A 69755-nucleotide genomic window follows, 5' to 3' on the forward strand; every position below is an offset into this window, starting at 1 on the left:
TATGAAAAGGAGTATTGTTTTGAATAGGGTTGACCCTAAGGTAATGACTTGGCCAGTGATGGAAGTATATCCCCACCTTTTGTTTAGAGAAAACTTCCAGCTCTTACAGGAGCAGCTGCTGGTACAACCACATCTTGGACAACTGCAGCTCAACCGAAACCCCCAGGTTAAAACACTGCAGGGTTTAACACTCAGGCCCTGAATCCCATTGTCAAAAGAAAGCAGAAGTTGAAATGGATCCTCACAAATGACCACCAAACCAGCAGATGCACTCAAGCTGCCTAAGGTCACACGTGGTCTTCAGTAATACTTTCCAGTACAACACAGTAATGCCATTTTGAGAACAAAACCTACAGGTAAAGAGAAAATATCACATCTTAACAAAAAAGGTTTATTCCAACTACACAAAATGTACAATGTTTCCCAAATGACAGTGAGTTTTCATGACTCTCTGAAGCTGCAGATCCATTGAGTAACTCAACGGCTTCTCACCCTGCAGTTTGGTCAAACTACTTTTTGCCAGACTTCTTTATTCCACCACTGGCTGCCAAAAGAAACAACACAACTGGTTAGACAACTGTTATAGAGCTTAGCTACAGATTCAGTACCTCTTAAAGACAAAGCCCCATTAGACTGCCTGTACAGCTCAGATCCCCACTGATGAATTGTTTCTGCATGTGTTACTCTTCTGGGTTTGTGATCTCACACACTTTACTCTGAATAAGTAACTTACGCAACATTAGAAACCAAGTTTCTCCCAGAACCAAATATGCCCCATAAATCTACAACAGAACTAAGTATTTCAACAATTCTTTTGTTCCTCCATTGTTTGGTTCTTGTGCAGCAGGACTACAGTCTGCTTAAATCAAATTTGAGGCTAAGGGAGTAAAAGCATCACTATCCCTGCAGCAACCAGAACCCCCAGCTGGGATCAAAGCTCTATGGAAGCAGGTACTGGAATTATTCCAGTTCTCTGGAATTAGCTGTCCTCTGCAGCCTCTATTACTGAAGAGGCTAAAGCAGGGTGACAGAACACAACATAGTAACACAGCTAAGCTGTTTTTTTTTTTACAGCATGTGTCATGTGTGACCAGTGGAAGGGGAAAAAGAACAGCAAGCCTGCTGCAAGGAGTGGTGGTCAACAACAGACTTCACACTGCATCATGATTCTAACACGCAATGCTGAGGCTCTTGGGAACGCTCTACCCCTCCTACAGTAACATAACAATCACTGTCTGCCTTGACAAGGACCAGGTGACTGAAATTCAGCCTAGAAAAAAAGGCAGAGTAACAATGGCAAGAAAGATCTATGAAGAAATCTGTAAGCTGAGGCACCCTATGCAGTACAAGTTTGGGATGGTAAGGACACAGAGGGGAGGCTCAGTGAATTGTTTTCCACTGGTCTGTAACACCAAAGGCATCCCAGGTCCCACACCCTGCACATCTTTTGTGTGCTGATAAATCAGAGGAGGTAAATCCATTTGAGATAAATAAACAAGAAATATCCCAAGTCAGTGGGACTGGTGGCACTCCCTCCAAGAGCACTGACAAGCACTGAAAATGCAGAACTGCTGGCTGAGACTTGAAACTTATCATTACAGCCACCATGTCAGAGGGCTCAGATGGGCAGCACAGCTCCCACATACACAGAGAGTTCCTAAAGAACTGGGGAACTACAGACCAGCGAGTCTGACCTTGATCTCTGAAACAGAGTCTGTAGCACAGCAAATGGATAAACACAGCCCTGTGAAAGGTAACAGGACTCCTGGAAAGAGTAAATCCTTCCTCACTGACCTGCTGGAACTCTGAGGTTATCTCTAAGTGTACAGATAAAGTGAATCCAGGGGACTTCTTATTTTCAAACAGTGCCTGATGAGATTCCATCACAAAGGTTGTTAGTGGAATGGAGTTGCTACGGGATTGCTGGAAGGGCTTTCAAGACTGAAAGCTTGCTAAGGAATAGGAAAGTGTAAAGTTTAATGGTCTTCACAGAATGGAAAAGTGATTAGGTACATTAATGGACCACAGGTTAAAACCTCCTAGAGGGAATAGGCAGGGAGCACCCTAAACAGCCCTAATCCTATCACTGCAGATACTGGAGGAGTTCAAAATAAATGCAGATTCACACTAACACTACTTCCTCCTCTCACTACCTGAGAGAAAGACTAGTCTCAAGGCACCATCAGGATGCACCCTGCAAGCTTTCTTGCCACGCTAATTTCCAGTCATGTGGGTTTTTCTGCCAGGAATCAAGTGCTCTGTAGGCAAAGCTTACATGTTATGTATCTGAACAGAAAAGGATGGTATGCTGAAAGAAGAGTAGAAATGTCTCTGCACCACCCCACTGGAGGAGGTTAGCATGCCAGACACAGTTATACCTGTTAAACCAGGCCCTGCACCAGTCTTTGGGGGATAAAACTGCATAGCAAAAGAAATAAAATAAATTAGCATCTATTTGTTACTCATCATCTGCACCTGCCATCAACCTGCTGGTGGGTGTTAAATAACCCAGAGGTACGGGCCTTGTTATGTTTGTCAGGCAAAACCATTACATTTGAAGCCAGCAAGCTCTCTGCTTTTCCTGTTGCATGGCACCTCACTTACCGAGAGGACCTTTTCCAGCAGCCTTTGCTTTCATCTCCTCAAGTTTCTTTTGTTCCTCCTTCTGCTTTTGTTTAAATGCCAGATCTGTCTAAAGAAAAGAACAGTGGTGTTCAGTACCATCTCTTCCCCCAGAGAAAGATTCAAAACCAGCTCACAAGCAATGAGAAACAAACATAATGTTCTAACAGCTACAAAAACCTGACTGAATCGATACAAGATGGCTCAATGCTAAATAAGCAAAACCTTGCTGAACCATGACATCTTTTTGCTGTACTAAACTTTGTCTATTTGATCGTTCAGAAATTAAACCTGCTTCACGTCCTGTGGCATCATCTCACTCTGCCCTCTGAAAAATAGATGTTTGAGCTAAAAGCATTCATGAATATGCCATCAGTGGTACTGGGAGCCTGGTGCACAGTGCTGGCTAACAATAAAATTTGGATTATGTGGGATGCAAGCAAATAAGGTTGCTTTTACGCCCCCCAAAAAATTAATTAATAAAGATCCTTTCATGCATGTGTCACTGTTTTTCCTGGGTTTAACACATTTGTATCAGTTCCAAGAAATCTAATGAAACCATTGGCAAATTGTAGGCAGAGCAGCTGCTGAGCATCCCTGCTGGAACAGCCTCTGGAACTCACAAGAGCTCAGCCATACTCTATCCCGTAGATACATATTCCTCACAGATACCAGGGCTGCAAAGTACCATGGTCCTTTCTCTTGGTGCTCAGCATTTTGAGGTAACTAAATCTGAGGACCTTGACAACAGATTTTTACAGAATCCTCACCAACCCAGCTCATGGCTCCACTACCTTTATATAGCTGGAAAGCCTTCCTCATTTTAAGTTAAAGCTTCCTTTGCTGCAATCTAACCCTGCTACTTCCCCCGTCACATAGAGCAGAATATTGTTTCTCTCTCCAGATTTCCCACTGGTTTCTTTTCATAGAGCCAGTCATAGAACCCCAGCCTGGTTTGTGTTGGAAGGGACCTTAAAGCTCATCCAGTCCCAACCCCTGCCACGGGCCGGGGCACCTTCCACTAGAGCAGCTTGCTCCAAGCCCCTGTGTCCAACCTGGCCTTGAACGCTGCCAGGGATGGGGCAGCCACAGCTTCTCTGGGCACCCTGTGCCAGCACCTCAGCACCCTCACAAGATAAAAAATAAGCTGTGTTGTCTGTCAGTCACCCAAGGCACTAACCAAAGCATTACTTAGACTCCAACTGATCACAAAATCCTGCAAAACCCCACTCAATGCATCCCTGCAGTCTGACACAGGCTCATTAGTAACTACACTGAGAGTGTGGCACCGCAGCAAGCACGATGCTCACCTTTCATCATCTTCCAGTGCCCCGATCCTGCCTCATGTTTGAGCTCATTACACGAACTAGCACCAAGAACCTCCTGTCTGCTCTGTGTGCTCCTCACACACAGAGCACTGCCCTGCTACACAAAAGAATTTCCTTCATTTGCTGCAGTTTTACTAAAATCCATCCTGGCTATTAATGTTTACATTCTTAGAACTTGGATCCTGCAAGCACAGAGTTGGTTCTATCATTTCTCTAACAAAGCTAACCTAGAAAGCTATGATTTCTCTCTTCCCTTTTTAAAGTAATGCCATATTTGTTTTTTTTTCCAGTCACTGGTGCCTCATCCATCCTCCATAACCCTCAGAAATAACAGCTTATACCTGTAATCTGATCCCTTACGTTTAAGTATCTCTACCATGAGGTTCACTAGTACCTTATTTACTTAAACCACTTTAGAATCCCCAAGCTTTCTATCCTCGCTCAGGCTCTTGCGATCACCCCAAACTGTGAGACCCCATATCACAGCCCAGGGACACTCCAGCCTTCACCATGGCACCGGGCTCCTCCGTTAGCCAGCACTGCTGCGTCCACCGTGAACACAGACAGGGTGTCAGCAGGGAACAACGGAAACCGGCGGCCGCGGAAGGCAGCGCATCACTCCCCGGTCTCCTTGCGTGAGTTTTACCGTCAGAAAGACGGTTCACAGAATGTGTACTGCCACGGAAGGCTGAGCCGAGAGGCAACTGAAGGTCTAAACAGCCTCAACACACGCGGGGCTCCGGCCGGTGCCACAGGCCCGGTACCGCGGCCACCCCTCAGGGCTCACCCACCGCCCTACCTCATCTAGGTCCTTCGACTGCTTCTTCGGCTGCTTCAGCGGCTTCTTCTTGCCGCCTGCAAAGAGAGATGAGACAGTGAGGAAAGGGGAGGGAGTGAAGGGCAGGCGGTGCCGGGAGCCCCGGGCCCAGCCTTACCTTCTCGGCCCGACATGGTGCCCGCTCCTCTCCGCCGCACCGCCCCCTGCCCGAGCGCTTCCGCCTGGCCCCGCTCGGCCACCGTAGCTCTTCCGCTGCCGCTTCCGCCTCAGGCGCCGGGCGGGGCCGGGCCGCGGGCAGGTAAGAAGTGCTGCCGGGGCTGGGGCCGGGGAGTGCGGCGGGGCTGGCAGCGTTTCGGGCTCTTCGGGGGCGGCTGCCTGGGGGCCAGGCTTGGCCCAGCCCGGCCGCCGCTGCTCACAGAGCTCCGGGTCGCCTCTGGCGCTGGAGGGCGCGGCCTAGGCGGGGGCAGGCTCTGGAGCCCCCCGCGGCGGAGCGCTCCCTCCTGCGGGCCGTCTGCTGTGGCGGAGGCGAGACGGGCGTCGCTGCCCGGGCCTGTGCGTGGAGATTGGAGGCGGTGGAGCTCTCCCTGTGCTGCTATGGGGTGCCGGGGTCGCTCTGTTGTGAGATGGAAGGGCCCCTCCGGCACGGAAACGGGTTGGTCATGTGGAAAACCCAAGCTTTTCACCCCTCCGGAGCATGAGGAGTGGTTGTGAGTCTGTGCATCGGAGATTCTGGCCGTGGCAAAAGAGGCTGCTGCGAAGTAAGGCAGGATAAACTAGTCTTACTCGCCAGCGGTGTGTAGTAACTGGGGTGTAAACCTTTAGAAAGGCTGTTTGTCAATAGTGGACAGAAGAAACTGTTTTCCTTACAAGGGAAGCAAGAGCGAGAGAAGGGATGTTGTGTCTGAGCATTCATGGCTCTTAGGTCCTTATTAGCTCAGGCTGAGACTGCTTCTTTCAGTCTGTTAGAAACTGTCTACATAACCATTCTTCTAAACCTGTCAGCTTTCTCTTTCTTTTTACTATACTGGCTTTAAGAACCTGAATATTTGGTAAAACGTCTCATGTAGTAGTGCAGTTAAAAGAGTGAAGTCTTCAGTCTAGAAAGGGCAAAGTTGAGTTGGGGTTTCAGTACGTGGCCTGCAACGTAAAGTAAGTTGTAAGGGTAAGATGAATGAGTGGTGCTGGAGGAGAGAGAACTTAATTCATTTCCGTGTTCTTGTGGTTTTGAGCTACCATATTATTATGTATATAAAACAACTGAGAAGATTTTTTATAATGCTACTTGGTGGTATTATTATTTGTTAGAAACACTGAAAAGGAATGAAGCAGTGGTGTTCAGAATCAGTAGCCAGCTAACAGCTGATTAAAACTGTTCTCCAGTAGGAAGAATCCTTTCCTATGGAGGTGCTTGTATTGGCACATATATGATGTCATTAGCCACCTAAAATTAACATGGAAAACTGTTTAAAATAACAAAAACCCCTCTGCAGCAGCTGTCAAGCTTTCTCAATAACCCATGGTTTTCTATGATGTTAGTCAAAACCTAATATAGTCAAGAAGTTTATACACAGGCTTCATATAAAATCTGCTTTGAAAGCTTTTCTGTTTCTAGTTCTTAGAGGAGTGCACTCAGTAGAAAGTCAATATCTTATTTACAAGCTGATAGACAATAAACCATAACTGGCAGTCTGGCTTTGCAGCATAAGCACAAATTTAAGCTCATTTTAAAATGCAGCCCCAGCTGTGTGCTATTTGCCTGATCTTGTGGCTCTTCCTTCTATTTTACTTTTCTAGGCTGTCTCGTGAGAACACTCACTGTGTTTAGTTCACACTTCTCTGTTTGTCGCTGTCCTCGATGTTTTTGTCTTTGCATTCCTCAACACCTTGTGTATCTATGGAACGTAAGATAAAGGGAATGGTCAAGCCCCACTTCTTTTCTTATGAAGATTTTTTTTCCCCTTCTCTGCCTTTTTTCCTCTTCTGTTCTTTTGCAGGATTGTCAGTACTTGTGACAGGACACACCAAACTCAGGTGTGAAAGCACAAGGCAGGATTTCATACAGCAGTCGCTTCTGTGCTGAAGCATTAAATTACTCTGAAGCTACTCCAGCTAGTAGTGGATCTGTACACAATCACTGTTCACTCAGTGAGTGAATTAGTAATGAAGAAGCATGGTGGGAGTACTTTACTAACAGCAGAAAAGCAGGAATCTGTGGCAGAATTGCCCTTTGTTGAAAACTGTGAAGAGTTCTCTAGGTAAGTAAAGGTGTAAAACTGGGACTGGTTTGGCCATTCTTGGATTATAGTGGGTTTGGTGCACATGTAGTTTGAAGAGGTATGAACCAGCCATCCTTCAATAGCCATTCTTTTTTCTTCTTCATCCTTGTAGCTCTTTTACTCAGTGATTAAATTCAAGACATGGGGCCAATGAAATATAAGTCTGGGGTGTCCTCAGTGTCCTGTGGTCTGCAGTACCACCACTCGTTGATAAAGTGGAGTCCAAAAATGAATGTCCACATAGTGCGGACTTACTGCTCATCAGCGCCCAAGAGGCCTGAGGCCAAGTCTGCACTAGAAGTGGCCTCAGCTCTTCTGAATCGACTGACAGAGGCTGGGGCTGTGATGGCAAAAAACTCCCTTCAGAAGATGTCTGCGACCTGCAAGAGCTGGTGGGACAGATACGAAGAGTTTGTTGGAATTAATGAGGTTCGAGAGGCTCAGGGAAAAGTGACAGAGGTAAATGTGGAGACAGTGTGGACACTTACAACTTACGTGTAAGCAATATGAAGTATAAATACTGGCTGTGAGGCAAAAAAGATCCTCCAAGGAGAATCATGTCTATTTTTTGTTCTGACTGTATGCACATACTAAGAATGTGTTCTCCTCTGTGCATGTTTGTAAATGCAGTTTATGCCTTAGATTGAAATAGAGCATGGTTTGTTTTGTTGGGGGTTGGTTTTTTAGTCCCTCCAGAATTGATATATTGATTTAGATGTGTCTGGTAATAAGTCTCTAAAAGGAATACTCTTTCTTCTCAGGCTGAAAATGTCTTTATGATAGCTCGAGGGATAGTACGAGAAGCCCGTGAAAATGTAGAAGCCCAACAGAGTAAACTGAAGGAAATTCGGGACCGTTTAGACAGGGTCTCACGGGATGACACCCAGTATTTAGAACTGGCCACTCTGGAACACAGGTTGCTGCAGGTAATTTGCAATTTGTTGGTACTTTAGCAGTGGCAAATACGATGAAAATCTGTGCTTTGTTTCCATCACTAGTGGTTGTTTTTGTAGACGCAGTTCAGTTCTGAAGGACAGTGATCTCAATTATGATACTAGTTTTAAACTGATGGTTTGATCTGTGCTAATTTTATATATGTGAAAATGGTATAGCAAATTTGGAGAAGAAGGCTGCAGATAGTGAGCCAAGAAAATTAATCATATGTGAGTAGTGAACAAAAAGCTGGGATTCAATTAATTAACCTTCCATGTGATGAGAGAAGCTCCTTTCTGGTGGTTGATCCATGAAGACTCTCAGCTGCTTTCTGTGTGGCTGTGACACCCAGGCAATTCAGGAGAGCTTTTGTCAGAGAGCAGCAAGAACGAGGCTGCTCCGTGAGAGGGGGCAAGCAGGAAGATTGAGGTGGGCGCAGCTGAGATGCTGCTGTAGGGCAGGCAGTCCTATAGGAGCACCTCAGCTGATGAGCCAAGCAGAGCTGGTGAAAGGAACATGTTTGTTAACAGTTTGTTGATCAGAGCTAAAGACAAGGTGGCAGTAAAGTAAATCCAGATGAACCCACAGGAGCAGCAGGGAAGAGGCTGGAAGCAGGTACACCTATAGCAAAGCTCAGGCAAGGTGTGGGTACCAGTGTCTGAGCTTAAACTGAGCTTCTGGATAGTGGGTAGAACACCAGGAAGGAGCTAGGGAGCTATAGTTGTCTAAATAAGGGATCAGGTTTGTGCGGGTGAGATAAAGAAGACTGGATATATGACTGAAGAAGGGTAGAACTTCAGGTCACCGCTGTCCATAAGGTGGTCTTATGGAAGAAATATACATTTGGAAAAAGAATATTTCTGGGAGATGCAGGGAGAAAGAGAAGACATTTGTCTGCAAACAGGGTAAGAAAGACAATGGAGAGGAATAAGAAGCATGTATGTTGATGAGATGAACCTACCTGAAACATCCTTCCCAGTGCTGCTTTCAATTCCCATTTAAGGGATTTAGAACTGAGAGGGAGAAGTGTGGTAAAGGTGGTGTTTGAAGAAGCAAGCAGGGCTGAAAGAGCATATGTGAGGAGAGCTCTTGCTCCCTCGTACCTCTTTTCTGTCATTAGCATGTGGCAGATTCTTGTGTTGTGTATCTTCTCCTGCTGACCTTTCCCATTTCTCAGTTTTGACTTAAAATGAGGTCTTGTTGACTTAAGTAGGATTAATTTAAAAAATCCCACATTAAAAGGGAAATTCCTGAAACAGAACTAATGGGTGTTCACAATTTTCATTCCTTTATCTGTGCTGGGGCTTTGGGTTTGGTTGTGGAGTTTTTTTTACTGTAGACTTTATAGCTTCATATTATACCTTCTCCTTCAAATCACTGTATTTCTTGCAGGAAGAGAAGAGGTACCGAGCTGCATATTTAAATGCAGAAGAATCTGAGAGAGAAAAATTCTCACTCTTCTCTGCAGCTGTAAGGGAAAGCCACGAGAAAGAGCGAACAAGAGCTGAAAAAACCAAGAACTGGTCTATTATTGGTTCTGTACTGGGAGCCATTATAGGTGTTCTTGGTTCCACCTATGTTAATCGAGTGAGGCTGCAAGAATTGAAAGTCTTGGTGCTTGAAGCACAGAAGGGCCCAGTGAATTTGCAAGAAGCCATTAGAGAACAGGCCTCCAGCCACAGCTTACAGCAGAAGGATCTCAGCGACATCATAGCAGACCTGAAAAGTGTGCTGCAAACAAGGACCTCACAGGAAATGAAAGAAGGTGCTTTGTTAACTAGACAAGACAAAGGTGACTCCATAAATATAGATGCTCTTTTAATTCCTTTAAACGAACAGCTCAACTACACTAAGCAAGTCAGTTCATGTCTAGGGAGTTTAGAACAGCAGTTTCGTAGTCTGCAGGAAAGTGTAGCACAAATGGTGTCTGAGCTGCAGAGTGTTAAACTTGCTGTTCATGCTAGAACAAAGGAAAGAACCATGCCAAGGTCTTCAGCAGAAGGTAAGGGCCAGGCTTCTGCTGCGAGAGATGTGATTTTAGAGCTGTGTGATACCGAGCGGAGACTGGAGGCACAGATCAAGAGGAATTCTATTTACAGCACTGCACTGACATGTGCTGTCTTTGCTATTACCCTGCCAGTACTCTACATTATACTCAAGGGGAACTGATCTCTAATTTATTTCATTAATAAAATTAAACTTGCACTCTAAGTATTCAGAGTACAAGGCCAAATAAAGTGTTAGCATTTCTCATTATGCTTTCTCCTGTGTATCTGGAAAACTTGTAAAGACTTAGTGCAGCCACCACTGCAGGGTCCATGTTAACAGCCCTTGTCATGTGTTGCGGGTTTTAACTGCAAACAAGGGAAATGTCACAGTTTCATCTCCTGATTTCATTCACTGCTTTGCTCTTTCACTGTCTATTCTGGTATATCATGGCCAGTCAGTGGCTTTCAATCCGGAGCTGTATTTGTGATGTTTTGCTCAAATGATTCTTTTAATCTGTCATTGATCTGAGTGCTTCCTGTGTAACGCTTTCTGATTTTGCTTCTGATTTCCTCAGAGTTTTGCAGTTTGTCCACACACAAACCATTAGGAGTCATTTTAACAAATGGGTAGAAATATTGGCCTTGAATTCTTTGGTTTGTTTCTTTTGTATATAATAAAGTCTAGATAGAATGCAGTGACAATGTGACAAACAGTAGGGGCCATGGAAATGAGGATTAGATTATCATGATACAGTGTGGCTCTACGGCCAGGTGATGCATTTAAAATACATTGCAGTTACACATAGTAACGTTTTCCATGGAGGGGTTATCATGAAATACCCAAAAGCATTTCTGGAGCTTCAGCTACTTGTTGCTGCTAGAACTGGCTTGCAGGCAGGGAAAGACAAAAACGGGTCAGGTACAGGGATGTATTAAGTATGATGACGTTAATTCTGCCAGTGCAAGCCAATTATCCTTTCTCTACAGCCTCCTTAACCCATCATTCCCCAGGTATTTTCTGGGTTTAGTAATCATCTATGGAGCAATCGCTTTCTTATCCCTAAAAGTATCTTAATGGAATTTGCTTTGGTATTTAGTCTTTCAATTTTGTCCTCTCTGGCAGTTGCTGCAGGAGGTGCTTGTAAGCCAGCATGTTAATGGCAATAGCATTATGCAAACTGCTATTCCAAATTAATATTTGGAATAAAATGAAAGCTGCCCATTTTTTCCTGGAAGGATGAGGAAAGGCTGACTGAGGAGCAACACTTGTCTAAACAGCTAAACATCAGTATCTGTGTGTGGCCTGACACACAGTTGTTGGTATCACTGTGATAAGAGAGAGTTCTCTCCCAGCAGATAAGCAAATCAGATGTGGAACTCCTGCTCTGTGAGCACTTGTGTGGAAGCTTTGGAGGCAGAGGAGCAGTAAGCTTGCTTCATGATGTGCTGCCTTTGGGGGAACATTTCAGAATGATTAAATTGTGTTTAGCATCCAGTCTGCTGTGGCTGTATCAGCTCTTTCTGCCTAGTAACCATGATAAAAGAGTTTGAGGTTTTGATTATAAGCTGCTAAGACTGAAAGATCTTTGGGATGGCGACACTTTATGCTTTATGCTTTATGACACTTCATTTGGTGTCATTAGGTGCTGTTATAATATGACCAAATAAACAAACAGTATTAGGAAAGATCTGTGCTGATTCACTACCTGTGAGGGAGACGAAGTGTGCAGAAGGTGGTTTGGGGAAGGACCACTGCTGCTTTATATACTGATTGTTCAGAGTGTAAAGTGAATAACACGCGTTTGCCAGGGAAGTAGTTTGATCTGATGGCTTGAGAACTGGGATAAGAATTCCCATACACTCAGCCACGTCAAGAAATATGCAGATTGATCAGAACCAGTTTTCAAGTCTATCCTATTTGATCTTCTAATTTCACAGATTCTTTTACAGGTTATACTTCTTGCAGGAGCTTGATGAAAATCCGAGGCAAGTGTGTGATTAAAGGGGAAGGGCTGGTGCAGTCCTTCCAGCTGTCATTTGCCAGCACTAGACACTGAGAATTTTGTTCTATTTTATTTCTTTTCAGTTTAACTGTGTGGTTGGGCTCCCTTTTTATAGAACTGGCTGAATTTTAGATATTCAGCATCACTGAAAAGCATGGGTTAGATGTATGAGCATGGTTTCAAATGCTGAATGTCAGCCTCACTGAATTGTACTTGGTGGCATAAAAAATGGAGGTCTGAGGCTGAACTTGTACACAATAAATAAGAGAGTACAAACCCAAGGGTTGTTTATCAGTGTAAAGAGATATGCTTTTTACCTTAAAGAAGGTAAAGATAGTACCTTCTTCTTAAGATAGTTACCTTAAAGATAGTAGGTAGCTTTAACATTACACAGAGTTATAGGAAGAGTAAGTCAGTCAATGAGAACAGTAGCAAAGAGATCAGTTTGCTATCATGATACATGGCTGTTTGAAATACACAAGCTGCAATTTGAAAGGAGCTGGAAGGTATGTTTCCAGAAAATAACTGGATCTCATCCCTCACAGGGAGTTTTGAAGATCCAGGAATAGGTTCTGTGTGCTGTGTTGTACAGCTGGCAGAATTCATTGTTACAAGCCATTATGGGGTTCTTTTTTTTCTGCCCTTCCTTGCAAAATCCTGATGTGAAGTGACAGCGGAGTAATTTCAATTAGGATAAAAACCTTGTAATTAGCTGTGCCTATATAATAATTAGGAGGGCAGCTTTGTATATTCCCTCAATCCTGGATTAATCATCACCCCATTGTGGCAGTGTTTTCAGGCAGAGCTTGGTGCTGCTGTATGCTTAGCCCACAGCCAGAAGGTGTGGCTGCAGCAGTAAGAGCGGTACCTGAGCCAGCTGAAGGCACTATGCAGGAAGATGCTATAACACAGTCTATACACGCAATCTGTTCAGTGCTTTATGCTAAATCTCTTGTCATGGTAACAGAAGCTGCAGATAGACAAGTTAGAACAAACAGGCACAGCTGTACAGATGTGTTTGAGCACTCAGGCAGTTCAGGTGCCTTTGCAGTACCAGCAGTGATTTGCACAGCGCACAGTTGACAACTCAGTGCATGTTTCCTGGTGATTCAGCTATGGCTCTATGAATAGTTCGTTGCTTCTGCTCTGCTGGGCTATTTTAGGGTAAGAAAAAGTGTTCTGTAATCCATACCTATGGATTACTAACAAAGTTTATAAGAGGTGAGTTCCACTTTTGGAATGAGGTCTGTCAGATGAAGCGTTCCTCAACAAGAAAGTTCTGCTTGGGAAGACCTTTTGCGAGTTATATTCTTGCTCCTTCTGTGAGCAGAGGCCTCGCTGGCAGCATGGCTCATCCACCCCTGTGTCCCAACACTCATCAGCCAGTGGTGATGGAGGCTGCAAGAGTTTGTACAGGTCTAATGAGGCCGGGAACTGACTTGTGCATCACATATAGGTCAGAGAAAGCCAGTGCTGACTCAGGTTAATTCCACTGGCAGTCAAGTCACAGAAGATAAGTTAAGGAGGGAACCCAGTAAGAACAACAGGAAGCCCTTTGATAGACGTGAACTACAGAAAAACGGGTGGCAGTGGCCTGAGCTTGGCCCCATGCTAAGCTATTTTGAGTTTTTACTGCTCTATGAGAAACCACGAGTAACTCAAAAGCAAACAGGGTAGTGGCCATGGAAATAACTTCTAATGAGGTCACTGCAGGCTTCTAACACTGGGTGCATTCTGAGGAAAGTTGCCATTCCTTCCACTCAGGAAAGGAAAGGCAAATGTTGCTTGTGAATACAGGACAGAAACGATTAAATGTAGTGTCACCATCAGGTTATGTGTGTATATGTATTTATTAATGCTTGAGTTCTGAATGCTCAAACATTCTAAGCCTGGTCAGAAGCTGGAGGTGCTCCAGTTGATTTCATTGTAACTACCTGTTTGACAGTTTCTTTGACAAAATACTTTCTAAAAACAAATACTTCCTTGTTGTCTGTTCAAAAGCAGATCCTTAAACATCAGCAGACTGCTGCTGGCAAAACTGTAAGTGCCCCAATGAGAGTGACGAAGCCCTTAATCTTTCTAAATGCTCTGACAAACTGAAAACTTGAAAGGAACAGAGTCAAAGTGGGGTGGATGCAGCCAACCTTATGTCCCTGAATTACTGCTCTCAATGTAGTTTATTCCCAGAAGCTATAGACAGGAGTCAGATATCCCTCATGACTTTTTTCACCCTTCTCATCCCCTGCTTGGAGGGGAGGAAGATTGAGAAGGAAATCAAAAGCAGCATAAGCAGCTGCTAACCTTGTGATTATCATAATAATTACGTAAGAAACTTAGCAAACCTGCTTAGAACCAGACATGAACAAGGGCTTTTATAGAGAAGGTTCCTTTATGGATTTAAATGTATTTTAAAAAGCTTATAACAAATGGAAATCAAAAACTGTTTCAATTTGTTCAATATGTTTGTTCTTTGTGTGATGTTGTTTTCAGCTCTGTAATGTTTCAGAACTAGGTTTTTTCTAGTTTATTTTTAAGAACTGTGAAAGGTTTTTGTGCAGCTGTATCAGAACTCCTCCCTGAAGAGTGATCTGTAATACCTGAATGTGATATACTTGAATGTGGTAGCGTGTGGTGGTTTTACAATATCCTTGTCACTCCAGAGGGCTGTGAGTGCAGTAAGAAGAGGGGCACTGTAATGTGACCAGAAGCTCTTCCTGCCCAGCTGCCAAGGCAGACTCTGCAGCCAGCCCTCTGTGCCCACCCTGCTGTGGGGCAGAAGGAAAATCCACTCTTTTCCAGCATGCTCTCATGGGGCTTTTTACTGCTTTTTAAGTGAAGCTTGCTGGTGGTTTTTGCCAGGCAGAAGGGGCTGCAGGTTGGGACTGGTTCTGGAGGAAAGGCATGAAGGGGATTAGTGTTTTGAGTCAAGAGTGGGTTGGAGCAAAGAAAAATTGGGGGATTTTTTAATACTCTTAGTCACCAAAACTGGATTTTGGTAGAAGCAATCTGAGTGCAGTTAAAATGTCTCTCACCAGTGAGATGATAATACTGTGTTCAGTGAACTTGAACCTGAAGGGCAATTCAGATGGTAGGGTGTGGTAATAGGATGGGGTTTTTTGTGTGTAGAGAGGAGCAAGTAAGAGATTGTCTCCTCATGAGAGTCCTTTGGGGCTCTGTGTACAGTGGGCCCCAAGGAGCATAACGTTGTTCCAAGGAGCAAAGTTCCAGAGGGGCAGCTGGTAGCTGCCTCCAAAATAATCCTTCCTTTGGGGAGCTGTGACTGTGCTGCCAGATCCTGGGGACTGTTCACCATCTCCATTTTTCCTTCATAAAGTAGTCACTTTTGGGGCTGGGGGTGGGAGTGTGAGAGGCTGATGGATTGTGACAAAGAGAATAGGTGTTTAATGGTACTTATGGACATGGGACTTGAACCAACTATGTTCCTCTGAAATGTCAGAAATGCAAGTGGGAGGGAAAGCCTGGTTCAAGCTTTCAGAGCAGCTTTGTGTCTTGAATGGGGAGCTGTAGCTTTGTCTAGCCAAAGAGGAAAAGTGATGGGCATGCCTGGCACACAGCAAATTGTTCTCTGCGCAATCCAGGCCAGTGCCTGCTTCCTCTTCCTCAGAGCTTGCTTTACCCTACAGCTCCTGTATTGCTTCTGCATATCCATCATGCATCCTCTTTTTCCACAAAGAATTTGCCACTGGGTGCTAAAGGCGTAACTTCATCTTTTGTCTGGGATTTCCAAACATGGAATCACACAGTGGTTTGTGTTGGAAGACACCTTAGAGCTCATCCAGCTCCAACCCCTGCCACGGGCAGGGACCCCTTCCACTAGAGCAGCTTGCTCCAAGCCCCTGTGTCCAACCTGGCCTTGAACACTGCCAGGGATGGGGCAGCCACAGCTTCTCTGGGCACCCTGTGCCAGCGCCTCAGCACCCTCACAGGGAAGAATTTTTTCCTAATGTGTAATCTAAATCTCCCCTCTGTCAGGTTAAAGCCATTCCCCCTTGACATGTCACTACATGCCCTTGTAAAAAGTCTGTCTCCAGCTTTCCAGCTTTCTTGTAGGCAATGGGCCGTAGGGCTGTGTAACTGCGTTCAGCACACACAGTTGATCACTGCATGTACAGCAGGTCACTTGTTAGACTAACTGCACATTTGCTGATCAACTGCACAACAGAGAGCAGCACATCTGGGGAAGACAAAAGTCACAGTGTGAGCGAGAAAAATGGGGGCATTAATTCTGTCCCTCTGCAGGGCTGTTACTGACAGAACTTACCCTTGATTCAGGGCGAGGATTGTGCAGTCAGTTCTTGGGGGGGGGGGGAGAAATGCCTCTGTCTCTTGCACAGCTTCTGCCCTTCTCATGACTGGAGTTCCAGCTTCAAAGGAATAAAACTCACCACACCAGCGCTCAGTTTACGTTACACACATCACTTCAGCCACTTCTGCCTGAGGATGCTTTTGTCTACAGCGACTTTCAGCTGGAATGGTATGTTCTTCCCTGCGCTGGAAACACAGATAACTACTACTCTTTTGTCACATTCTTGAATCTCCCTCATGTCCTGGTTCCCACATGCTCTGCAAATGGGGGCTGTGCAGGATCTCACTGCGTTTGTACAGGATGAGTCCTAAGTAAATAGAAACTGGTTTTGGTGTCAGATTCTGCTCCCCGAGCACCGCTCCTGCTGCATGGCCGTCGATTCACACTCGCACCTCTCGGAGCGAAGCTTATCAAACCGCACACCGGAGTCACGTTGTTGCGGAATACGGACAGAAACGCTATCATTTCTCCAGGACTATGTCATTTTAAGCCCAGTTTTCCACACACAGAGGCTGCAAACTCTTCTGGAGCAGCAGCGGTTTTGGCGGCGGCGTCCATGACGTCTGCCACAGCCGGGCCTTGCACGGCTACAGCTTGGGGGTGACTCGTTAAGTGCGGGGGCTCGTTGTGTCGAGGCGATGGAAGCCCTTTGTCCCTCAGCCCCCTTTGGCCCGGCAGAGCGAAGGCAGGGCCCGGTACCGGCTCCCGCCACGGCGGCTGAGGGGAGGCGGTGGCCGCCCTGAGGGGACGGCAAGCCACGCCCCTCCGCGTCGACAGCCAATGGGATCTCGCTTCTAGGCGCGGGAGTGGGCTGAGCCAGGCAAAACCCGAAGGGGCGTGGCTACCTGGGAGGCGTGGCTAAAGGAAGGGAGGCGGGTTTCTATTGGTGGCGCGGAGCCTTGAAGGGGCGGGGCTTCGGCGGGGCGGGGACGTGGCTCCGCGGCTCGGTGCGGGCAGCGCTCGGCGGTCGGCGGCGCGGTGGGGACCGGGAGCGGAGCCGAGCGGCGGGTAAGGGGCGGCGGGGCTGGAGACAGCGGTGGATGTGCGGGGTAGGAAGGGGAATGGGAAAGGGAAAGAAGGGGAAAGGGAAGGGGGGATAAAAGCCCCCGCCGAGCCCGCCTCGGGGGGGGGCGGTCATCGGCCGGCGGCAGGTGCCGCGCTTTGTCTCCGTGTAGGGGGATGGGCGCGGCCCCGTAGGAGCGGCGGGGCTGGGATGAGGTTCGAAGGGGTCTCAGTGGTGATTGGGGGGCTGCGGTGGGGAGGGTAACCCCATACATACCCCGAGGTGGCACCGGGCTGGTAGCGGGGCGAGGATGGGGCAGCCCTTCCAGCGCTGGAAGGGCTGCCCCATCCTCGTCCCGCTCCTGGTAGTGCATTGGTGCCTCCAGTAAAAGGCAATAACGGGGGAGCTGTGCTCTTGGAAAACGGCAGTTTTTACTGGGAAAGCTTTTGGAAGTGTCGGCGAGCCCTGGTGTGAAACGCGGAGACAGAAAATTCCCCCTGAGTTTTCAGGGGTGTTCGAACAAGGGGTTTGTGGGGATGCTGTTTGCTAAGGGCGCGGAGAGGCATAAGTTGCTTATGGGCTGTGTTAGTTGAAGAGATTAAGGTATAGAAACATAGAATCAGGTAGGTTGGAAAAGAGCTTTAAGATCCTCAAGTCCAGCCATTACCCCAGGACTGGCAAGTTCACCACTAAACCATGTCACTGAGGGTCTCATCTATATGGGTTTTGAACCCCTCCAGGGATGGTAATTCCACCACTGCCCTGGGCAGGCTGTTCCATTGCCTGCCCACCCTTTAGATATTGTTCCTCAGCTCCATCTAAACCTCCCCTGACGCAGCTTGAGGCCGTTTCCTCTTGCCCCATCCCTTGTTCCTTGGGAGCAGAGCTCAGCCACCTCCTGGCTCCGTCCTCCTGTCAGGCAGTTGTAGGGAGCGATCAGGTCCCCCCTGAGCCTTCTCTTCTGCAGACTGAAGAACCCCAGTCAATCCTTCTGCTGATTAAAAGACTTGAGTGTCTTTAGGGAGTAGCCCTGTAGCAGGGCTTAGAGGGCTGCTAGTGAATGGTGCAGCAGTAAATAATGACTGAAGCCAGGCAGCGTTTAAAACAAAAAGCATTATGAGTGAGTATCATCATATTCCTGAAACTTCAACCTCAGAGGTAGCAGGAGCTGCCTTCTACAGAAAAGCAAAGTTACTTAATAATTAAATCTGCTTTGCTAACTGACAGATGCATTGAAATAATTAACTTGGGGGTGGTTGACTTGGCTGCCTTCTTCAATCTGTTCAATGCTTTTCCAAGCAACAATAAAAAAGGATCAGAAGGTGGCTTTCTGGTAAAGGCAATACCATGGAAAGCCATGTGTTCACCTTTCCCCCTCAGCAGTGATTTTACTGCCTGCGCTGAAACCAAGTGGTTAAGTCCTGTGGTTCTGGAGATCTCATTTTCCACCTTGAACGCATTCCTTTGCAGCAAGTGTTTGGGCCCCCCTAAGCAGGTGTGTTTTCTGTTACATGGCTGCAATTGGAGAGCTTGCTTTCCTCAAATCTAAACTTCCTATGACTGCTGCTTTATCTCAGGGCAGCAGCCTGGAACAGGAGTAGTCCTGGGAGACTATCTGGGCTGCTGCTGTAGTTACAAAGGAAGGGGCTGCAATCCTGAGTGTTGTAAAACAGCGGGGTCAGGATTTTACTAAACAAGTGCCTTATTCTGTGTATGGTGAAGCGCTGAATGTGGTCTGCTCGCTCATGGGCTCCCTTTTTGAATGGAGGTTGCAGCAATCCTGTGTTACGCCTTGTGTATGAAAACAGAAATCAATGAGCACCACACTAATGATGTGTCTATGTGACACTGGGAGCTAAGCTGCTGGTGAAGGACATGGGGAGCTAAGCCGGTGCTGGAGTTATTTGCCCTGATTCAGGAGGGAGCTGGTGCACTGAGCTGTTATGTTACATGGGTTTGCATTCTAATGTGGAAATCGGTGTTTCCCCTTGATTGTTACATAGGCATAGGTTTTAATAGGGTCACTTGGAAAGGACAGGAATGTCTAGCAGAATCCCAGGAGAAGAAAGCAAGCAGGTTATGGACAGAACAATCTGGCAAGGGAAGGTGACTTGTTGGTAATCTGGTGCTGAGCAGACTGTTTCCATGCTCATCCACGCTTGTGTGTAGCAGAACTGGAATCTGCAAGCCAGGGACTTGCCCTGAGTTGGGATTTGACTAGAAAATGTTTTGTATAGCGTGGTTATATATGGAATTTTCTCTTTAAATGTCTCCCAACATGTGAAAAGAGTTAGGTTACTAATACGATTAACAATATTTAATAAGATTAAAATGACCAGCATGACTCCCTTGAGAAAGGTGGGTGCAGACTGTCAGCAGTTGACACTTAATCTCTGTTTTCTCCCCCATAAGTGCTGTTTGGGCTCCTAGCATCCACTTGCTTTTCAAAACGGAAGAATTCCATCCTTGCGTGCTGACAGCTCAGGTATTGCCTCACCTTCCGTGTCCACCAGCACCATCCTATTCCCGGCGGGGCCACGGGATGTTCCCATATAAGGGCAGAGGGAATAGCTGATAGAGGGCTGCAAGGAGCACACGAAGACCTTCCCTTCCCTTCAGTGCCAGTCTTTGTGCAAAGCAGGGTTGTTTCTGGGACTCTTGCTGCTCCTGGCACGCTTGGGCATTCCTGGCAGGGACTGCGAGGGCTGAATGGGTCTGGAAAGCGTCTGTTGCTGCAGAAGGTGGCCCTGTGTGCCTGCAGAGAGCCTGCCTGCCAAAGCAGCGCTGCCCGTTGGGTGTTGGGTGTGCTCTGAAGGGAAAAGCACCCACCCGGGTTGCCTGTGTGTGCTCTCCAGCACTGTCCAACGGGAAAACAGGCGCGATCGCACTTGCTGCCTTCCGCTGTTGCTGTTTGTTTGCTGGAGGGGTTCGTGTCACAGTGCTGGGTACAGGGAGGCAGGGTGTCTTTTCCAATAGAAGGAATGCTTTCTGCTTTTTAATGTCACCTGGGGAGGGAAAACAGTGGGTGAGGGGAAGTTCAGAAGAAAATGGAGCAGCCGCTTCCTGCAGATGCTTGGGATTTTTGTGGTAAAAGCTCTGCCTCTGAATGTGTCAGGTTCACGTTATTTCCCTTCTGTTATCTGCCTCTCTGTCTCCGTCCTTCCTGGTGCTTGTCAAAGCAAGCTCACAGGGACTCCAGTTTCTCCTCCTCCCCTGCAGCCTCTTCATCTGTTCTTTTTGGTTGGTTTGTAGCTCTTGGAGTTGTTTTTTTCCCCCTCCTGAAACTTCAACTTGGCTGTTGTAGCCAAGTTCTGAGCTGAACCCTCCCAATCTTGCATAAGGGCATCCTGGAGGAAGATGATAGGACTTTGATTCATCCCAGCTTGCAGGGTGGTAGCAGTTGGAGGAGACATGAGCCTGCCTGCTTTCTGGAAGAATTAGCCCTCTAGATACAAGCTAGTTTCAGGAAGCAGGGGCTGGAATGGTGCCCTCTTCGCTCACCTGGATCCTCAGTGAAATGGCTTTGTGCTCCGAGTGCTGGAAAGCTGGTTCATTCTAGTGACTCTCCTTTGCATTCCCTGTTAAAGCCCTGGATTTGATTTGCATTTATTTGCGGTTCTTGGGAGTATCTGATTGCAGGATTACTGTATCTGAAAGGATTCATCTTCTACTGTTCATCAAAACCGCAGGAGGGCTGCTTTGCCTTTATGGGAATGTGCCAGCTGGTCTTTCACTGTGCTGGTATCATTTTCCTTGTCCTATTATTGGAGGCGTCTTTGACCTGATGGATGTGATGATGCCTTTAGAGAAGACTCCTTTTGATCATTATTTGAGCATTGTCTGGTTTGGTCTTGGTGCCGGAAGACAATTCCTAGAGAATTCCTGCATGTGCTTTTCCAGGAGAAGCATCTGACACAGCAGGAGCATGTGCACGGTCCCATGACAGGATACCGTTGTTCCAGGAGGCAGAGTAGATGCTTGATTCCATTGGGAAACACTAGTTTCATGTGTTGCACAGTCTTCACCCCAGCACAGTGGTGAGAGCTGAAAGACCTTCCCCTCCTGCGTGCTGAGACAAGGGACTCCCTGAAAACCACATGGAGGCATTTTTGCTCTTTAGGACCATATAGGACCAACCTTCATGCTGTGCCTCTCCATAATGATCACTGACGTGTGCCCCGGCTTAATAAACTGGCCTGGGTTGTAGTCCCTGGAGCTCAGACTTGCTCGGCTGCAAAGGTGCCAGAACATGAAGCAGGATATTTCGACCTGTACCGACACGCAGCCTCTGCTGATGGAAGAACCACAGTGCTTTGAGTGTGCTCTTGAAGGTTCTGGTTTTCCTCCCCAACTGCTTAAGTAATAAATGTGGAGGACTTGTTTTCACTGCAAAGACATTCTTTTGCTTTTAGGCAAGTAGCATCTAAGATATCGGAGCTATTTGGGAGTTGCAGGAAGCAATTTAAGTCTCTTTTGTTAACTGAAAGTACTGCCTCCTGATTGGGGAATGGGTAGGGGGGCAGGAGCAAATATTGTCCATTTAAATGGATTTGGTCTTTTTTATTAAATCATGGGGTTTTAGATATTTCTAATATGCTATCGTTTCACTTTCAAATCCTACCTGCCACCCCCAAGAAAGACAAGGAGCAGGAGGGGATGAAGTAAAAAGCACTTTGTGTTAGCATGATCCGAAAGGAAGATTTTAGATGTTGATCAAAATGTGAGGTGAATCTTCAAGTGATGCGGATCCCGCGGGGATTCCCAGATGCCAGCCTTTAATCGCGTGCGAGTTCAGTTGTTAGCCTGCAGTGTAAACACTGGAAGTCCTGTGAGGAGCACTTCTGTGCCTGGCAAATGTGTGAGATTTTGCATTGCTTTTGGCTTTGAAGTTTAACTACAGAGCAGAGAGGAGCTGGTGGGGTTGAGCTTCCCCAGGCTCTGCTCTGCACCAGTGCTGCTGCTCTCAAATTCCTCCACCTTCATAGCTACCCCCTTTTAGGAGCTGATAATTCCCTTCCTTTCTTGAAGTATCTGAACATTGTCATTTTATCTTGCTGCTTGGATCTGCTCCTATTCTATGTGGAAAGCCTTTTGTCCCTGTGTCACAGGGGCTGTAGGTGGATTGATCATTGTTCCTGTGGCGGTTTAGCTGGGCTGGTTCTGTACTGGGGGCTGGAGTTTAGGTATTATGTGACCGCTTGATCCAAATACCCAATGGTGAGCCATTGGGATATTAATGTATTAAGGTATTAATGGTTGCTGCTGCCAACAAGCTTTGTATCTGCAGGTGCAGAGAATTCAAGGCATCACCATTCTCATTTTCTCTTGCACTTTTCCATAGTTCTGAATTGAAAGGCAGTGCTGCCTTTGGAGCTCCTGGGTTTCAGTGAAAAACACATGGAATCCCAGCCTGATTTGAGTTGGAAGGGACCTTAAAGCTCATGCAGTTCCAACCCCTGCCACAGGCAGGGACCCCTTCCACTAGAGCAGCTTGCTCCAAGCCCCATCCAGCCTGGCCTTGAGCACTGCCAGGGATGGAAGTGTCCGTGTATCTCAGCATAATGTAGTATTGTCTGTCAACTGAGTTGCACTGATGGGATTCATACTGCTGAAGTTATCACAAGCAGGATGCTGTCTTCCTTATGTCCTACCCTTCCCTGCAGCTCTCCTGTGCAGGGGAGTAGTTGTGCCTGTGACTTAAACGTGGGGGAAGCTGCTTCTATTCAAGCATTGTCTATGCTGATGAAACTAGTTTTCTGACTGAATTACATGTCATTCTCTAAATAGAATGGGTGTATTTGACATCTTACCCTAGTATAAAGATTCTGAAAATTACTACATAGAAACAGTGTTTTCAGCTGAAGGTTTCTGCCCATCTATGCCTATTTAAAAATCATTTTGTTTCAATCTCTGTTCCTTTAGCTCTTCTATAGTTCACATTTTGGTTAGGAGGCCTCCCTGTTCTTTGTGTGTAGAGCTGGAGTGCAGTCTGTTCCCCCCTCTGGTCCTGATTCCTGGAGACTGTGCTGCTTAAATCCCTCTGTTGCTTACAAGTGGCCATACCCCATGCTCCTGTGTGAGATGGTGAGGAGCCTGAGCTCTCTAATGTCCATACTGAAATACCAACCTCTGTGAACAGCTGGCCAAGCAAATGCTTGGGAATATGCTCCTGCCAGTGCCCTGCAATTGCTCTGTGCTCAGCTGGAAATCCTTCAAACAGCAAGAATTTAAAGCACAGGAGCCAGGGCTTCAGGGATGCTCCTGCGAGACCAGGCTGTGTCAGAAACGGTTAGCACTGAAGTAGGTGCAGGGATTTGGACAGCTTGGAGTTAATGGCCCTGAAGCAATTCTCTCATCAGCACTTTCAGCTTTGATCCCCAGGTTTTTTTTTGCATCAGACCAACCTTAAAATGCTGGAGAGAGCAATTCTGGTACTGAGTTACCCAACAGTGGGTTATCAGATACGAGAGCACTTCCGTAACTCTTCTGGGATCACATCTGCTCTCTACCACCCAGTGGTCATAAGCTCTTCTCACCTGTCCCATGCTGTCTCCTACCTTTAGTGTAGCCAAAAGATGTAGGTCCCAGAGGCTTCTAGTGCAAAAGCAGCTGTGGGCTTCTGAATCCCACTGCCATCAGTGTGCTCATCTCTATTTGCATCCTGCCTGACTTCTTGCATACCGATTGCAGTCTGTTACGGAATGATTCTGCCCAGGAGAACGGCAAAAGGGGTGTGCAGCTGAATTAGTTGTATGGGAGCTGTGTGGCACTGTGGGAAAACAGGGAAGTAGTCACCAGGGGCTCTATTTGCCAAACTTTTTTAGGTAGTTTAGTGTTTGGGGTGAAGTTGCTGAAATGGGATTGCAGAAATGCTGAAGGACCAAGGGAGACTTAAAGCATTTGTGACTTTATGTTTGGATCCTTAGCTGGAGCATGTTTGGGATTGCATTTCATGTCAACCTGCAACTGTTGAGAGAGTTCCAAGACAAAGATCACAAGGGCTTTTTGCTGCTTGGCCTGCATGTCGGTGCAGTGTTCTCCTGGCTGCAATGCAGAGGTGTGGTGCCCTTGCATGACTATGCCTTCTGGGGGACTGCTGTCGCTGTAATGGGCAGCACTGATTTTTTTACTGTTTATTTGCTTCTTTTATCTGGATTTTTCCAGAACTGTGGGGATTTGTAACCAGGACAATGTTCACCAGGTGCATGACAGTTACAAGGTAACCTGGGTGCCTGAAACCAGCTTGGGCAGAGTTTGAACTGGCAAGAAGGCAGAGCAGTCCACTGCGAGTGACTCAGTATGCTGAGCTCCTTGGCCACAGTTACAGGCAGTTGGAGTCCCGGTGCTGGAGTGTCTGGTTGTGCTCTGTGCCCAGCACTGCTGAGATGATGTAAAGCTAAAGAAGTGCTGAAGTAGAGTTGCTGCCCTACAATTGCAGTTCTCTGCACTGCTAAAAGGGCAGCTACCTCCAAGGTTACTCTCCACAGCAGTAGCAATGGGAAGTAGGGGCCATGGCCATAGGAGCAGCTGCACAGGGACAGTGAAAGAGCCATTTAGCCTGTTTTGTTTTTTCTGGGCTTGGGACAGTCAAGTCTCTGTCCTCATAGTGCCCAAGTCACCATGGCCCCTTCCTTCCCAGCACTGAACTGATCTGCCAGGGAGGTGAAAGCCTGTGTCAGCAGCCTCAGTGACAAGCTCAGCAGAGTGCCACAAGTCTAAAGGCTTCTTGGTGAGTTCTGACAATCACTCATTCTTGCTTATTGTATTTTAAAACTGTTTCCATGTGTTGCAGTAACACTACTGTGTTCTGGATGCTTGAACCAGAAAATGCATTTTCTATACATAAAATGGTCTTGCAAGTAGTTGTTCTGTTACACTGTGATGCCAAGGTCTGTACGTATGGAATGGTAAGCTCTCCTTCATGACCCATGGTGATGATGGCACTGTTCCATAATACACAAGGCTTCACAACACTGGAGAGCTGTCTCTGAAGTCTGTGAGTAAAGGTTGTAAAGAGTAGAAAGAGTAGGCAAGCTGATGGCTATATTGCAGACTCACAGAGCCAACCATCCAAATATATCTACAGCACCCCACCGTCACAGACTGGTTATAGACTCATAGGATGGTTTGGGTTGAAGGGACCTTAAAGCTCATCCAGCCCCAACCCCCTGCCACGGGCAGGGACACCTTCCACTAGAGCAGCTTGCTCCAAGCCCCTGTGTCCAACCTGCCCTTGAACACTGCCAGGGATGGGGCAGCCACAGCTTCTCTGGGCACCCTGTGCCAGCGCCTCAACACCCTCACAGGGAAGAGCTTCTGCCTAAGAGCTCATCTCAGTCTCCTCTCTGGCAGGTTAAAGCCATTCCCCTTGTTCTGTCCCTACAGGCCCTTGTCCAAAGCCGCTCTCTGGGTTTCTTGTATCCCCTTTAGGCACTGGAGCTGCTCTGAAGTCTCCATGGAGCCTTCTCCAGTCTAAACAACCCCAATTCTCTCACCCCGTCTCCATAGGAGAGGTGCTCCAGCCCTGAGAGCACCTTTGCAACCCTCTGTAAGTGCCAAACTCATTAGCTACAGACAAATAACACGTGAGCAGTGTTAACCTTCGGATGATGACAGTGATGGGTGTGCTGCTGGGAGGAATCTGTATTCTGGCATTCTGCTCATGCAGCCCTAAGGAACCTGAGCATTTCTGGTTAAGTTTGGCAGTTTCTGTTGTTGATGGAAGGTTTGTGTCTGTGTCTGGTGCAGGTGGTGAGCAGCAGCATGCGAGTCCCAGGACACTGCTGCTCAGGGTAAAGCGGTTGCAGGTGAATGAGCTCAAGAGCCACTGGGCTCTGCATCTGTTTACCTTCCTCCCAGTGCTGCCAGCACAGTGTAATCCTAACGGGTGCTCCAGTGACAATTACAGGCTCCATGTCCTCTGCAGGCTGCCAGAGCCTGTTGGATCATCAAAGCACAAATGACACCTGGCTGTTCAGTGCTAGGATTGTAATCTGCATCCCTGAGTGCACCATGTAGGAAGTACCAGAAGGCACAAGGTCCTAATGATGGAACTTTGCGCAGGATGTAGTGTGCTTGGTTTAGGCAGGTAGAAATCATATGCGTGCAACGATTCATGAGGGAAATGGTTTCAACCAATATAAACACATGGAGCATCCTTGTTTATTCTGCAATGAATAATACCTCTCAAAAATCCTTTCTGTATAGAGAATGCCTTAAATCTTTTGCTTATGAAACTATTATTTCTGCTGGGAACTGTCCTCTGTGATGCTGCTTCGCTTGACTGTCTACAAATTGATACTGGATTTCTTCCCCACTCGCAAGGTCTGTCTTGTGTTTGTCTTTGGGCTGCTCTTTTCTATATGTTCTGAGGAGTCTTGTCCCTTTGGCCTCCCTTTTGGACAGAATGGTGAAAGGCTCAAGTGGAAGAAGAAGAATTGGTCTTTTGAGAGCTGCAACTAAAAGAAGTATTATAGGACTTCCCTTTGAAGGGAAAAAACCTCTTTAAAATGGAGACTCCATTTACTTGTGTTAATTCCCTTTGTTTTTTGTTGAGTGGAAAGGTCGCTTTGTCTCTAGGCTATGAAAAAAATCGATGCTCTAATCAATTTCTAGAGTAGATTTAGTCTAAATGACTACTGTGGTGTGGTTTGAGCTTTGATGTGTGAAGGTGTCCCCAGGACCTGCTAGGCAATCCAACGCAGCGCATCACTGCAGATAAACTTGGAGAGTCTGCAGGGGAATTTTCTGTCCCATTCACTGTGTCCACAGGGTGTTTTCTTTCCCTTGCTCATTCCCAGCGTGGCTTCCTCCTGACGTTCCTACTGGAAGAATAGATCGCTGTGAGCAGGTCAACAAAAGCAGTCACACAGTTCACTCGGGCGGTCATGCATAAACATGAGCAGACTTTCTGCTGTTAAAGCTGATGGGTTGCCTTCCTGACCCCCAGTTTTCCATAGCCTTCATATTCCTGCTACTTGGAGCTATGCTGAGGATCTGATGCAAGAGAATAGCATCCCTGATAGACAGCCAGGTATTAGTGCTCCCAGATAGCTGAGCTGCAGGGCTCACAATACCAACTGAGGATTGATAAAAGCCATGTTACATTCTACACTATTGCCTTGCAGTGATTTTCAGTGTCAGTGGTATAACAGGCAGGCTGTTACACTGACCTGCACCCAAACCTTGGCCGGCACTCCTGCCTGCACATAGAGCATAAACTCTCTGAGGCCTTGTGCACTTTGCTGTATAACACAGAATGAGAGCTGTCACTAAATGGAAATGCTGGTTGGAGCTGGAATTTCAATGGCCTCCTGATAGAACAGTAGGAGGAGGTACTAGTCCTCATGATACAGGGTGCCTGGTTAACATCTACAGGGGATTAATGCTTTTCATGCAGTGAGCTTGAATAACTGGGGTCTTTGGGGAGATTTGAGGTGGGTGGTTATTGGTTTTGATGGATGCTTCATAGGATACGTACCTGTGAAGGGTTGTGTTAATAGGAAGAGCAGCCGGAAAGAAACACGGGAGCACACGGCAGCAGGTGACTGTTTATGGAATGTATTTCTTAGGATGTTTGACTTGGAGCGGCACAATGGCATGAATAATTGATCTGTGCCAACATCAACAGCACACCTCATAATTATTTCATGAAATAAAAGGCTGATGCATCTGAAATCGTGGGTTATGGGAACATGTTGGGAAGTGGTATTCTTAGCAGGTGCCTTCAGTGAGCGCCAGTACTCTGTGCTGTTCAGTAGTTCATCAGCATTCCTGGAGATAAACCTAAAGCTGCTAATGTTGATTCAGCAATGCAGAGGGCAAATTCAAAAGCATGGCTGGAAATGACAGGTCTGTTGGGAATTTCTTGTTGGAAGGTTCTGAATAATACGTGAGTCTTCGGCAGAATGGGGGTGTATGAATAGAGTGAAGTTTTCCTTGGAGCTTGGAGAAACGATTAAATGGTGACTAAGAAAGATGGGAGCTCCTTACGGAGTTGGGTAAATGACTGTTAGCTAACCGATATGATCTTTGTAGAATGATCTGTGTAGCTCATTCATTAATGCTCTAAAATGGCTCTAGTGAAATAGCATCCGATCCAGGCAAGTACAGACCTCTGTGAGGCAGAGATGCCAATCATTCACAGACTGTGTTTCACCAAAGCAGGGACCCTGAAGAAAGAGGGATGTGTGACAATGGAATTGATATTTAAAAAAGAAGGGAAAAGGTTCAAGTTGTTCAAGCACTCAAGAAGGTGCCGTGTGATGTGGGACTGAAAGGACTGAGCTGTTGATTGCCCAGAAAGCTATTGAGAGGTGACTTGGTTAAAGCACGTGCATAACTGACTCTGAGGAGCCGTTCTTTAATGCAGTGGAGAAGGAATTAATGGCTCAAGGCAAAAGGCAAACAAATAAGGAATTAGACTGGCCTTGCTGCCAGAAAGAATGATGGAGCCATTGGAGCAAGCTGCTAGGAGAGTAGTGAACTTGTGTTGTGACCTCCAAAGGCCTCCAGTCTAGATGCCATAAACCACTGCATTTCACAGAACCACTTAATGGGTTTTGTGGAGGTGTGAGGGGATAAAGTGGAACAGTGCCTGTGTGTTGGGCAGGAAGCTGGAGTGGTCATACCTTAAATTATGTGACTCCGAGTGGTCCTGCTGCAATTGATTCCTGCTTTGCTGTGCTTTAGAATTCACCCCAAGACTAATGCAGCTGTGTTCCTCAGCCCTCTTTTTTTCCCCCCAAACCTTGTTTTTGTCTAAATGCTTTATGTAACATAAGTGGCACATCCTGGATATAAAGAATCGTGTTCACGATGGGAGTGTTAACTTGAGGTTTGTGCTTAAGATGTCTCCTGAGAATGAAATAGTCTTTGTATTTCTCACTGTATTTCTTTCACCATTACTCTGATCTTTCCATCTGATCTGTCTTGTGGTACTTATTTTAGTGATTAAGCTTTCTAGGAAAGCAGTTTTATTAAGCAGTTGGGGTGTGAACCCATGTACACTGAAGAACAGTGTTACATTCCAATTGCATTTAAGTAGTTTCAGTTGCTTTCATTAATCTTTGCTTGCATTCAACATGAAAATCCTATACAAGAAGTAAATCTGATGGATGTTGATTGTTTCAGCCTAACTTGTGATCATTTACAGCCTGAAAGCTGGTTTTGTAAGCCCAGACGAATCAGAGGGCTCATTCAGTTTGATGCTGGGTAAAGCAAGGCAGTGGGCTTTCCTGGGTGTAAGCTAAGCATCTAAGTTGAGACTGAATGTTAATAAAGAGAAGAGCGATGAGTGAGGGGGAGCTTCCCATGCCAAATGCATTTTAAGGTATCTCTGAGAAGTTTGAAAACCAGACCTTGGTCTGCTTGCTCCAGAAACCTGCAATTAGGAAATGATTAACTTTGTTCTGAATGGGTTAACGAACGTGGCACTTGCTCTGTTTGCCTTCAGACTGACTATATAATAGCCAACATCAGTGATCTCTGTCGTGTGCTGGATTGCAAAGTCTGCTAATTACCATATGAGTTTCATATTGCTGCTGCCAATGTTTGCACTGAAGAACTTTGCTGGGGTTTTTTTTGGCCATATGGATGGGTGGGAATATCAGGATCGTATTATGGCTCTGCGCTCATTCATGTGGGATGCTTTGTGCTCTGGTTTTCCCAAGACATCTCATCAGGCTTGGGGCTGAACAGTGCCTTTTTGGAGAATCTTTAACTGAAAGGTCAGAATAAGCACAAGGCCTGCAGACAAGGCTCTTGCCTCTCTCCCCGCCCTCCTTTGTGTCTGTGTCTCTCTGCATATACATATGTACAAGTCCTTCACATTCATCCGTGATTCCTTTCTTGAGAGCCAGGGCTTCTCAATGCCCTGCTGCCACAAAGGGTCTTCCCAAACAGCACGCAGCTTTGCAGCCTGAATCCCAGCAATCTGTGACTGTTTGTTTGCTGGGGGAGATGATTTGTGGTTGGGGAGATGCTGGCACTCACCTACTGATGGCTTTCCACCAGTGCTGTGCGCTGTTAGCTACATGGCATGTGTGTGTCTCAATTAACCACGTGTAGGTAGACCAGGATTTCCCTTAAAGGCAGCTGGTTGCTTATAGACCAGGATGTGGCCGTTCTTCAAGGGAGCAGGAAGGAAAACATGCCTTACACTGGTCCCAAAGTGTGGTCTCCAAATGATGCTGTGGAAGCTGAAGACTTGGGTCTGCGGTGCCAGGTCAGGTCTGATATAAGTGGGATTTGTTCATGCTTATCCCATCCATGCACGGAAAGCTCTCCCTGGAAACTCCCTGTGGAAGAGCATCACCGTCAGGAGTGGGAGGTGTGAAATTGGGGTATTTACTCCACCTCTTGGGGTGCATCTGAGGAAGATGCCTTTGTTTTAGTGAATGAGATTTGGTTTTGAGGTGTTGATGGGCTTGAGCCATTTGAGAGCACTGAAGGCAGTCAAGTCACTTGCTTTTCTTTTACTGTCAGTGTTACAGCCCTGCCTTGGCTACTCCCTTCCCTTGCTCGCCAAGTGCAGCTGAAAATGAGCTATTGAAGCAGCCCATCTATGTTTTTTGTATGCAATCTAGCAAATGTTAGTGCTGGAAGTTGGCCTCTGGCTGCTGTTTGTCTGGTAACGTTAGCCTCTGTTGTTTCCTTGGGCTGCTTTTGAAAAGCACTGCTTTGGTTTCTGTGCGAGAGGTGGTTGGGCTGTAACCGTGTGCCAACCCACCTAATAATTCTTGTCTGAAACCTTTCATCAGGTCTTTTCTGTTATAAAAGGGGCGGGGGGGGGGATCCCAAACACCTCTTTTTACCCCTGGAAACAGCAGGCGTCTTGTTCTGCTGAGCCGACTGCTGCTCATAGTGATCAGTACTGTTCCCTTTGTCTTCGTTTGGTTTAGAGTTAAGCTGCAAGCTGTTTAAGACCAGGCTATTTTCCTCCTGCATTTTTGCAGGATCTTTTACACGAGACCCCTAAAAATGCTAAAATAAATGCTTTTAAAGACAAAACTCACATCCAGGTCAGGGGCAAGATGGTCATTGGTCTAAAAATGGAGTTTTGTGGGTTTGCTCCAATAAAACATCTAGGAAAACCAAGGAGGAACGCCTGGGTCAGGGCTGGACTCATGGCCATCTCCTGGCTCCAAGTTGGATTGCCTGATGATCCCCACCTTCCCGCTCCATCCCTCTTGACAGTAGCTATGGGTGCGCAGCAGGGGCTCCCTGGCCATGTTTGCTTTAGCTGGGGAGGTGTTTGCCTTCACTGCAGAATTCCAGCTTCCAGCTGCCAGGGAAACCTGGAGCTCTTGTGTTGATTTATTAAGGCCCAGCACGCCTCAGGAATGCCTTTGCTAAGGAGCTGGGAATGATGGAAGGGATCCTGCCTGATGCAGCATGAAGCCTTCTTGTTTCTCTCTACAGAGGCACTAAGCAGGAATTCCCCAAAGCAAGGTAAGCCAAATCTCTTGCTCCATGTGCTTTGGAGAAGGTCTTCAGTTAGGTTTCCCTGGCACAGAATCAAGGAGCTGGATGATAGCACCGGTTTGAAGAGTGCCATTTAAAGTGAGTTTTTGGTGGGAGATGAGACCGAGTTGCCCGACGAGAGGGTTTGTATGCTTTTGGTTTGTGTTAAGAGCTGGCATTCCTGAGCTACTGACTAGGGCTTTTCTCTGCGCTTGGCTTTGGGCCATCTAAATGTTTTGCACTTGAAAGAAGCAAGTTTCAACCTCTTTGGGTTTGCAGGCTTCTAAACATTTTCCAACAGGGATAGAGCCATGGATTTGCTTTTTTAAGTACCTTTGCAGACAATGAAAGGCTATGGACTGTAAGTTTAAAAATCACTGTCATGAGTGTGTCATGAATCCACTAGAATACCTTCACCTCCCTGTAATTTGTCCCGGCCATCCAGCACACCCCCTTTATTCTCTGTTCTTGCCTGGCATGCACACACAAATATGTAAATATATATAGAATCATAGAACAGTTAGGGTTGGAAAGGACCTTAAGATCATCCAGTTCCAACCCCCCTGCCATGGTCAGGGACGCCTCACACTAAACCATGGCACCCAAGGCTCTGTCCAACCTGGCCTTGAACACTGCCAGGGATGGAGCATTCACAGCTTCCCTGGGCAACCCATTCCAGTGCCTCACCACCCTAACAGGAAAGAATTTCCTCCTTATATCCAATCTAAACTTCCCCTGTTTAAGTTTGAACCCGTTACCCCTTGTCCTGTCACTACAGTCCCTAATGAAGAGTCCCTCCCCAGCATCCCTATAGCCCCCCTTCAGATACTGGAAGGCTGCTCTGAGGTCTAAAATATATAAATAGGTGTTTCTGGACTTTGGTGGCTGTTGCCCTGGCTGATCTGAAACCAACACCTAAGAACGTTTTGGGTGTTTGTACAAGGTAGGATGGACAGCCGGTCACTTTGTGTTGCTCAAGTATTTGGTAGCTGCAGAGTAGGTTGTGTTTATTGGGGCATCAGTGCCGAGAAGGAATTTCCTTTCCTGGCTGAGGTAGAAAGACTGTCCACGTACAGCTTTCTTCCTTTGCTTTAGCATTCCTTGAGGTCGTTTCCCATTTCACAAATGCATCTTTTGAGAACTGCCAGGAAAATGTCTGTCTCGAATGGAAATGGAAATTTCTGAGCTCACAGGGATGAGAACCTTTGGGTCTGTGCTCATGGAGTGAAAAGGGGATTACCAACCAGCCATTCTTCAGCGTGCAAAGCGCTGGAGCAAAGTCTGCAGGGACTCTCCCAAAGTTATTGGCTTTCCTTGGGAAGGGTGCTTGTGAATAGAACTGAATGAGATTGGTCCCGTCCTCCTTAGCTCCCCTGCTGCAAGCACAGAGAGCAGTGAAGCTTTGAACTCCGTAGATGCTTGAATAAATGGGAGAAGTGGTTTTGATGTCTTGCAAACAGGTCTAGAGCCAGTGTTCCTGTAGTACTGGAAGGGAATTAATGGGTTTGCGACTCCATTTGGGCCTGATTTAAAAGCAAGGAGGCAACACTGATTTTTTTTCCAGCACCATTTGAAGGCTTCAGAGCTGAGGCTGGTCCCCTGCAGATGGCTTATTTTCACTGGGGACTGTTAAACCTGCCAAAGTGTAAGCGGCATCTTAACAGGAAGATGTGAGATAAGGCCCGCACATCTCTCCCTCCTAATTACTGAGCTCAGCTGCTGCTGTCTCTTATCCTTACACATCTGAAAGGTGACAATGACAATGTCTTGAATGGCAAAGCCATAGCAGGAAGGCTTTTTTCTTTCTTTTCCCCTGCAGTCTGGAACAAAGAAATTATTCAGCCAACAGTCAAGAAAATCCTCATGGAAAATCCTCCTCCTCGAAGCCGTTTTCCATGAGATCACCAGGATTTCTGTAGGTCTTCACAGATTGTCTCCTCAGTGACTGCAGGTGAAGCAGCAGCCGCCAGCTTCATCCTCCTTCCACACTGACAGCCTTGGGAATGGTCACTATGGCAGTGGGACTTCCATTTTTGCTGTCCCTGCGGCTCTGCACCGGGTTGCCTTTGACCATGGCACCTTTTGAAGAAGTTGGATGGCTCTCCTTGCCTCTTATGGCAAAAATCTCCAATGATGTTTTCACAGCAGTGGCTTTAGTTGTCAAAACCCAGACTTTCAGATCCTCATCATTGGGCACACAAAGAAGAGAAAAGGTAGTTTTGAGTATGACATCCTCTTAGAGGATCAGGGGCTGCAGGGGGAAAGGATGGGACTGTAGTTGCGATTGCATTGCAGTGATACAGAAAGAGCAGAGGCAGCAGCAGCTCCCAGTTAGTCTGCAGGTGACAGTTTGGATTTGGTGTTTCCTGTGAAAATCGGGTACAGGTTGGGTCTCCTGGCAGCCCTGCTGGTTAGCTATTAACTTGTTCAATCTCCCCTCGCCCATGACCCTACCCTGTTTCACTCTATCCCTGTAAATCTGGTTTAAGAAACAGCTCTGTGGAAGTTTCTCTTCTTGTCTCCCTGCTTGTCCTGTTTAGCTCAGGAGAACGTGCTGGCACCCAAGCCTTGGCAGGCACATTTTTAGTGCCCCTTTTGCTTCTGTCCCTTAGAGGAGCCCCATGCCAGGGGCAGCGCAATGGGCTCCAATCAGACACTGGCCTGATGGGATTCCTCTCTGCTGGGAAACAAAACAGCAGAGGAAAGGCAAAGCAGTGCTGAGAACCACAGCTTTTTATAGCTGAGAGAATGTCCTTCATACACTCTTCCTTCTGCTCATGCCCATACATAGCCCCTTTCTCTCCCCATCATATAGCATTTTCTCTCACTGTATCAGGGCATTCGGGCTAGTGCAGATCTAAGGAACAACCTATATTAAGAGATGATTCTGCAGCGGTATTTGCCTTGTTGCTGCAGAGGGCTGCCCTCTCTAAGTACTCAGCTGCCTATTTCTGTTTCTTCTTGGAGGTATTTCTTTGAATACACTGCTTGCATCTGCGTTGGACCTCAGAGCTCTTCCTTTCCCCCTTGTAATAGCCAGCTCCCTCAAGTCCTTCCATAGATAGGGAATAAAAGTTGAAGTGGGGGGATGCCTGTCCATTTATATCAGCCTGGGAAATGGTGGATTTCTCTCCTGAGGCCTTTGCCTCGGGCATCTTGCCAAAAGGCTTCTAGTCCCCATTCACTTCAAACACATACAGCTCCTAAGCCAGAAGAAATATACAGGAAGCTCATGGACTGTGATCAGCTGAAGGGCAGACAGCATGACCTGGTGCCTCTTAAAAATCAATGAGTTGAAGAGCCGTGACTTTGGGAAGTATGAGCAGGATGCAGCACGGTGTGAACCTGACGAGGCTCACAGGATGATCGGCTCAAACATGGATCTAACCTGGGAAATATCCAGAAATCTGTGCCAAAAGCACTAGAATTTGTGTAAATGAAGTGTTTTGGCAAACACAAGGAATTACCTTCATAGACCCTGCGTACGGGCTTCCTTTCTTCAGAGCATGAGGAATTTCAGGGAAATTTGGAGCTAAAAGGCATGTTTTTAGCAAAGGCGGTGCAAGCAGCGTTGGGATGGACTCCAGGCCTTTGGTGTTCCTGACGAAACGCAAACAACTGCAGGGAAGGATATAGCTCAGATCCTTCTGCCAGCATGCTCAGTGGGCAGCCCTGCACCAGATCTGTTCAGCCTTCCACAAGTGACCTCTGTCACTGACCGGGAACATAAAGAGCCTCAGTGAGCTTTGGCTGAACTGGGCTTTTGCCTGTCTGCTCTAGGGAGAGAGTAAGCTCAGTGTTCCCTTCCCTGCCTCCCCACACTGTGTCTGTGAAAATACTGACTTGATTTAGCTGCCCCCAAGAAGACATTTGGAAAGTACACATTGCTCTCCTGTGCCTGACTTGTGTCAGACATGGGTTACGGTGGGTTCCTCTGTATGGAGCTCAGTGATTTTACAGAAGAGAGAACAGCACCGCTACAGCTTCACAACGCTAAATACAGGGAGGTCTTAGTCTGTGCTAGGGCTCCAGAGTGCTATTCTGAGCATTACAAACCTGATTATATTACATATAGAGTGCAGATGGCTCAGAGCTGCGCTTGGGATATTAACTGTTTCTGTTAAGCTTTGCATTTGAAGGTCCTTCTGGCAGAGGAGGGTGATGCTGAGTGAGCTGGCATTCCCACAGCAAAACTCTGTCTGGGTGGTTGGGAGTGGTTTATGTTTGATTTGCACAAGGGGTAACCTGAATTTCAGAGCTCGCTAGCTTACAGATGCTCAGTGTAATAACCTCTTCATGGTACTGGTTTTGTAGCTGCAGGTGTTTGGAGGAGGCGCTGATGCAGATGTAATGGAGTGCAAAGGAAGCATTATGAAGTGCTATAGAAGTATGATAAGGGATAAATCCATGGGTAGTGTGTAGTTTGTCACAGAGTAGGTGATAAAATGGCATTGAATGGGATTACTTGTCTCTGAGAGAGGGGTTTTAAGACTTGGTTCAGTTTGTGTTGAAAGTAGCTTTAGGAATAGTGAAGGTCTTTCCCACTTCTGTTTTGCTTAAGAAATGAGTTTCTCGTCATGATTTACAGTTTGTGCTGTTCTAGATTGTGCAAAACCAAACTTCCTGAAAACCCAAGCAACAAGAGTAAAATAAACCCTCTGTAGAAGGCTTTGGTGACCCAAATGAAGCTGAGGAGTTTCTCAGCCTTTGAACACCAGTGCCAGGTGAGCACTGTGCAACTCTTCCTTCAACACCCTTCCTTCAGAGTGGGAAGAGGTAAGGTAAACGTGTATAATCTGCCCTGGCACTGGCTGCATTTGACCAGCAGACAGGTATGCTGAATGTGGAGCCTAAATGGCTGCTGATGGAGGAAAAGGGGGTAGGCAGTGTTGGATGGTTGGGGTAGGGATATGAGGCACTGGGAGAGGGAAGGGTACAGGCTTCCTAGTGGGAGAAGAAGGGCATTGGAGGTGGCAGCGTGTGCTGTTGGGAAGGCAGCCTCTTGTCTCTCGTTGGAGGCAGTGAGGCTTTGGCTTTGCCAGGGAAACTGTTGTTTGCAGCTCCTCTCTTTGTACCGGGAGAGATGGGACTGTGAGGCAGGGGCTGCCTACTGTGCAGTGAACAACTCCTCTGCGGGAGACAGACACGAGTGTGTGGAAGTGTCCCACGTGCCATGTGGGTCCGTGTGCCGCTGGTTGGTTCATGCTTGGCTGATGCTGAGGGGCTGAGTCTGTGTTTTATCAATGAGTATCCCCTTCCTCAGCAAGCAAACAGCTGAACTCCTTATCTTCCAAAGGCTTTGCTCTCCATGGGCTCATAGTGAAGGAAGATGCACACCCTGGCCTTGGTGCTCCTGTGCCTTCTCAGCCGTGTTCTTTTCTTGGACTCCCTTGACGCTGAGATTTGGATGCGTTTCCCTCTTCTGCTTGGTGTTAAAAGGGAAGAATGAGCTGTAACATGGGGAAGCTGTTTGTGTGGTGGAACTCATCAAAATAAGCATGAGGGGTTGGCAGTGGTGGTTGAAAGGGCTTGGATGAGACATGCTCATTGCGCTGGATGCTGTGGTGAGGGGAAGGAGGAAAGCTAGGGATAAATATTGCACGAACAATAAGAGGATAAGGGATAAGCACTACCCGTCAAATCAGCTTCTGTAACTGAGCCTTCCTCTAGAATTCCCTGCAACTTAGACAAATGGCACGCATGAGATGTTTAAGTGGTGTTTGTGCCGAACGCTTGCGGGACGTGTTCCCCTCCAGCTGCTGAGCAGAAACCCTCATTCTTCAGCATCACTGGAAGCCACTTCGCGCTTTTCTGTGGCAGCAGCTTTGCAATAGGAACCCCTGCTCCCCCCTCCGCCAAAGGATGGCTTTTCCCTGTGAAGGAAGCCAGCGCAGCCAGGCAGACATTATCCCTTTGCCGGAAGGAGGGATCCAGGCTCCCCAGGGAGGAGGGGACCGGGGTGGGGGGGAGTGAGTGATTCATTGCAGCTGGCTGCAGTTTGGCCTCCTCCTCCTCTCTTTGCCCTGGGTGCCAGGGAGTGACAGCTTGTGGGCAGCGGGCCAAGCTGTGAAAAGAGGAGTGTGTGAGGCCTTCAGCTTTCTCATGCTTTATCAAGCTGCAGAGAATAGCTCGATATTCAGCCAGCACTGGTGTGGGTCAGGAGAATGGAAACGCGAACTTAACTCCTGCCATGCTGGCTGTCTGCTGACCGCGCGGAGCGAGGGTCCCTTTGTGCCGCGGGATGCGGGGCAAGAGGAAGGAAACGCGCTTTGGTGCAGCGGTGAAGGTATCCTTCTGTCAAGTGGGACTTGTTGGGAGTGTGGGAAGATGGAAAGAGCGCTCTCCTCTCGTGGCTTGCTGCCTGTGTGCTGGTGGAGGATGGAAACACTGGAAGGTAGGGCAGCAGGAACGATGGGTGTGCTGGGAAAGGATGAGGGACTGCGGCGAGCAAGTGGCAGGTCTGTCCTCGGATGCGCTTCCGCTTTGCTGAGGGCTCTGGGTGCAGGACAGCAGTGCCTGTCAGTGCAGGGAAGCAGGATGGGGCCAGTCCTGGAGCTGTAACCCCGTGCTGCCAGCGAGGCATCCCTCTCTGTCGAGGGCTGCCCGCCGGCACAGAGAGAGTTAAGCCTTCCTCATGGGCTGGGGGGGAGCTACCTCGGGGTGTTGAGCTCCATTCCCACGGCTTTTCCTTTCTGACCAGGGCTGGGGGAGGGATCCTGCTTGGAACAAGTAAAATGCCCTCGGGCTGGAAAATAGCACCCCCCTGCCCCCTCCAGCCTTGTGTTGGGCTTGGAGGGATTTGAGCTTCATGGCAGGCTGGACAGGGGCTGCTGGCCAAGGCTGGGGTCTGGTGTTGCTTGGCTGGCTGCTGGGTAAGGACATGGGTTTGTTTCCATCCTTTAGGCAGACTTAGGTGGCTTTGCAAGCGATGGAGTTCCTGCCCGGGGGACTGGAATAAATCACTTCTTGTCTGGAAGGATGTAAAGTAGAAATCAAGTCCCAGCAGTTCCGTGAGCAGATCATAGCACTGGTTAATGTGCAGGTTTGGGGCCAGGCGAGAGCAGCAGCATTTGAAGGAGTGTCATTCCCTACAGGAAGCTTCTCCAAGGTGTAAGATAGCAGGGCCCCTCTTTCCTGATGCTGACTCCACCTTCTCCTCCTGCACCACTTTGAGCTGCTGGATTGAGCTGTTTGAAACCCTGAGGGGTGGGAAGAGGGGGAAGAGCAGGTGGAAGTCTGAGGGGACAGGGAAGGGAGATAGCGGGTGCTCAGAGCACAACCTGAATCCTGCCATTTCCCCATCAGCAGTGCAGGGGCCTGGGAGAGCAAGAGGGCTCTGCCCGGTTTACTTTGGAGCTGAGTGTATTAGCGCATTAGTTATTAGTGTATTAGTAGAGTTATTAGTGCATTAGGGTACCCCTCTGTGAGGGGTCCTCATCCTGGTCAGCATCAATTCCCCAGCAGAGGAAGAAAGGAATTAGAGTACCTGGAAGTCCTCTCTGAGGTTAAGGTGTGCAGTCCCTATTCCAAACCACTTAATTGTGGCTGAGCTCTGCTTTCAGGTGCACTGCAGCTCTTTGCTCTGTCCATTTACTCCCCCAGCAATGGGCTGTATGGCAGAGGGGGAGCTGATGTGAGCCACATGATGGATGCACAAAGAGAAACTCTCTCCTGCTGTGGCAAAGCTTGGGACCCAGGTGCAGGGAATGCACCAGCCAGAGCTGACTTCTTCTGCAGGGACAGGGGGTGTGTTCCCATTGTGCCTGCGCTGGTTTGCTCCTGTCAAGCCTTTTCTCATTATTCTTGCCTTGAGCTGCCTTGGGCCTGAAGGCTCCAGAAGGCTCTGTAGGCTTGCCCTTGAGAGATGTGGGGTCCTTGGAGAGTGGCTGTTCAAGGGAAGCCCTGCAGTGGGCTGAATTGAGGCTGTTTCAGGCTGCAGAGCTCTGAGCTAATCTCCTAGAGGCAAAGACATTACTCACCAATCAGGAATGTGTCTGTATTTTTCCTAATGAGAACAAAACATTTTATCCCCGTTCATTAGCAGAGGGTTAGCGTGTACTGTTGCTATGCCAATAGACTCCTCTCCTCCGCAGCCGCAGCCGCACTGGGGGTGTCCTCCCTGCCATGGTGAGGAGGGTGAACTGAACTGCAAGGCTCATTCTGGCAAGAAAAAGCTTCCATTGTTTTCCCAAGGCTGCCTGGACTTTGTGCAGCTGGCCAGGCCTTGCCTCCTCAGGGGGAAGGGAACCACAGCGGGAGTCAAGTGCAGCAGAGATTTAATTTATTGCAAAATTAGTCTTTTCACTTCATGTTGGTTTTATTCCAGGTTAAGGCACCCTCTTCAATAAGAGAAATGAAGGTATCCCAACGTTCCCAAGAGTCCAGATGGTAAGCAGGAATGCGCCGGGAGTCAGCACTGGGATGTCCATGGACTGCTGCAGCCCGCTGGGCTCCTCTGTGTTCCTCATCATCTCAGTGTGTGTGGCCGCACAGAAATGCTGGGCAGCCTCTTGATGCTGCTGCATAACGAACCCACCTGATGAACTGCAGCACCCGTGGTTAGTTGGAGCAGTGGGTTCACCAGGCACGTGGTCTACTGGAAAAGAGTGAGTGGCTGTATGTGAGAATATGCACTTGTTCCCTTTATTGCAAGGAAGTCCTATGAAGGATGGAGGGCATCTCTGTCATAGAAGCTTTGATCTGTAGGGTTCTGCTGTAAGCAGATGTATTTACTCCAAAGGTTGCCCATCTGTTTGCTTGTCATTTTTTGTCATTGTCCTGGTGGTTCTCCTCAGCTGCCCCCCCTTTTCTTGAGGGACCGGTTGGGATTTCTGGGATGCAGTGGTGCCTAAGTCAGGCCACTATATACCTTCTGCAACAGTCTTCTTGGCACCTCTGGTGCTGCATTTCCATCTCTGTTACGATGTCAAAAATAACTATGAAACTTGGAGTTTTCTATACAAGGGAATGAATTGATAAATTAATTAAATTTAAAAAACAGAAGCAAACACCACAAAAAAAAAGCTACTTTCTGAGGGCGATCTGTGGCCAGAAATGAGTGTGACCAGATCTGAAGACAGCCTCCTGGAGCAGGGCTGATGTTCCTATCTGGCTGTCAATCACCACGGAGTGTGATGAGCTGCTTTGTGCTGGCTCAGCTCTGCGGTGTTGACAGCTACAGACCCTTGAAGACATGTCTCCCTGAAAATGAGTTCTCCTTTGAGGCTGCTTCCTGTCAAACAGGCTCGTTACAACTCCCATTTCAGTTTGCCTGGCGAAGCACTCTGTGAGGGAATGTGTGCAATTTGAATATGGGAATTTGAATATCAAATGTGGGGTGGTTCAGCAGAGATCCCAGACTGAGCGAGGAGCTGGAGATCTGCAGATCTGCATGAACTTCTGGCTGGGAGTGAAACCCTGGCACCTGGACAGTAGGAACTGATTTAGATGAGTCACTGACTCTTGCAGTGGAGAGATGAGTATCAGGTTGGAGCACTGGGAGTACAGGAGCCTTTGCTTGGAAGGATGTCTGCTTGTTGGACTTGCAGCGATAGCAGCAGGAGGGCTCAGCAGAAATAAAACCAATGAACAAAGCCAGACAGCAACCCCTAGCCCAGACTGCTCCGTGTGTGCAGCCTGTGTGGTTTCAGCTTGGTAGTAGACCTGGATTGAACTCTTGGATGGTAAAGAGCAAGTCTTTGGAAACTGTTTTGCTCTGGAGCCTCCAAGAATAAATCCCGAGTACATATAACACAAGGATTGGTGAGTCTGGTTTCCTCAGCTCTGCAGTGCGCTGGGTGGTTCAAGTAAAATCACTAAATCAAAGCTGTTTGAAATAGGGAATGAGTAAGTACTTGAGATGACTTGAATTCAGGCCAGTCTCATCTGGATCCTTGCTTTCAGGGCACATAAAAATAAGACCATAAGGAGGACAGAGGTCTATAAGCTGTATTTTTGAGTTATCAAGCTGATTCTGTTCAGATCCTATTGAAAAGGTGCTCCAGCAGAAGTGCACTAGAGGACACGGTTTTTAGTACCTTTAACTGCAAAAGATCATGGCTGAGCAAACTAACTTCTGCAATGTGAGTGATGGTTATTATCTGAGTCGTGCTCTACTTCATTCTTGTGCAGCCAGAGTAGCAATTTGGTGTTACCTAGGAGAGTGTTACTTGTTCCTTCCCCTGCTCTCCCCTCCTTTTTAAGCAGAAGGAGCTGGTTTTCTGCCCTATTTTCTTCTATAAAGATAAACGTTAAACTTGTGCAAGAATTCTTCAGGAGAATCCCTCACCTTTGGGGACTGGAGGGCACATTGCCTGAAGCTGTGATGATGTGTTTTAGCTGTAGACATTGCTTTCTCATTGCTTCCTATGCCTGGCAAGCAGTTCTGTGTAGTGTGGAGTGGACAGCATATTGGGGGGTTGGGGTGTTTCTAGACCTGGGGGCACATGTTTGCTTCATATGTGATGTGAAACCTCTTCACAGCTGCAAACTCCAGCTCCAGTTCCTAATGTGCTGTTTCAATCAAAGCCTAGTCCAAAAGGCACCTTGTTGTCTTGCAGTTCTGCTTGAGATGTCTCCCAGTGCACGCTGAGCTCTTCTCCACTAGGTATGGATGCCCCATTTCTTCAATGATCTAACCTTATAACAGTTAGATTTGTGTTTTGGTCGTATCTGAGCTTCTCTCAGTGGCAAAATAATGTAGACCCACGCAGATCAATTCCAAATCTCTTTCTACTTTCTGCCTCTCAAAGCAGGTGCTTTTAGAACCTTGAGAGAAGGGTTCTCCCTTTTGAGCAGGACTAGCTATGGGCCCTTTGTATGGTGAGGTTTTCCTTCTAACCCTTAGAGAATGGTTGAGCTTTCTAGAGCATTAGGAAAACCATTGCATCTTAAGAAAGGTATCTTCAGTAACTGTGAGCAGATGTGAGGATTACCTTCCATACAAACAACAGAATAAGCTGGGACTGTTCCACCTGAAAAGCAATGAGTGATGGTTATCTTCAAATCCTGACTGGCATGGAAAGGTCAGAGGGGAAGAAAGCTTTGGGTGTTTTGCCTCTTCCATTATGAGTATGAATAGGTATTGAATGGAGCTAGCATGTAGTAAGCTTAAAAACAAATAACAGCTTAGTCCTTGATGTGTGCAGTTAACCTGGGAAGCTTCTTGCCACAGGATGTTGTGAATGCTAGACATCTGTGTGTGTTTGAGGATACAGGGCAACTCCGTAGAAGAAGGAGCTATTGAAGGTTACTGAAGGCATAGAAACCACCTCTATCCCAAGAATTCCCTGAGCTGCACATTGGTGAAGCCTGGGAAGGCGTTCGGGGAGGTAAAGTGCTACTATATGCTTACTTCATAGTTACGTTTCAGGTCATCACCAGAGCCAGCCAACTGCTCCTGTGGTGTGGGAGGGGGTGATACAAATGGAACCTGTGAGAAGTTGTGAAACTAGTAAAAAGACTGGCACAGCTTGTGTTGTAGCTTGGTTCTGTGTGTTTGTGATGTGCTGCCTACATCTCTTGCTTGCTAAAGGCACTGCCTGTGGGCTGTTGGAATCTGCAGCCTGTTGCCTTGAGTTTGGAGAGAGGTTGAGAGTGTATTTCTGGAAGCTGCAGTAGGAAGGGTGGTGTGAAGTGAAATATTCTAAGCAGAGAAGCTGATTTTCTCCCTTTCTCTGTGCCATCTACTGCTTCTGTGGCTCTGAGGTGGGATGTGTTTTACTGAGTTACAAGACTGCTGATAGCCTAAATCTTATTTGTTTGAATTTCCCCCCATCAAAAGAGTGTTTCTCTTCTTGCAATGGACTTTAACTTTGGAGCTAAAATGGGTGATAAGCAGATGTATGAATAGTACAATCCCTGTTCCAAAGCATTTCCAAACTAAAAATGTCATGGCTTACGTGAGGTTCATACCCTTTAGAAGTACTCAAAGCACTGGTCTTATTTTAGGTCATTTAAAAATAACATTTAAAAATAACTTGGAAATAAGGCTCACTTGTAGATGCTTCACCCTTGAAAGTCTGGTCTTGCATTTGGTTTTAGATGCTAACCCTGCGCAGAGGGCACAGTACAGACCAGCCTTTTGTTCCTTTGAACCTTTTCTTTCTCTTTCAGAAGGAAAAGAATGATGTCAGGTCAGGCTATTGGTCTTTCTGTCCCTAAGGCCATGGTCTCTGCTGCTGGGTACTATCCTTTTTGTACCATAAATATGTTTTTCCTGTCTCATGGACACTTTTGTTCCGGGGGTGACCCTGGCAAGGTTGCATTCTCTTGAAATGCCAGCAGTCAGCCAGTACAGCTGCCTGAAATGCCTGCTCAGAGAGTTTGCATTTCAGACTAACACTGTAGTTTATGCAGCAGACCTGTCAGTGCATCTCTGTGGCCTTAGGGTGAAGGTCTGGGCTTCCCTGAAAGGCAAAGGGGAGAGCCAGTCAGTCCTGCCCAGCCAGTGGCTGTCAGACTGGGAAGGTGGGAGAGTGAGGGTGGCAAACCAGATGAGAACAGTCTCGACCAAAAAGCCTTTAAGATTCATGGCTGCTATGAACAGGTAGCCAGTTCTGAACCTCAGGCTCCGATTGTAGGGTGGAAGGGTATAGCATACTGCCAGCCTGTGACTCCTTGACCACATAGAATCACAGAGTCACAGAATGATTTGGGTTGGAAAGGACCTTAAAGCTCATCCAGTTCCAACCCCCTGCCACAGGCAGGGACACGTTCCACTAGAGCAGGTTGCTCCAAGCCCCATCCAACCTGGCCTTGAACACTGCCAGGGATGGGGCTTTACACTGTTGCATGTGCATCTTAAGAGCTCTTCATGGATGGGTTCCTGTGCCGCCGTTCTATGTTGGGCTACATTTGGAAGCACTGGATATCAGAGATCCCGGCCTGTGTGGGAAGGCATTCATTGTTTGGGGCTGTTGAGACTGGTACAAAGTTGATCCTGGCTCTCAGGACCTCACCAGCCTGATCCGTCTTCTGCAGTAGTGCAGTGGGAGCTGTTGTGTTTCATACCTGTTCCGAGCAACTTGGGAAGCTCCTCAGGCTTTTTGAACCACATAGTGTGTTGCTATCTGTTCCTGGCTTTATGACAGCCTTCTTCTGGGTGGAAGAATATGTCTGGCCACCTCAACTTGGATCATTATCTAGCAGACCTGTGTAATCTAATTACCAGAATATTGAGTTTAATAGTTTGTAGCTGACTACTAAGAGCCTTCCAGGCTTAGGCACTAATTTATGGAAGATAAATTGATCAAAGCTTCATTTCTGATAATGCTTTAAAATGAGTTGAGTAATACAGGGTAGAGTATACCCCAGCTTGGTTTGAAGGCAAACCACAAGCAGATTGTGGTAGTGATGTGGAATTCTGTTGATTTTGCTGTCTCTTCTGGGTGGGAGGAGATAGATGCTACTCATGTGGTTGCATTGCATTAGATTTATTTGCATAGAATCATAGAGTAGTTAGGGTTGGAAAGGACCTTAAGATCATCTAGTTCCAACCCCCTGCCATGGGCAGGGACATCTCACACTAAGCCATCTCACACAAGGCTTCGTCCAACCTGGTCTTGAACGCTGCTGGAGATGGAGCATTCACAACCTCCCTGGGCAACCCATTCCAGTGCCTCACCACCCTAACAGGAAAGGATTTCCTCCTTATATCCAATCTAAACTTCCCCTGTTTAAGTTTTAATCCGTTACCCCTTGTCCTGTCACTACAGTCCCTAATGAAGAGTTCCTCCCCTGTCCTGTAGCTGTGCCTGGGATTGCTCCAACCCAGGTGTAGGACCTTGCACTTGGCATGGTTAAACTTCATGAGGTTGGCATCAGCCCACCTCACAAGCATGTTGAAGTCCCTCTGGATGGGATTCCTTCCCTCCAGCATACCAACCGAACCACACAGCTTGGTGTCATTGGCAAACTTGCTGAGGGCGCACTCAATCCCACTGTCCATGTCAGCGACAAAGATGTTGAACAGGACCGGTCCCAGCACCGATCCCTGAGGGACACCACTCGTTACTGGTCTCCTGCTGGAGATATGAAGGAGAACTCCCATGAAGAATTCCTTCCTGTCCATTCGCAATTCTTTATAGAGCTGTTATAGTATTAAAATTGAATACTTCTGGGGGTGTTGAGGAAATGCTGTTCTCTAACAGGCCAGTGAACCAGGCACTGCTCAGTGTCTGCAGAGCAAAAGGGTTTATTTAAGGCAGGCTCCAGTATTTAACAGTCCTGATTTGCATCGTGACAATGGGATGGTGGAGCTCAGGATGTGGTCCTCATGTATCTGCTTGCGGTCTGTAACAACTCCTGTGTTAGATCTCTCTGTTCTTATTTCCTCTGTGCAGTCCTGCCTGTGATACTTAAGGGCTGGATGCTGGCGTGGAGACCATGGTTTCCTCTAGGGCTTCAAGTGTCGGACTGGCTTCCTTCCACAGGATGTTTGAAGCTCCATTCCTCTCTTGCTCCGAGGCCAGGCTAGATGCAAAGGGACTTGCCTTGGGAGTGTGGCCTTTGCCTCTGGGACATGAGAGCTTGGTTAGGGGTCACAGTGCTGTCCTCTGGGAAGCATGTGCTGGTAGCAACAGGTCTCCTTCTGCCCTTCTGGAGGGCATCCTGCCAAGGGAAATAGACTCTTGAGGCAGAAATGATTACATGGAGAAGATCGTGTGCTGGCCTGGCTGTTTCTGGATGGAACAGTTGGGCATTTCTGTTCTACAGAAATCAAAACAGACTCGCTAAGGCAGCCAGTGGCCTGTGGAGCCAGGGCTGAGAACAGGAGGATCCTGGCTGAGGCTGGGGAGAGGTGCCTGTAATGCTAGGGAGGGCAGTGTGGTTGGAAGGCGTGCCTTGTTTGAGGTGGAGGCCGGTAAAACATGAATCACATCTGTTTGAAGTAATGGTGAAATCCCAGATGAAGGTTTTCTGTAATACCTGGCCAAATAGTCTGGTGTGCTTCAGCTTTCCTTTCTCCATGGTTAGAACAGACAGTCCTGACCTACTTTTAGCAATAGCAGTTTTGTTCAATGCTACTCATAGACTCCCAGACTGGTTTGTGCTGGAAGGGACCTTAAAGCTCCTCCAGCTCCAAGCCCTGCCATGGGCAGGGACCCCTTCCACTAGAGCAGCTTGCTCCAAGCCCCTGTGTCCAACCTGGCCTTGAACACTGCCAGGGATGGGGCAGCCACAGCTTCTCTGGGCACCCTGTGCCAGCGCCTCAGCACCCTTACAGGGAAGAGCTTCTGCCTAAGAGCTCATCTCAGTCTCCCCTCTGGCAGGTTAAAGCCATTCCCCTTGACCTGTCCCTGCAGGCCCTTGTCCAAAGCCCTTCTCTGGGCTTCAGGCACCGGAGCTGCTTTAAGGTCTCCCTTCAGGAGCCTTCTCTTCTCCAGGCTGAAGCAGCCCAGCACTTTCAGCAAACGCTCAGCTGTACGTACAGCAAACACGTGCTATCTGATTTGTTCAGTTTTCATCAAACATTTAGCAGACAGGGAAGAGCTGCTCCTGGAAGAGGACTCTTGGTGCGTTGAACTCAGTTCTGCCACTTCTATGCACTGTGGCTGTGGCCTTTCTCTGGTTTCCCAGTCTGCTTCACTGCTGGGTTATGCATTAACTTCTGTGCTGCGCTGTCAGGATTCAGTTAGATGCTATCTAAATATTAATATGATAGATAGTGCCTTCAGAAATAGCCATTGAGGTTAGGTTTCCAGCTTCCTAAATATGCAATTAGGCAGGGCTGAAGTTACATTCTTTATATTTAAAAATAAATAGAATCTCTAAATGTAGCATTAAATCAGATGTTTAAATAGAAGTGTCATCCTGGGGCAAATTGCAAAGCTCTGTGTAGCTCAGTGTCCTGTCTTTGACAAGATCCAGAAGCAGATGCTTAATGAGGGCTGTAAGAAACAGGGCATGTATAACGTGGTGAGTTTGTTGTTTTGCCTCCCCTTCTCCTGTTTGACTCCTTTATCACCATCATCAGTTTAGGCCCTCTTTGGCCAGGAGTTGTATCTAATCGTGTTATCTCACCTACATCTATTCTCCATTAATTTATATAACCCCTCTTCTAACTTGTTTATGTTTCTGGTCTCCATGACATCCTGCAGCATGAGCACTACAATTTAATGATGCATTTAAAACGTTATTTAAAGTACTCTGCATCCAGTGGCAATATCCTTGAACTGGCTTAGTAAAGTTGCCTGTAACTCTCTTGTTTCTGCGTTGTAAGACACGGTGCTCACTTAGTCCGTGGTTTTCATCTTGACACAATGTCGTATTTCAGATCTCTTAAGTTTTCCATATCTTCCCCCTTGTTTCCTTGTCCATCTCAAGTCCTGCCCTGCTCAGCCTCTCCCTTATATGGAAGCTGCTCCATGCTTTTGATCATCTTTGTTGTACTTTTTCTCATTCTGTCTCCTTTTTCAGATGTGTGCCTGCAGCATTGAGCAGCATAATGGTGATGCGTGCTTGCTTTCCTAATTTGAAGGCTGTATTTGCCTTTTTGCTTGATACTAAGTACTGAACTGACCTTCCAAAGTTCCAAATTAGTAACAGCCAGTCAGGATCCCATTTTGTTGATGTTAGAATATTTTGTGTTGGTTCTGGTATTTATTAACATCTACGATACTGTGTAGTTACTGAGGAGCATATGGGTGCTGTTACTTCCTACAGTCTTCTTTGAATTTGGTTGTGATTAATAATGTTAATAAAATTTGCCACTTCTAGGCATTTCCCCTTCACAGATCTTATGTGAACATACAGAATAGCACAGGTTGCAGAGCAAGTTCTTGGCCCATCTCATGGATAACCTTCCTCTGATGGTGAAACTCCTGGTTCCCTGTCTTTTAACTACTTAGTAAATCATGATAGGGACTGTAACTTTAATTCCACAATTTTTGTTCAGGAGCCTTATCTTATAGTTCTTTTAAAATCCATTTAGTTCATATTAAACAGTTTTAAACTGGCTCTTGGCTCTCAGTTAACTGGAAATGGGAAATCTGCTCTTGGAATTTCCTGGGTACTGCAAGGATTTCTCTCTGCTCCAGTATTAGTCTATGTTTTGATCAGTAATTGAGTTCTTGAGCTTCTGCAAGCCAATTTATTTCTGCAGCGGGTGATGGGCTTAGATTGATGTGGATTTGTATAGAAACAGTGGAATTGTTCAGCAGGGTGAATGGGATGGGTAACTTTAGTGAGCTCTGCTTTCCCAGCAGGGTTCTGTTAGAGCTGCATTAAATGTGTCTAGGCTCCCTGGCTATACTTTATACATTAAATGCTAGAGGATGGGGTAGATTTTTGTAACTAGTTGCCTGGAAGAATATCTGAGTCAGTTGATTCAACTGGATGTAAACTTGACGTGTGATGTGGCGGCAGGAAGAGCAAGAGGTTCTTGGGCAGGTAAGTGGAGGGCTGGTGAGTCAAACTGGAGGAGGTGACATGAAAGCCAAAGGGACAGCCTGTCTGGGTCAAGTACTGTGAAAAGGGGATGCTCCTCTAGGTCAGGAGCCTTAAAAAAGAGATGTTGACAAACTGAAAAGGGCTCAAAGCTACAGGAAAAATGAGTTATTTCTGGCTGAAGAGGCTCAGGCCACCTAATGTGTCATCCAAAGGATTACACGTGGCTGCAAACTGTGACTGAGGAAGGCCCGAAGCTGGCGGGACGTATAAGGGAAGGATTGCCTTGTGCTTGTCTGCCCTTATACTGCTTCTTAGGCATCTATTATTGTCTGTTACTGGAGCCAGGGTTTCTGTGTAGGTGGGCCTCTGTCTGAGTTAGAATAGCTCTCGTTATCTTCTTGCCCAAGGAGGATTAAGAAGAAGGATTAGTTTCAAACAGTTGATGCAAAAGGCAACTAGAAGCTGCTTTGACTTGGGAGATGCTGTGACAAAATGACAAGGCATTCTACCTGGGGTGGGTAACCCTTGGGATCAGTTTGCTGGCTTAAGGTGGGAGTTTCTGTTATATAGGAGCCCTAAGAAATCCTGCTTTCACTGGAAGACTTCAGTGAGGAGCTTGTGGGCTAGAAAAAGGGATTGCTTAGTGGTGGTCTGTGATTTGATTATGCAGGAAGTTGGAGCAGATCCTAAAGGACTCTAATCTTCAAATACACTGGCAGAAAGTTATCCTTTGGCTGTGTTAAGATACTGAGAAGCTAACAGCTGATTTGATTTCCCCTTCAGAAAGCATATATACACATGGTACTTGAGTTCACTTTTTGTTAGTGTTTGAGGGTGGTAAAGTGAAAAGTCAACCCTCAATTTACAATGACAGAATACCTATGAAGAAAGCTTTTGACAGCAAGCAATGTGTGGTTGCTTTATATTCCTTGTAAATGTTTGTGTAGTTTGTCTTGATTTATGAGAAGTTTACTATTTAACACTGTATTAATCATTAACTCTTCATTAGCCATTTGTACTGCAAGTTTAAACTAGCATTCATGCATGCAAGAGAAAAGGTCGGTTGTGCTCAAGCTGGTTAGGGAAAATACCTGTCCACTATCAGCAATTCATTCCAGTATGGCTAAAATTACTATTTGGATAGGCCCAGGGGTACAGAAATACTTCCTCCTGTTTTTCTAGAGAACCCTAAGCATCATTAATAGTATGACAAAGTTGAAAAAATACTTTGTGCAGCATTGGTTTAGTATAACTACTCCAACCCCCATGCAGAAAAGTGCATTGTAGTGGTCAGTACTAGTTATCAAGGGTTTAGAAAACATGATTTTCCCAAGTGTTTAATAATGCTGTTAATCCTGTATCCTAAAAGGAGAGGTTTTGTGCCACCTTCCCTCACTGTTTCAAGTGTGATGTTTGGTCTTTAGAGGGGTGTTTTAAACTCATTTTGACCTCAGCTTTGATGTTAATCCCATCTGGTATAACAGAGCTCCCTTGTCTGTGCCAGTCCTGCTCCAACAGGATGGCTTGGACTTGGGATTCTCCTTGGGATCAATTTTAGGTGGAAAAAGAGAGGTTTGTGTTCATCTCTGCCTTGCTGCAAGTGTTCTTAAACAGCAGGGCAGGGAACTGGCCTGGTAGTGGTGAATAAGACTCCTAAGAAGATGTATTTATTTAATGGGAACGTCAAACAGCAAATCTCCGAGTGTATGAGACTTAGAAGGGGGCTGTAATTCAGAGCTTTGGTGCAGAAAACACAGCGGTGGTCGTCTTCCTACTGCTGGGTGATTTGAATGTGCTGGAGCACAGGGGTCATGGTGCAGCTGGAAGAATTATGCTTTTAATGTATAAATCTTCTGCTGCTCTTGCCGTGGGTTGGCTCTGCAAATGGTACAGTGGGAATTGCAGGTGCACATTTCAGGGACCTGCTTTTTTTCCAAGGATAATTATGCTGGATTTGGTGTTGAGTATGAGATCTAGCTTAGAAGTCGGAACACTGTCTGACCTATCCGTGTTGAGGGGGTTGGATGTGGTATTAGGGAAATAATCTGTGAGGATTGAAATAATCTTATGTGTTGATAACGCTTAAGGGTAGAATGTGTCCAAACGAGTTCTGGGTTTGTTTCTTTAATAAATGAGTAAAGTCTCTGAGAGGGATACGTGAGGTCAGGGAGGTAAAAATAGTGCTATGGAAAACATGGTCTTATTTCAAATTCCAAGTAACAAAATAGTGCCATTGCTTCCATGTTCTTGGTTGTTGTTTTGTGGACGTGATATAAATATTCTATGGCAGAGCTGACTAATCCCCTAGCCCTTCTGGTGTGATCCAGATTAAATAAATGAAACTCAGTACTATCATTTGTGTATTAATATTTTGCAGTTCGTTAGAGGCAGTGTTCAGGGCATTGTCTGGAGCATTTTCCTCTTTAACAGGAATTCATCAGGAAAAAAAATGGACTATTTTAAGAGAATTTTCCAGCCTTGGCAATTGCCTTCAACGTTAATTAAAGGCTACACGTTTTTAGTGCAATCTGTCTGTAGCAGCTGTGTTGTGTACTAGCAATGAACACAGGAAGCGGAATGGTTCAGTAAATCCATAAAGAGCTCAGTAGTGTAGCCTGTCATGAAACCATCAGATTTAAATGTAGGTTATCCTCCTCCTTCCTGTCCTCCTAGAGAGGTTGTGATGGGCTTATCTGAATAGCAAGAATAATAATGGTGGTGATGCCCATGCTTGAGAAACAGCTTGGGAAACTGAATCCAAAACCACTGCTGGCTTTTTTTCCTCTCAATTTCCATGTAGGACATGAATGCTTTTCCCTACTGATAGCCACACACTTGTGCTCATTTCTAATGTATGTTTGCTCACCTAGCAATAAATACAAGTTCATTTGCTAATGGCTTTTCAGCAAAGAGCAACAAATAGCCTATATTCAATGTTTACCCATTGCACAGAGCACTTAGAACTTGCTTGCAGAACATCCTGTGCTACCCTTTTTTCTGTCTTCTCAGCTGCCCTCAGCTCTCACAGAGTCATGAGGACGAGATGGTAGTTTCTCACCTGAAACACCTTTGGGGACTAGCTCTTAATAAAGTGGCTTCTAGGGGGATATTGGTGACTTGAAGAATAAGATCTTCAGGTCAGAGGTTTGACCACAGCAAGATTTGCTTTTTGTTATGCTCTGCTGGAATGAAGGGCTGGTTGCTCTTCCAGTCTCTTTCCAGTACAAGTGTTCCAACAGCTAAAATGCTTTCAGTGAAACATTAGGCAGAGATTCAACTACAGATCAAGGAGCTTGATCGATCAGTGTTGTTACAGTGGTGTCATATGCTGGGTTTTGAATCCAAATACTGGTGGCATGTATAAATGTTGTCATGACGGTATGTGGTGGACAGAGCAGAGTCCTGCAGCTCGTAGGCATGACCTCTAGCCAGAAAGCCAGTATTTCAGAATCCATATATTCCAAATTCACATGCCAATTTTACTGTGTAAGTGCTGGCATAGGAAGGTCGCATTAGTTAGAAAGATTAGAGATTCCTTTAAAGTGGTGTCTTATAATGATGTCTTGTGATCCTCAGCTGCTTCCAGATCAAAGACTTTCTTCTTGTCAATGTGGCCCTGTCACGCAGTCAAGCTCCTGCTGTAGGATGGTCATCAGCCTATTGTTTTGTTTGCAGGCATTTTAAGCTTTGAAACTGAGGAGACTCCAGACAGAGTTGCACAACAGGCTGTCGTGACAACTGCATGATGGCAGCGCAGAGGTACAGAGAGATTTGTGTGGTTAAGGAGTTCCTTGGATAGAGTTTTCCCCAATAAAAGTGGGGAGAACATACAAAAATAACTCACATGTTGGAGTTGGAGCAGGGCTGCTTCTGCTGATGCAGACCTGAGGTGATAGAGTCAAGTTAGAGCTCCATCCTTCAGTGTGCATGTATCTACTTGCTGGCTTTATAAATACCTCTCATCAGGCTTCACAGATAACATCTCCCACACGATGAGGACCTGCGTCAGGTGCTACAACACACTCTCACCACCCTGGAAGGGAGACTTCAAGGGTAGTTCAGCACTGTTTGCAAACCTGGGTGAAGCAGAGTGTGCAGTAGCAGTGAGAGCAGAAAACACCAAGTGTCCATTATCGGGGCGAACAAAAGCCCTAGTGTGCACGTAACCCAAACACTGTGCTGGTACGTATGAATCAGTGGCTGTGTGCTAAGGAGGAAAGCTGCCAGCCTACAGCCAGCATTCCTGCATCCGGGAATATCCTGACAGTACTACCTACTTACCAACAATAACCATGTGAAGTGGAGCATTTCCAGAGCTTCACAAAGCCTATATTTAATAGTGTGTTGTATTTATAATGCCTTCCATCCGTTGGATTTCACAAGTAGACTAATCCTCTCAACTGGGCTTTTAGTCGAGCAAAGGTACCAGTTTTGCTGAGAAAGGAGCTGGAAAGGAGACTTTTGTGGTTTTTTTTTCCAATAGTAGTGGAATAAAAGATGGATCTAGAGCCTTACAGTTATAGTTCTCACTATTGCTCCTGTGGTTTCTGCATAGTGTGCTGGAGGTTTTACAGAACAAGTGTAAGGCACAGTTTGTGTGGTGAAAAGCTTGTGACCTAAATTGCTGAAGTCCTGCAGTAAATGCTGGGGTAGTCTTCTATTGAAATACTGTGTGCTCTTAAACACTTCTGGGTTAATAGCACTTTGAGCTGACCAAGAGGATCCAAGAGGAGTGATGCTGTAGGAGGAAAGTGATGATAGCTTTCTTAGCTTTAACTACAAAATTAACAGCACCTTGGGTTGCCAAAACGAGCACAGCAGGTTACAGCCAGTTCTGGGGGTGGTACTGTATCCATCAACTATGTTGAGCCTCTGGCCCAGCTTGGCATCTGTGTGTAGCTTTGATACCTTGCCTGCAAGAGGGAGGGAAGGGAATAGATTCACAGCTGCATCACCACCCACTTCTCAATTCAAACAAGGTGGTACTCCTAGTGAATGAGGAGTGCTTGCAGCTGCTGTCCTTCCTCCATGGAGAAAAGCTTTCATCTAAATGCTGCAGGTACTTATTACCTCATTTCCTCTGTACTGTGAGTTTCCCTATGCTGTTCAGGACAGTGGTTCCCATCTGTGGCATGGCTTGGGTGGGTCACTGTAGATTTCAAGAGGGGTTGATCTACAGTTCTAAAGATCAACCCCTGGAGAGGAGCAGAACTGGTTCCCTGGTCTAACACCCACCGCATCTCATCTTGCCCTGCCTGCACTTTGAGAGACAGGGAAGGAATGGAGCATTGTCCACAGAGACGCATGTTTAAATCAGCTTTTAAAGCCCTGCTAGAGGAGCTGTGAAGGGATGAGTGCCAGCAAGAGACTTCTCCCCCAGAGAGCACAGTAACAAGTGAGCAGGATAAGGTGGTCTCCCCTTTATCTGGACATGCCATGTAGCTGCACAGGGACTGGCTTGGCAGGGCTGGGAACAGACTGGTCTTCAGGTTGTGGCTGGAAGCTGCTATGACTGACACCTCAAAGGCCTCATCCTGGCATCCACATCCTGCTTGGGTGGGTGATGCTCAGTGGCAAAGATGGCACAGGGAGGTTTCTTCTGAAGCACGAGTGGAAGAGCCTTAGACCCAGAAGATGCTGTTGATAGCCATAAGTGATATTAAAGAGAGGGATTAATTATGATATCTAGATCAAATACAGAGCAAAGGAGTTATTAGTTCACTCAGTGTTGGAACCTAGGTACAGTTTATTTAAACAATGGTCCTGCAGGTTGTGTTTGTCTTGGACAGTGGTTTGTTTTACTGTGGTGTTGCTCATTCATATAATGTATGCAGTGTGCTGGCTGCTATTGGAATGTGGTCCTGTCCTGGAGAACTTCCAATATAGCAAAGAGTTGTGCAGGACTCAGGTTAAATATGGCCCTTTTTTTGATGTTACAATGCTTCAATGTTTGAAGCACCTTCTGTCACAGCACAGATAGGACCTTTCTCTTTAGCTTACGTCCCTGGATTGGTGAATCTGTGCTGTGGAATGTTTATTCAGCAAGTTTAGTACAAGTCCTGGGCTTGCAAAGAGAAGCTTTCCCCAGAGCCACCCAGCAGTCCCCAGGAAAGCCCCCAAGAACATGACTTGAAGTATTGCAGCTTCTGCTGAAGATGCTGTGCCTGTCATCGTGGTGTGGAGATGATTGAGTAAAGTCTCTGATCCTCTTGCAGACTTCTTTCTGTTGGTGTTCCTGCAGATGTCCTGTGTTGGCTCTTTTGTGTCTAGCTCTCTGCTTTCTGTGGTTATGCATGCCCTTTTTGTCCGCTTCTCATGAGTGCTATTGAAGGATTTGGAGTGTTAATCTTCACTTCTCATTTCTGAGGAGTAATAACAGCCTTTCCTCTCTTGCAGAGTGTTTACCATGCCTCTGGGAACGTTCTTCCTTCCTGTTCTCTGTTTCATGGGAGCAGCAATTCCACGGGGACTGCCATATGTCACGTTCACGCGCAACGCTACGAAATTCCTCCACCTGTCTATGGACTTGGAGTCCGGGGCCATTTACTTGGGAGCCACCAACTTTCTCTTTCAGCTGACATCTGACCTGCTGATGAAGAACATGGTTCAGACTGGACCAGTTCTGGACAGTAAAGACTGCCTCCCCCCGGTCTCAAAGCTGGAGTGCCCTCAGGCACACCACACCGACAATCACAACAAGCTGCTGCTAGTGAACACAGTGCAGAAGGAGCTCATTGTGTGTGGCAGTGTGCACCAGGGGATCTGTGAGAAGAGGAGCCTCACGTCCATTGACCATGTCCTCTTCCGACCAGAGAGCCCTGGTGACACTCAGTACGTTGCTGCCAATGATCCCAACATCACCACTGTGGGACTCATAGCTTACTCAAAGGATGAGGTCCCCTTGCTGTTTGTGGGACGAGGGTACACAAGCCGAGGAGTTGGAGGGGGGATTCCTCCCATCACTACCCGGAATCTCAGGGCCCATGGTGGGGATGTTCAAGCAATAGACTCTCACTCCATTTTCTCCTATGAAGAAACAGCAAAACTGGCTGTGGGCCGGCTCTCAGAGTACAACCACCACTTCATTAAATCCTTCACTTACCGCTCCAGTGTCTATTTCCTATTCTACCGGCGGGACCTCAAATCTCAGTCCCGTGAGTACAAGACCTACATCTCCCGAATCTGCCTGGATGACTCTCACTATTACTCGTATGTGGAGTTACCTCTGCTCTGCCAGAGCAAAACCAATACCTACAGCCTCCTGCAAGCAGCCTATGTCACCCGGCCAGGAAAAGGCTTGGCCCATGGGCAGCTGGACACCGAGGGAGAAGTGCTGTTTGCAGCCTTCTCATCCTGGCAGGCTTCTTCTGGTAAGCTGAGTGAGGAGTCTGCACTCTGTGTCTATGCTATGGAGGAAGTGGATCGCCTGACCAACTGGACTAGGGATGTTTGCTACATGAGAGATGGGAAGTCAGAAGAAGGGACAGAGGTGGCATATATTGAATATGATGTCAGCTCCAACTGTGTCCAGCTGCCCGCAGTAAGTGGCTTTGGCCCTTTGCTAGGGTAGAGAGTAGTCTATAGCATGTTCTTGTGTTGTTTTGTGTTCCTGAAGTCAGCCTGTTTCACTCGGATGTTGAAATCTGTTTGGGTTAAAAGCCTTTGGGCTCAGGCTCTTTCTTAGCTGCTGCAGCAATGCAATGCAACAACTGTTGCATCCTGTTGAAGTACAGTCTGTCATTGCTGCTGCAGCTCTCTGCCCCACATGCGTGGGTTTACTTGCAGAGGGAGATGTGGAGATGTGGCCATGGGGAGAACATCTGATGTGATCTGACCCTGGGGCCTGTCTCTTGGTAAATACCAGGCAAGAGCACTGAAGCTGCAGTTCAGGTTGTTATCGCTATCTTCATCTCCCGGTCTGTACTGCATGGAAGGAGGAATATGTGCATGTACAGTTGTGTGTTGGGAAGGGAATTTAAGGGGTGTGCTGGGTCCCTGTTGCTTATGGTGGGGCACACCTCACAACAGCTTCCTGCAGGGGAACCCAGGAATGAAAAAGAACATAAGCAAAACTAAGTGTCAACAAAATCCTGATTTCCTATAGACTGCATTAGTCCTGCAGAATTTTGTGCCCAAGGAGAACCTGCTCCTGACCTGGCTGCTCTTTGTCTCCAGTGCTGTAAGAGGTGATAATCCTCCTTTAAACTGTACCACAAAGGCATGATGGGAAGTTGCAGGATAAAAATGTGAGCTAAAGTGGCTGTGACCCTGAATCCTTGCAGTGTATCAGCCTCGCTGGTGCTGTGGTATCAGGGTTGTGACACAAACACAGAGCAGCAGCATGCTCTGGGGCGGTGCTGAATGCCATGTCCTGGTATGAGGCTCTGTGGTTGTGAGCAGCCTGTTTTCACCGAGGGCGTTGCTAGTCCTTACCATCACAGCCTGTTATCTTGTATCTTCCTTCTTACAGAACCGGCTGTCCAGATAATTGCCTCTTCCCAGCCCTGTGCTACAAAGAGCAAAGTGGTACCACAGAGCTTTGGAAGTCTCTGAGGTTGGATGTGTAGTCCAAAACCAGTCCTGAAATTATGGTTTTCCTTTCGAGAGCTACAGCTGACTGTAGAATACTTGTGGGACAAGGGAAGAGTAAAGAGCAGGCTTGGAGGGGGATGAATGTAGGGTCAGGAGGAGTACATAAGAGTTGGAAAGCAAGATGCTGCCCAGCTTGATGTCCTGCTTTCACTGTATTTCTTAGCCATGCCCCATGTGTGCTTTGTGGGGGCACATGGGAGGAATTGTCACAGGTGATTTTTAGGGCACCTCAAGGGAGTTAAAAGCCAACCTGGTGTGAGTGGTAGAAAAATCCTGCATTCAAAATGATGTGGAGTCCCCCTGCACTGTTTGATCCAGCGGAGAAGTGGGTACACAGAGGGGGAGAAAAAGCCCAGTCTCTGCTATGCCATTCCTTGCTCACGATCCCAGGGTCCCAGCTGCACGGTTTGGCACTAGTGGGCCGACCAAAGTATAGCATCTTATTAGCAAGTGTGTCCAATGATATGTAAATGTCCCCACAAACTTCATCCTTCACCATTCAGTACATGGTAGCGGTTGTCATTAAGATTGTATCTAACAACACATAAGGGTCTGTGCCAACTCCAGCCGGCTCCATTCAGTGCTGAGTGCAAGCAGCTCTCAATGAACAGTTTATGCAGGAACAGTTTTAACTCTGTTTCAGTGGTGGCAGCCTGTGTTCTGTGTAAGGATAATGCTAATGAAGTTCATGTTTTTCTGCCTCCAAACCAGCCTGTGCACCCTTTTCCCTAGTTAGCACTGCCTCCAGTTTTTAGCCCGTCAGAAGAAGCTAAGATTGAGTTTTACAGTTCAATACAATCTCAACTGGAAAAAAAAAATGCTTGTTTTTGTAAGGATTTCAGCATGAGTTCATTTGTTCAGTTTGCTGGAGATCTTTTAGTCCTGGGAAGATCCTTTTAGGCCTGGGAAGGCTGCATATTTTCTGTGGGTGTAGTTTTCAAGGTGTGTAACTTGTCCTTCTGCACCGAGCTTTCAGTCCCCTTCATGCATGGGTATAGATTTGTCTTATTGCTGCTTCCTACCTGTGCAGTGTAGGAAGCACACACCAGAATTCACAGGTATAGCTTCATCCAAACTTGGTGCGCTACAGTAGGAGAGTGGATGATCCCCTCTGGCAGGTTAAAGCCCTTCCCCTTGTCCTGTCCCTGTAGGCACTTGTCCAAAGAATCTCTCCAGCTTTTCTGTCAGCCCTTTCAGGCACTGGAAACTGCTCTAAGTTCTCCCTAGAGCCTCCTCTTGTCCAGGCTGACCAAGCCCAGCTCTCAGCCTGTCTTCATAGGACCATGCTAACTGTATAAAATGCTTATATCAATTTACATAGAAGCTCTTTTAATTGTTTTAAGTAAAAAAACATGTTGGTGTGATTTCTTATGTGTAATCACTGTGTCAAGTCTTGCTTCCCTGCTGGGGTATCAATACATCAGAGAAGTCAATAGAAGTCAGCTGGTTAAATGTATTTTACTGTGGGATTACCATAGACTTTGTCAGAAGCTCCTGATCATATTTAAGTTTCTCCAGGAAGCAGTCAAGTGTTAAAACAAGCAAACCCAACAAAAAAAAAAAGAAAAAAACAACAGAGAAATGGGAGGAGAGGATGGGAAAGGGTGAGGTTTTCCAAGGGGTTGGCAAGAGGTGATGAGTAGATACCCCAGGAATGCCACGTTGTGCTGTTATCACTGACCTCCATTGGGGTCAGCTCTATTGCCTGGTGCCATATGGTACCGTGAGGCTCAGTGCTGCCAAATGCAAAGCCATGGACATCAGACAGAAAAATTACATAACCCTGCTCTTGAGGAATCTAGTTCCTGCTCATGTGGAGTCTGAATTCAACTATGTTGCCCAAAGCAGGAGAGAGATGGAGCCGCTGTAGACTGCACAGTTAATGCCTCTGCTCCACACGTAGCTTTGTAAGAGTGATTAGTAAGGGGCTGGGGAGGGGAGTGAAATGTTATCCATAAGGGATTACATGATGAAAATCATTAATCTATACATGCCACATTGCTTGAAACCAAGCCACTGATTGATTTAATAGATGGTGGGGTTAACAGTAATTGCTGAGTGAACAATCCTGCATTCAGTGTCTGAAAGGGTACCATAAAAGTGGACACAGAACAAGGTGTCAAGAAAGATACAAAGCAGCAGAGGAGCTATCCTAGACAAGACTGAGTTTGTTGCTTAGGAGAAAGATGAATCATAATGGAGTATCTTCTTTCTACACATACAAATGGTTGGCAGCTTTCATTTTCTCTCTAGAATTCAGTAAGTGAAGGACTGTGGGACTGGGAGGGGTCCAGCTGGAACAGAAGGATGACTGGTTTTGCACAGAGATCTCACAAGACCAGAACTGAAGCAGTGTGCAGAGACGACTCGTTTTGACTTCTTCTGGGTCTCTGGTTCTATGAGCTCTGTGATTTCTCAGTGCTCTTTGGAGCAGGCTATGCTCCACCCTGTGTTTATGTACATTCTAATGCTTCGGGATTCTACTTCAGCTTAGAATTTGTGCGTGTTACAACAAAACCACGTTAATTATTGGAGGCGATGCTTGTGACCAGGTGGTTTTACCCTGGAAGCAGGGATTCACCTCCTTTTGTTCTTCAAAAATACAGTGAATCTTCCCCAAAGCTGCATAATTGCAGTGTACAGCCACTAATGGTGTTTGGAGATTAAAAGTTTAGTAGAGTTTCAATGCATTCCGTTACTGATGCTGAATGGACCTGCTGAAATGTCTTCAGGATTCTGTGAGGGTACAAACAGCCAAACATAGCTAAACTAACTATTAAAAGCTGGTATTTTAGTCTCAGTTAAAATGCTTAGAAGGGTTCAAAGCTGAATTCACTTCTGGGGCATCTGTTGAAGGAATTTGAGTGGAAAGGGATGATGGAAGTGTTAAAGCTACTCATGTTCCTTGTATCCAATTTTTTGTACTGATGTCCCTGTTCTTTCCATTCCCCAAAAAAGGATACCCTGTATGCATACCCCTGTGGCTCTGACCACACTCCCAGCCCTATGGCCAGTCGGGTACCCTTGGAGGCAGCCCCACTCCTGGAGAAAACAGACGCCCGTCTGACAGCAGTGGCAGTGAATGTGGAAGATGGGCACACCATTGCTTTCCTGGGAGACAGCAAAGGGAGGCTGCACAAGGTATGACCTAAATACAACAGGAAGCCGAAAGGATAAAACTGATCAGGGATGCTCAGGTGGAAGGGGAAAAAAGGCAATTTCTTTTGTCCCTTGGGAAGTCAGGTTCCTACCAAAGGAACTGTCATTCTATCATTACTATCAGATGGTCTTTTCTCACACTGTACTCACTGTTGGGAATGTGAATGCCCCAAACAGTGGTCGTGGTACCTTTGCTTACATCTGCACTGAGCCAGCATCAGGGCTGGTGCATCCTTCTGCAGATGTTGCTAGGCACATGCTTCCCGTGCTGAAGTCACTGCATTGAGATTTTGGTGGAGGTTGAACTCACACACAGCAGTGGTTCCAGCTTGTTCCTGATATAGGACAGGTGTCCCCAACTCCTGCTGTGACACTTTGTCTGCGTACAACTGTGACTCTCTTGCAGGTATACTTAGGAGCAATGGGAGATGCACACATATACGCTTCTTTAACTATCCAGTTAAATAGCATGGTGAGTGGAGACCTGCTGTTTGACCAGTTGCAGGAGCACCTCTTTGTCATGACCCAGTCAATGGTAAGAGCAATAAAATCCCTTTCACAGATGAAATGAAAGCATTTGTGGTCCAGACATGTTACTGATGGGAGCTGGGAAGGAAGAGAAGCAGTGTGTACAGCAGCAGCTTCCTTCCAGTCTGGCTTACAGGGATGGGGACTGGCCTTCTGAAAAACTGGAGGAAGCATGAAGGAGTCTTGCTAGTCTCAGCCACAGACTGTTTTGGGGTTCACAAGTAATGTGACCTGTCTTGGTTTTACAAAAGATTCAAAAGACAAAAAGGAGGCTTTGTGTAATTAAAACTGTGCCACTTCTACTGGTTTTAATCAATGACAAGATTAAGCTGTTCGTCTGTAGGCAGGTAACCTACAAAAGCAGAAATGTGTGGGAAGTATCCTCAGCAGAGGTGTGCTTTGGCTAGGCATGTAATAAGTCTTGTAGGTGAAATTATGCTGTACAAGTTGCCATGTGAGGCACCTTTGCCTCTTCTCCTGCCTTCTGTAATACTGTTTGCGCCAGCGGCAGATGTAGAAGAGTCATTCTGATGCCTCTGACTCCTGGAATATTGGTGTCTGCTGAGTAAGAAATCCTTTATTTGAGAGGATTTGTAGAGCACCACTCATATCAGCTCCCTGAGCTGGAAAGAAAAGGATCCTTCTAGTAAAGGGAAATAGCCCTTGAGTTACTCTGAAGGAAAGAACAAACATAAAATGAGAGCATGCTGGCAAACCACTGCTTCCTTTCACCCCCACCCCAAGCACTTTGAGATACTCAGAACTTCTCTAACGCTTCAAAGGAAGAGTTGAAATCTGTGAGTGGAAGACGGTGAGGGAAATCTGAAATATATCCTTTCCAGTAATTGTTCTGTCAATTAAAAAGCATAAATTACATCCTGTACTCAGCAGAAGTAATAGGTTGGGGATTAGAAGTTGGCATTTTGAAGTAACTGACAGGGTAGTAGCTGGAGTGTAGAAGCGGATTAAAGGGAGGAGGGCAAGAGGCTGAAATCATCAAGGCTAGTAAGTTTAAAGCAGAAGTGTTTTGCAAGTAAAAGTTACCCCCACATACCAGAAGGTTTTTGTTCCACACTGATCAAAGCTGCTTGCTCTACTTTCAATCAAAATGATAGCTCTGCCACATAGAGCTGGGCAATAGTGCAGGTACAGTCAGAGCCCTTAGCCAGAGCTGCTGTCTCCAACTTGTGTCACCTGCATGTCGGAGAGATGATGTCCCGTGACAGAGTCCAGAAAAGCAGAAGAGTGAATGGTGTTCAGTCTGTTCTTTAACCTATTTTGTTAAAATACAGATTTAGCACAAATAAAGTCTCCTTCTTTCAAAAAGTGTCAAGGATAACCCATTAATAGAATACACATTGCTCATCTCAGTGCCTCTGGGCAGCCTGGTGTTTACATGTCATTCACCAATATGTGAAGTGGCCATTCAGATGGGCTCTGTGAGCTTGTTCCTGTTTCCTTTGGTTTTATCCAATATTGGGGATTAAGAAGTTGTTTCAGTGAACATGGAGATGATGGGACTTGCTAGTTAGGTAGAAGAAGCCATAGACCTGGTGCCTGTGCTGTGTGTGGTGTATTTTCACTGACTGCTTTTTCTGGCAGGTGGTAAAGGTTCCCATACTGGAATGTTCCCTGTACTCGGACTGTGAATCCTGTCTGGCTCTGAAAGATCCATACTGTGGCTGGTGTGTCCTTCAGGGACGGTAAGATAGCTCCCTGTTGACCTGCAAGGGTTCTGGAGAGGGATAGTGCATAGGGATTGTCTCTACTTACTCTGCTCCTTATGTCTGTGTGCCTGAATTTAGTTTATTTTTAGTTCCTTTATGGGATGTCCTCTCTAACTTACTACCGCTCTATCTGCCTCCCTAAAACACCACTGGCAGTAGCACACAAGGGTATCTTTCCATTGCTTTTTTGGGTCACCATTCACCATGCTCCTGTCCAGTGGATTTCAGCCTGGTTTTAGTCTGCTTGCAGCTCAAACTGTCCCATTTCAAATGTAGAGAAACTGTGTTCTCTCTTCTTGTGTCACTCTCATTTAGCACTCTTCCACTTCTTGCTGCCCTACTGATGTTGCTTAATGAGATATGGTTTATTCCAGTGTGCCTCTCTGCTTGCTGGCTCTGTCCACCTGTAGAATGCCGTAGGAATATATGGATTTAATGGGAATATATATTGCCAGATATATTTTGGCAACAGTTCCTCCTGTTATTGAAAGTGGTGAGAGGCTGAGATTTGTGTCTTGTGTAGCAGCTCCCCCAAGACTCTAGCAAGTGACTAGACTAGACTCTAGCAAGACTCTAGAGTAGTGAGAACTAGAGAAGACTATGGGATGTAGAAGATGGCCAGTGTCAGTTTGGAAGCTGAACGTGTCCCCTTAGATCTCTCATAGAGCTTCTTGCTATTTCCCTGCAGGTGCACCCGTCGCTCTGAGTGCTTGCGGTCCAGGTTGAGTGAGCAGTGGCTCTGGAGCTTTAACTCTACACAGCAGTGTCTGTCTGTCCAGTCACTAACTCCAGCCAATATCAGCAGAGAGGAAAAGAGAAATGTGAGTGGTGTTGATCCTCTGACGTTCAAACATGTAGAGAGCCCCCTACAAACTGAGGAGTCACAAGTTTTCCTGTTGCTTTCAGTGGGGTACTGAATCAGAGCCTTCAGTCACATCTGCTTCACATAAGGGACTTAACAGCTTGGCTGTTCCAGGAGATAATTTCATTGTTTTTTCTCTAGGAAACTAAATGTCCTTGCCTTCCCAGAGTTCCTGGGTATTCTGGAGTGTTTGGTGGCTGCTTGGGTGAGGTCCCTCCTTGGATTAGTATCTATAAGGTGCTGTGGTCTCACAGTGTTCTGACACTTGCTGTCAGGAAGATCTAGAAGGAGTTACCCAAAATTTCAGCTTCAGTCTGGCATCTGGGAGCTGGCAGGAAAGCTAAGAAAGTGCTGCACTGTTCTGAAGCCTGATATTGTGTCAGGAGGTGGCAAGAACCTGTTTTATGCTACAGACTTGGGCAAAGGGGGAAGTTGCCAATTGCTTGGTGGGTGCCAAGTTCAGTTTGGGAATGGCAAGAGACAATGATTTGGAACAGTCACTCCTAGGAGGCATTATAGGAGTATAGATGTATATGTAGATAACTCCTTCAGGGGGCTCTTACTTTGAAAAAATAGAACGAGAAAATTAGCTTAAACAAAGAAGAATAAGTTAGAGGGCAGATTACTCACTGGATACTATTGAATTGGTAGATATTCCTGGCTATCTCGGACTTACCTTCCCTGCGTGAGGAAGAATTTTACTCATGTTACTTTGAAGATTATGAAAGCCCAGCAGTGCTGACAGAGTCAGGAATCATGTGTCCTTCTCCAGATCCCAGCCGAGCACCAGCTTTGCCAACAGGAGCAGGTCAGTGAAATGCTTTAAATGGAGCATGATAGCTGTGATACCATTGCTGGGAGAAAGTATGTTGTAGGTCTGTCAGATTGCCAGGATTAACAGCCACGGATATATGTGGTGTGTCAGCAGGTGTTCATTTCATTCTTCGTAATATCTGTTTGCTTTCTACTTGTGTGTCACACATCCTGTGCTATTTTGGGCTGTTGCCAAATTCCAGTGCCAAATTTTGGTAGTTGGAAAGGAGATCCTGCTCGAAGGGTTGTGTGCAAATCTGAACATGAGCTGAAATGCAGTCTAGAGTGGTGGCTGGTTTGGCAGCTTTGTCATATATCTGGAGAGAGAACTCTCTTAAGTACTCAAACCAAATGCAAACATCCTCCAAATCCCTGTAGTAGTGGGAGAAGGATGTACATGTAAGGGAAGGAGAGATCTACAGTCCTTTAAGTTAGAAATGAATCTGCAGTACTCCACAAAGTCAGAAAATACAGAGTCAGCTTTCTATTACTGCAAACAATAACTGGCTGATCATTGCTAATTGGCCACTCTAAAGAATATGGGAAGTTCTCAGTTTATAGTCTTTGCATTGGATTTTACCCAGCCTGTGTGTGAGAGCTGCTCTATTCAAAGAGCTCATTCATCTGAAGTAAAAGGCAGGTGCCGGTTGGAAAGCATTCCACACAATTCACCAAAGTGGCTAAACAGATTTTCCATGGAAGTATGCAGCTGGCTGATAGGTCTGAAGCAGTCTCCATGGACATAACATAACATGACAGCAGAACCCAGCTAACACACTGATTCAGTCTCAAACACCTTCATTTTTCAATGGTCTCCATTCAGGGTCATCAAGCAGAGGGGGAAAGGGCTTCATGCACTGCCACTAAAGGCAGAGTGGGTAGGATTGGATTCCCTGTTCAGTTCTGCACATGTGGGCCTGGATTTAAGCACAGTTGTGAAAAATCAGTAAAGCCACAGTCTAGTTCTCATTATTCCAGGCTTCAGATATTCTTACTGACTCCCTTGTAAGTCAGTCTTGTTCTCATTTCAAGACTCCAGAGATGCTTTACCTGAGCCACTTTCACATTGCATCTCCAAGACTTAACAATTCGCTTTTGTTTTCTAGCCTGAATTTGCTCATGGATGGTTTGTGTCCCTTTGATCTATTTGTGTTGTCCTTTTGCTTCCACAGCTCTAATCCCACTCAGTGAACTATGGCCAGGCATTCTAAGCACGGAGTTTTGCTGTGTTAACTTTTGTGTTCTTTTGTTACTCAGACTTCCTCTCTCCATCCCTGTACTGCTAGCCCTTCTTTGCATGGCTTCTGTGCTCTGCTAAGATGAATTAGAAGCTGGTAACCAGAATCAAACACTGTTTTCTAAATGAGGTTTCATCAGGGCGTTAGATAGTGGCACTTTCTTATTCCTACTTATAATACTTCTCCCAGCTCACTAAAACATTTGCCTGCCTTTCAGCTTTGTTTTAAAGGTTGCATACCAGTTCATCTGTCACTTTAAGCTGTTGAGCTTCAAGTTGATAGCAGAAACTCTTGCTCTCAATTTGCAAGTGCTCAACCTCATGCTCTGTACCACTGAACTGCATTATTGGCATCATGGGAAATACTGGCCTTTTTGGAGAAAGGAATATTTATAAACATGGTGTCATATCTCCACAATCCTGGGAGGTGTTAGCCCTGCCACCACTGCCAAATGCAATCACCCCTGTGACAGTGATGGGAGCTGGCAGTACTGCAGTGACTCCTGCTCCAGCTGCCTATATAATACCCTGATTTTCTCTTAATCATGGGTTTCCATGCACACCTCATCATCAGCTGATTTACTGGCATGCAGCTTCACTTGCCATCCTGTCAGGAGCCCAGCTTAGCCCTGACTGATCCTTCACCACACATGTTGGTTGTTTTGTGGTGATTAGGGTTTGCTTGCATGAGAAGGCCTGAATTCTGTGAGAGGAATGATGGACAAGCTTCTAGTTACTTACACTTACAGCAAACTGTCCTGAGAAATGGCAGCTCCTGGAGTTGAGCAGAGCATGCAATGTGGACCCATTATTTGGGAAACCAATACCCAACTCTGAGGACATTAGTCTGGAACAGGATTAATCAGCTGGGTTAGTACTGCCATATGCAAAATTCCTCCTTCAGCTCATGCTATCAGCTGCAGTTAAGTTTTGACCATCTCTGCAGCTCTTTAGTCTATCAGAAGACAGTGATAGTCTTTTCCCAAAGAACTGGGCTATCCTGAGGCTTCTAGTTGACATGAGACCTGGATTTAAAGCAGATAAGCTTTCAGTCCTTGCAAACAAGATTACAAGTCTTAAACCTCTTCCGTGACTTCTTAGTCTGGGCATAGAACAAAGCTCTGAAGATAAAGGGCTATGTCAGTTCTAAGGGTTTGTTTTTCCTTTGGATGAAAAAGGAAGACAATCATCTTTGAGCCTGGAATGTTACATCTTCCTCTAATACAGAGATGACAGTGGAATTATAGCAGATGAAGATGGAAGACTAGCTTTCTGACTAGCCTTCCTTCCCATGGGTTGGCAAGAGCTGTCATAAAGTACTCCTGGCAAACTTGTCCAACTTGATTCTAGTGTCCGTAGGATAATCCAGTGATTGAGATGCTAGAGGAATCTGTCTCCATGTTTGACAGTGTCTTTCCTGGAGCATGCTGAGTCTCTTAACAGTATGGCAGGCTTAGAGTGGCTCCATTTCTAAGAAACTTTTGTTTTCATTTTCAGATCATGTCACCATAAAGCTCGTAGTGCGTTTCCATGACATCTTCATTGCTTCTGTGGACTTCTCTTTCTATGACTGTGCTGCAGTGGCCCTGCTGTGGAAGTCGGCACCGTGAGCACATGCTTTTTCTTCTCTGTAGTTCTAGGGAGGGTGGCTCTCCCCTGCCTGGGTCATCTCAGCAGCTGCTTCTCCATCATTATTCCAGGTGCAAGAAGTGTGTGAGCAGTCTCTGGGGATGTAACTGGTGCATCCAGCAGCACCTCTGTACCCACAAAGCAGCCTGTGAGGAAGGAATCATTATCTACAATGAAAGGGTGCGTTTCATACTCGGTCCTAGTCCTGTGTGCTAGAACAGCCTCAGTGAGATGCAGTGAATCAGATCTCAGGTAAATTAACAGCTCTCAGTTGCATGAAGCAAGGACGTGAGCTGCTGGAGCAACACAAGGCTCTGTGTGCCTCATGTTAAAAGGCCTTGCTAGGTTTCTGAGGAATTGCCATCGAATGAAGCAGATTGCCCTTCTCCTGGGGTTATCCAGCCTCTGTTTTCAAAGCAAGGGACAAGAACAAGCTGGCAGAGAGGCTGCAAGGGGGAAAGTGAAACAGATGCCCGGTTTGTGGCTGCCACAGGTAGTCTTGCAGTTCAGCGGGGGATGAAGGCAGGCAGACCTCCGAGTGGAGGTGAGTGCAGTAATCGGTGGGAAGAGGGAATGTTGCTGGATCTTCTGCACTTTGAGCATTCCCCAGTCTTATCCCAAGACAAGGTGGCATGAGATGTAGCTCTCACTTAAATCCAGAGGGTGAAGCAGCCTCTTGTGAGCACTACCACAGGAAGTAGTATGAAGTGTTTTCCTGCTTGGATTCTATACTGTTTTATTTTCTTTCTCTCTTCTCACCCCATGATGTTATTTTTCTCTAGGCCCAGATCCCAGCCTCAGGTGTGTTTCCTTCTTCAGCAGCTCCCCTCACCAAGTCTTCTACCACAGCCCCAACCACGGCCACAAAACCCATCACTCCCCCCATCGTGCGAGTGGTACCAAGCACTGTGCCCTCCTCAGAGCCCAACCGCATCACGTTCTCTGCAGCCTTGGACATGACATCTGAGCCTACGGAAACCCTCAGCTATACGTACTTGACTCCCTCAACTGAAGCAGCCTCTCTCCAGGCCATCACAGAATCCCCCCTGCCACCACCAGCAGACAAACCTGCTGTCACTGAGCCAGAGACAACTTCTCCTTCTGCATCTGTCCTCACCAGCCCATCCAAAAACATGGATCATGCAGCCTTGCCCACTGAAGGGCCAGCCACCGCCCAGGGGCCACAGCACACCAACCCACCCACCACGCTAGTGGGTAGCCCTCCGCACACCTTTTCAGCAGCAGTAACACCTTCTCCTCATGTCACCAGCTTGAAGTGGCCTCCGAGTTCTTTTCCTACCACAGAGGCACTGACATCTGCCATCCCATCTCCCCAAACTCCCAGCCAGGTGCCGGGGGGTCCTGCTGCCTCTGAGGATTCTCCTGGATTGCTGGGAACTGAACTACCTGCTTCAGAGCTCCCACCATCAGCTCCCCCAGAATGGCTGCTGGAGGAAGGCACGGAGCTGCAGGACACGGAGGACTGGATGGATTTGCTGCAGGCTGAGAATGACACATCTTCCTTCTCTGCTTCTACCCTTCTGTCGGGTGATGGGGATTCTTCAGAGAGAGATGTTCCTGACTTCCCCAGGATCCTTCACCCTGACCTCAACTATCAGTATGATGCTCCTGAGTTTTGGGAAGAGGTGAGTTGCTGGATTCCCAGTCTAACACTGTAACACTGAAATGGTCATACACATTGCAGGTCAAGTATTTCAGCACACAGGAGGGGTTGTGCCCTCTGAGCTTGTAGAAGCTGAGGGGTTGTGCCCTCTGAGAAGCTGTAATGTGAGGGGAAACAGCAGCCTGAGGAAGAAAAACGTGTGCGAGGTTCCCCGCTCTTGCAGAAATGCTGCTGGCCTGAAGGTGGCAGCTGCTGTGATGTCCAGCGTGTTCGCAGCTTTTTGCTCTTCACCTCTTTGTGCTCTTGTATTGCTTGCTTAGAACTTCATGGTAAAGCACAGCCGTGTCTTTGTTCAGGCAGGGCTGTTTCTCTGTTGGCATGTCAGGCTTTGATTCCCTGTATGAGAGTCGTGGAGGTCTCTTTCTCTGAAGCCATGTGTTTGGTTTCAGGATGAGGAGCTTAGCTGGGGTCC

At 46.7% G+C, this 69755-nt stretch overlaps 2 protein-coding genes and 1 long non-coding RNA gene across 7 annotated transcripts in view; 2 read left to right on the forward strand and 1 right to left on the reverse strand.

Moving 5' to 3' along the window:
• Positions 1-370: 370 nt before the first annotated feature.
• LOC134173370 (uncharacterized) lies at positions 371-5018 on the reverse strand. The gene is made up of 4 exons (XR_009968224.1): positions 4886-5018; positions 4750-4805; positions 2605-2692; positions 371-544 (listed from the first exon to the last, which is right to left on the reverse strand). It is a non-coding gene; the product is annotated as an uncharacterized LOC134173370 (long non-coding RNA).
• On the forward strand, positions 4927-10616 carry CCDC51 (coiled-coil domain containing 51). 2 transcript variants are annotated; one of them, XM_062637268.1, is made up of 5 exons: positions 4927-5026; positions 6723-6983; positions 7117-7463; positions 7766-7930; positions 9330-10616. In XM_062637268.1, exons 3-5 carry the CDS (start codon positions 7146-7148, stop codon positions 10104-10106), a joined length of 1260 nt encoding a protein of 419 aa, XP_062493252.1. In that variant the 5' UTR covers positions 4927-5026; positions 6723-6983; positions 7117-7145; the 3' UTR covers positions 10107-10616. The 2 variants fall into 2 exon arrangements, with proteins under 2 accessions (XP_062493252.1, XP_062493243.1); XM_062637259.1 differs by lacking the exon at positions 4927-5026 and having other exon boundaries at positions 5467-6983.
• A 27019-nt stretch (positions 10617-37635) lies between these two features.
• The window catches only part of PLXNB1 (plexin B1), a 54325-nt gene continuing 22205 nt past the window's right edge, over positions 37636-69755 (forward strand). For 2 of the 4 annotated variants that reach the window (XM_062637291.1, XM_062637315.1), the window contains exons 1-12: positions 37636-38007; positions 40048-40109; positions 55509-56652; positions 60663-60845; positions 61270-61398; positions 62994-63094; positions 63807-63939; positions 64632-64788; positions 67528-67636; positions 67731-67839; positions 68442-69305; positions 69733-69755. The exon at positions 69733-69755 is cut by the window's right edge and continues 103 nt beyond it. In XM_062637291.1, coding sequence (XP_062493275.1) covers positions 55519-56652; positions 60663-60845; positions 61270-61398; positions 62994-63094; positions 63807-63939; positions 64632-64788; positions 67528-67636; positions 67731-67839; positions 68442-69305; positions 69733-69755 — 2942 coding nt within the window. In that variant the 5' untranslated portion in view covers positions 37636-38007; positions 40048-40109; positions 55509-55518. Of the gene's footprint in view, positions 38008-40047; positions 40336-55508; positions 56653-60662; positions 60846-61269; positions 61399-62993; positions 63095-63806; positions 63940-64631; positions 64789-67527; positions 67637-67730; positions 67840-68441; positions 69306-69732 lie in introns of all 4 variants that reach the window. The other 2 variants (XM_062637299.1, XM_062637310.1) reach the window with 2 other exon arrangements.

Source organism: Pezoporus occidentalis, unplaced genomic scaffold (genome assembly GCF_034315485.1).
Source record: "Pezoporus occidentalis ecotype Australia unplaced genomic scaffold, CSIRO_AGI_Poc_V1 ctg114, whole genome shotgun sequence".
NCBI classification, from domain to species: Eukaryota; Metazoa; Chordata; class Aves; order Psittaciformes; family Psittacidae; genus Pezoporus; species Pezoporus occidentalis.

Bases quoted from the DNA above. Each gene is read 5' to 3' on its own strand.
- CCDC51 (XM_062637268.1), top strand. From the start codon at position 7,146: ATGGGGCCAATGAAATATAAGTCTGGGGTGTCCTCAGTGTCCTGTGGT. The intron at 7,464-7,765 runs GTAAATGTGGAG...CTTTCTTCTCAG, and splicing joins CTCAGGGAAAAGTGACAGAG to GCTGAAAATGTCTTTATGAT. The intron at 7,931-9,329 runs GTAATTTGCAAT...TATTTCTTGCAG, and splicing joins TGGAACACAGGTTGCTGCAG to GAAGAGAAGAGGTACCGAGC.